This window comes from Episyrphus balteatus, chromosome 2, assembly GCF_945859705.1.
Source record: "Episyrphus balteatus chromosome 2, idEpiBalt1.1, whole genome shotgun sequence".
Lineage (NCBI taxonomy): Eukaryota > Metazoa > Arthropoda > Insecta > Diptera > Syrphidae > Episyrphus > Episyrphus balteatus.
Genome location: NC_079135.1, coordinates 103936455 through 103997402, shown reverse-complemented (window position 1 = coordinate 103997402; position 60948 = coordinate 103936455). Strand labels below are relative to the sequence as shown.

The 60948-nt window shown below is 31.0% G+C and overlaps 4 protein-coding genes across 7 annotated transcripts in view; 2 read left to right on the top strand and 2 right to left on the bottom strand.

Moving 5' to 3' along the window:
- The first annotated feature begins 673 nt into the window (after positions 1–673).
- LOC129910536 (uncharacterized) lies at positions 674–1275 on the top strand. The gene is made up of 2 exons (XM_055987957.1): positions 674–938; positions 998–1275. The coding sequence occupies exons 1-2, from the start codon at positions 716–718 to the stop codon at positions 1252–1254; spliced, it is 480 nt and encodes a 159-aa protein (XP_055843932.1). The 5' UTR covers positions 674–715; the 3' UTR covers positions 1255–1275.
- Positions 1276–3034: 1759 nt separating this feature from the next.
- LOC129908590 (chloride intracellular channel exc-4) lies at positions 3035–45335 on the bottom strand. Of its 4 annotated transcripts, XM_055985204.1 has the most exons (7): positions 44764–45096; positions 7607–7708; positions 5618–5782; positions 5306–5548; positions 5130–5240; positions 4929–4949; positions 3035–3503 (listed from the first exon to the last, which is right to left on the bottom strand). In XM_055985204.1, the coding sequence occupies exons 1-7, from the start codon at positions 44830–44832 to the stop codon at positions 3426–3428; spliced, it is 789 nt and encodes a 262-aa protein (XP_055841179.1). In that variant the 5' UTR covers positions 44833–45096; the 3' UTR covers positions 3035–3425. The 4 variants fall into 4 exon arrangements, with proteins under 4 accessions (XP_055841179.1, XP_055841180.1, XP_055841178.1 ...); XM_055985205.1 differs by lacking the exon at positions 4929–4949 and having other exon boundaries at positions 3036–3503; positions 44764–45094; XM_055985203.1 differs by lacking the exons at positions 3035–3503; positions 4929–4949; positions 5130–5240; ... (2 more) ...; positions 7607–7708; positions 44764–45096 and adding exons at positions 7789–9346; positions 21072–21973.
- A 5210-nt stretch (positions 45336–50545) lies between these two features.
- Positions 50546–55703, bottom strand: LOC129909784 (tyrosine--tRNA ligase, mitochondrial). The gene is made up of 6 exons (XM_055986859.1): positions 55593–55703; positions 55384–55528; positions 54990–55322; positions 51060–51634; positions 50812–51000; positions 50546–50754 (listed from the first exon to the last, which is right to left on the bottom strand). The coding sequence occupies exons 2-6, from the start codon at positions 55512–55514 to the stop codon at positions 50591–50593; spliced, it is 1392 nt and encodes a 463-aa protein (XP_055842834.1). The 5' UTR covers positions 55515–55528; positions 55593–55703; the 3' UTR covers positions 50546–50590.
- A 2312-nt stretch (positions 55704–58015) lies between these two features.
- Positions 58016–60948, top strand: part of LOC129910435 (N-acetylgalactosaminyltransferase 7) — a 7550-nt gene continuing 4617 nt past the window's right edge. The window contains exons 1-2 of the mRNA XM_055987816.1: positions 58016–58171; positions 58233–58467. Coding sequence (XP_055843791.1) covers positions 58284–58467 — 184 coding nt within the window. The 5' untranslated portion in view covers positions 58016–58171; positions 58233–58283. The remainder of the gene's footprint in view (positions 58172–58232; positions 58468–60948) is intronic.

Below are 60948 nucleotides of genomic sequence, written 5' to 3'. Positions count from 1 at the left end.
ATAAACAAGAAAAATGACTTTAAACCGGGAAAAATGCTTAAAACGCTTAAATGCTTATCGAAACAAATTTTGTTCGAAGTCGTAACGGTAAACCGAAAAACTAATGATGCCAGTCGATTTCTCAGGTCCGAAATAGGGGTAAACATTTAACAGCGCACTTGGGTAAGATATAATAATATAATAGACTTTGAGAAAATAAAATGAATCTTGGCATTTTGGGACCAATTACAGATTTTACTGTCTCTTCGAAAAAATACCCTTTCACCTAGATTTTTTTTACGAAAAAAAAAATCAGTTCACAGCTTTAAAGATCAGTAATTCAATCTTCTGTTAAGACTTTTATATGTAGGTACCTACATTATACGAATAATAAAAATGCTTTGCTCAAAAACCCCCTTTTTAAAATAAGCTTGAAATCATCATATGAATCACCCATCCGTAACAACCCATCACTTATCTCAATTATTGTCTTTTTATCTAATAATTCTATTCAATATAATTAAGTTACTAAACATAATTTCAAGTACATAGGTACATCGTATATTCAGAATAAACTTTTTGTACAACATTCTCTTAGTCATAGATTGGAGAGCCTATGGTTATCAAAAATCTTATTGCACAAATAAATGAAATTTAAATTTTACGTATTTCACATTCCCGGCTACGAGCTATTTATAAGCTTTAATTGAAGCAATACACAAACTAGTCGAACGAAATGCATCAACAAGTAGAAGTGCTTATTGGCTCTCTACTTATTATTGCTGTGGGTTCAATTCCCACATATTCGAATTCAAATAATATACAACCCGATACTCCGATCGATGATTTCGGAGAGATAGATTTTTTGGAAATATCAACATTTCCTTATGAAACCACGGAAATAGTTGTTGATGAAGTTGATGCAAATCTTCGTTATACTTTTGGAAAACGTGTGAAAAGTAAGTCAAATTTCAATCATGGAAACTGTTTATTTTAAAAATGATTTGATTACTTTTAGACGATCGCCTTGTTTCACAAAATACTGACAAAAGTTATTGGCCATCACCTCAAAATGTCACATTGATACTGCAATATCCGGGCAGTGGACAGGGTGCAATTGTAACGTTCGTTGAAGTTATTGTCAATCAGAGTTCTAATATTGGAGCAGGACGTATAATTGCAGGCGGAATTGGGATGCGATCTATTGCGAGTATAATTGAGGGCAATAGAACATATTGGTTTAACTATTCAGCTAATATTTATGGAATTTATTAAATAAACACTCTTTAAATTAAATTTGTGATATTAATACTCGTAAGTAGAGTCATATTGATATTGATAGTCATATTAAAATCCACAGATCGTACAATCGTTTTCTTTGTATTAAAATTTCTTTTCTATATGACTTGTTTTCACTTGATATTTATATTATTTGGCTCTGGGTCACACAGCATCTGAAAACAAAAACACCTTCATAAAAAATCAAAAAGTGTTATATTAAAACCGATGTATGGCGTATGAGTGTTTTTTTTTCTTCACTAAAGTAAAAAAAAAGTAGTTGCCTGCGGGGCACAGTGATGGGTGTTTTTTTTGTAAATAAAATACAGTTATGTACTAGTATTTAAGTACAAGCATATCGTCGCCGTAAAGCAAAATTGTTCTAACTCACAAAAAGTAAATTTCACAGGGCACGATTTTTAAGTTTCAAATTGGTTTAAAGCGACAATTTTCTGCTCGTTTGCCATTCAAGTTATGTTTTTTATAGTTTGTTTTTTCTCTTGAATAAAATATACAAGTTTACCTCATTAGTAGGTGCATACTATTTAAAAAAAAAAAATTTTAAAACTAAAAACCCAAAATTGGATATAGCACAATTCCTATACAAGTACGTTTTTTCCCTAAATAAAAAGTGAACTTACAACAAAATATGATGGGACTTAGAACAATCAAGAACACTCGGGCTCATTTTCAAAAGGCTACTTCCCTGTTTTTATTGTTCTATGTCCCATTAAATTATATTATCTGCGGAATGAAATTTTTTTGAAAAAAAAAAAACGGTTTTCAAATTCAGAAAAAGCACCCTCAAATTAGTAAAACTGCATCATTAACTCATTTTCGGTAAAAAGTGGATTTAGAACAATTTTGCTTTACGCCGACGATATGTCTTGTCCGTTTGATTTGTTATAGTTTTTTAATTTGTTACAAAATTAAGAACAAAAAAAAACGACTTTTTAAAGATTTTCTCAATTTTTGGAACTCAAATATCTTTTAAACTATTAAATAAACGAAAAAAATAATCTGTACAGCTGTATCTTAGGCAAAAACTTTGAACTTAACGACATCGTTTTTATATCCTGAAAAAAAGCTGTACGGCTGTAAATCAATTTGTTTTTTTTTTCGATTCGATTTATTTGGGCTGCGATTTCGGAAATAAAAAATTAACTTGCTATATTACCATCATTTGAAGAACCGCTTCATCCCGGTTTCGGTCGGTCCACAATCAATACTAGTTCTGATCTGAACTCAGCCTGAAATTTTTTTTCGAATTTAGGTTTGTTATTAGCTCTTATCTACCATTTTTTAATGTTGAATCTATAGGAAATATAAACAAAAAATTCGAAGAATCGTCCATGAAGGGGAACAAACCACAACCAAAACTGTTCTCTTTATGTTTTCTTTTGATGACATGATTCAATTTTGTTCAGGTGGCTCCACATTATGTAGAATTTCGTTAAGTTCGTTACATACTTTTATCTGTAAATTATAGTTAAATGTAAGTAGTAACTGACTGTTCTGTGATAAGTTCGATGAAACATCTTTTCAAGATTTAAATTTAATGGTGTTAAATAAATAAATAATTTCAGTTGAATAGTAATTTTTGGTAATTTTTGTTTTCAATCTAACTTTTCGAGAAATTGAGAAAACATTTTGTATTCGTATCAAATATTTTTTTATTTACTTTTGAATTTTGTATAAAATTATATACAAAGCATTTTGCTCCTGTTATAATTATAATTTTTTTTTTTCATAATTTTATTATAATATTATATAAAAAGTTTTTTTTTTTTATTTTTTGGGCTGATTGAACTGCTAGAAATAGTAAGTCTAATTTTATGTTAAGTTGAATAATACCAGTTTTACATTGTTATTTTTTTTTTTTTGTTGTTTATCAAGTTTCTAACCGCAGTTTTTAAAGGCAAAATCATTGTTTAAAAAATATTTTTGTAGGAATAAGCATTTTTTTTATAAATAATTACTATTAACAAAGTAATAATATTAACTCATTGAAAAGTTTTCTTTTTTTTTGTAAATGTAAATTATAACATTGAAATAATAATAATACATTAAAAACAATGAAGAAAAAAAAAAAACAGTAGGAAAACAAAAACTTAAGCTGGAAAATTTAAACGGTTTATTTATATTATTATCTTCTCTACTGGAATTTCTTATTCCGAAATATCAATCGGAATTGACGTTGTGAATGTTGGTGTCTCCAGTTCCTCGTGTTTCTTCATTTTGAGCATCTGAAAATAATTAATAAATGGAGATGAAGAATTAGGTATAATATTGTTGCTTCTTGATCAGAACATATAAAATTACAATGTTTCATGCAGATGACGGTATTATTTCTATCATCACCGATGATGTTAAAATTAAGAATGGATGTTTTCAATGATTTATTTAGGATTAAAAGTTTTGTATTGATGCTTTGGCATAGAGAAATTAAATATATACTTAAACATAAAAAAATACTAAAAAGAAATACAAAAATTTTGCAATATTATCGAACTAGCAATAATAAAAGTGACATAATCTTAATGAGCTTTTCTTAAATATTGGGCTTTTTTATGAACATTGCAAAAAAGGATACACATTTACCGTTACAATAGTTTTCCATCTTTCTCTTTTTATGAATTATAGTGAACGAAAAAGATATGCTTTGAAAGTGCATATATTCACAAAAAGTTTTTGAAAAGCCTTTTTTTAAAAAAGCTCTTCTTTATCATTTGCAAGGTGACCATATTTTATTGACCGATACTGTATAAAATTTTGTACGAAAATTTCAAGTTCAAACTACGCTCTTGGCATGCACTTGCGCCCATTAACACCGCCTCACGTAATGAGTTCTAAAGAATACTAAATTACACTGAAATAAAATGGCTTCTTTTCTAAATTTTTACACGGTATTTTCTAAAACCCAGAAAGTAACTGTTAGAAAAAGTTGTTAACTTCTACGAAGTACCTACTCAATAATACATTCATTTGATTACAAAAGAAAAACCAATCATTTTTAACATAATAGCAGTTTTCATTATAGCAAGTAGTGTAAGTTAGTACAATTTTCCCCCATTTCCTTTATCCAATACAAAGTAATAATCTTAAAATTTTCAACCAAATGATGTTGAAGGCCCACTACCAAACTAATATTTAAATTTTTTATTATTTATACAATGATTATAATGAATTTCAATGTTTACATCCTATTACAAAATTATTATTTGTTAGCAAATCTATCCTAATAAATTTCACTGGTCAACAGTGATTTTACTGACCGAAGTTTTATATTTTTTTTTGTATTGTATTTGGGTTGTTGATTTCGAATTTTCAACCCTTTTAAGTTAAATCGAACCGTAAAAAAAAATTACTAAAATCAGCAACATCTAATAACTAAAACAAAGCTCACTACTGGTAAAAGGGTTATCTTATATAGGAACTAAACTACGGGCAGAATAGGTCACTACAAATTTGTATAGACCCAAAATTGTATGCTTACTAGCATTTAGCGATAATGTTGTTTTTTTTTTGTTAATTGAATGAATGAAGTTTTGTGTTTTTTTATTTGAGTATCTTCCTCGCCGTTACCAAGTTGTTAGTCTGTTTTTTTTTTTTTTTTAATAATAAAGGAACACAACAACAAAATCTTCTTTTTTTCCTATTATTTGACATACCTGCTTAATATCACCTTTAGCCTTTTTGTTTTAAATATTTTTTTTTGTGTGTCAGTAATAAAAAGAATAAATAATAAAAAATTATTTAAAAATTAAGGAAGTAAGTAATAAAAGAAGGGAGTACAAACTTTCAAAAAATATAAGAATATTTATAAGGACAGAGAGGAAAGTAGTAGTTATCTTAAGTTTGTACTACATTACCTGTTGCAGTTTATAATGATTGATAATATCCTGATCGGCTGGACAGGATTGCGTAAAGGCATCTAATTGATACATGTGATACATGTAACGCCACAAGGATGACAGATGAGTCTGAAATAAATAAATTTGATATTAATTTATTAGAAAATTAATATTAGTATACTATTTTGACTTACGGGTATTTCAAAATCGACAAAATACTTTCCAGCCACTCGAATGTGCTGTAACCTTGGCATCAATTCGCAATCAAAACAACACATAGTATCGCCTGTTAGAAAACGTGTTGCCCGAGATCCCAAATGATCGTTGATCTTCTTCAAATGTGACAATAAGGCGTTGTTTTTGTTTTCGTCTTTTTTGACCAACATCAATTTCAATTTGGAATAAATATTTTCAATCAGGGTGGCTACTTCTTTGTCCTATGGGAAATAGAATTTATGTTTTAATCTACTTCAACTTTATTATTAAAAAAAAATCGTTTTATTTACCTGCACAAAGAGATTATATCCTCCAGGGATATTCTTCATGATATGCCTCTCGATTTTGTCATTTTCCAAAATAGCCAAACCATTGTCAATAAGAATTGGCGGATGTGTTGCCTCGAAATTGGTACGAAAATCTGGTGGGGGTTTTTGCATATCAACTGTTGTGACCTAATATGGTGAAGAAAAATTAAAATATGTTAAAAAAATAAGTTTTAAACGATTTTTAAAAACAAAAAAGCCAAAATGCAAAAAACACCCACAAATTGTAACTACTTCATTTTTCGAAAACCGAGGGGAGGGGTAGTTTTTTTGTCATTAACTAGACTAACATAAACCTTAAATTCTGGTATATTGATGTATTTTATTTATCAACAAAAATCTTCTTGAGAAATTGGAAAACCTCATAAATCAGCTGTCACATTTTCTTTTTTTTTTCTTCATAAACTTGGCCATTAAAATGTTGATATTGAATTTGAATATAATTTTGTATTTCAAAATAATTACATACATTTTTTTTTTGTAATGGGAACTATTCCAAAATTAAAATTACATATATTTGTAGATATGTATGTAATGTATATATGTACATTGATTTGAGTTTATTTTTAATGTTTTCACTGAAAACAGACAAATACGTGTTTCACTTAGATGATGATTATTTTTAATTTATATGCAACAAATTCATTAGCTTTGTAGCATCATTCCGGATGTTATGAAGATGTGACGTTGTAATTAAATGTTTTTTTTTTTTTCTAAATAGCCTTCTGCTTGAAGAAGAAAAGAAATCGGAGAAAAATATGCTTATAATTGTAATTTCTATTATTATAGAACCAAATGACAACATGCTAAGGATTTAGAATGTAATATTTAATTTAATGTGATGATATTAAAATTTAGTATTCGATATGCTGTGTCAAAGAGTTTTGTCATTCAAGGCTCTAAAAGGTATTATTAATTGGTTTCCCAAAATTGTAAACCTTCTCTTCGCAACTTTATGATGATGGAATATTTTATTTTCGAGAGGAACCAAGGCTCAGAATTATGAAGTTGCTAATGAGCAATTATTCGATCAGTTTAATTATTTCGGTCAAAGGATTCGGCTCTAGAAAGTATTGATTTTTTGATTGAAGGAGTTTGATTCTAAGAATTCGCTGCAAGATGTTGCAGTGGGGCAATGAGCTGGTCGAAATGCGGAGAATATTGCTGCCGTTGGAGCTCTTACGACAAATGAACCAAGATAGTCTATTATACGCCATTCTCAGACTTATTTTAAATAAGTTTTTGACGAACAAAGTATTTTTGGAACTGCAATTAAAACAACTGATTTTCGCGGATCACAGTTTGCTTCAGTCTCTATATTGATTAAAGTTTCACACAAAAGTGCCCAATCCGTCGGTTTAAGCAAAAAACCCAAGGGACTAAGATTCAATTTTTAAGGTTTTATAACATCAAAAAATATGCCTTGGGAAAGTACTAATTTGAACCTTTTGTGTCTTTGCTTGTGATCTGGATTAAATGGCATGAACTGTAAAATTTTTGAAATTTCTGAGAAAGCTTCTAACCAAAGCAGTGGGATAAATATACTTATGGCCCCAAAGTTATAGCTTACCTTAAAGCTAAAAAGATATGGAGTTCTAAAATCTGTAGTAGACCAAATCAAACTTATGAATAAATAAGAAACATTTTCAGATTGAGCTCTAGAAATATCATCTTGAAAAATTAAGGGCATTTTCGGCTTAACGGATTCGGCAAAGAAAATATGCATTATTAGTTTTTTCTTAGAAGGTACGTTGAATCATTGATCTATGCCAACAAGCCGAAATCATCATAAGAGATAAGAGTCAAAATGGAACAAGAGATAGCATCTATTTTTGGCTTCAACAAATCGACAAATGCTATTATTTTATTAAAATTAAGTTTGCATGAACCTATTTTAAAACTCAATAGTTTTTCTTTCGTTAAGTAGAAGAAACAAAATAAAATTAAAAGTACCTTTAGGCTTATCGTTTTAAGTTCTGCTAACAGGTACAAGTCCATGAAATATTCCTGGCAAAAAAGGCAAGCTCCTTTACGTCTTCCATCGATTGTAGATGCCTGGAAACGAAAATATAAATTTAGAAAAATTCTTGTCTTTAAGATTTTAACTTTATAATAAATTATTTCTTACACAATCCAATAACAGCATAGAGAGTTTGAGGTGTTCTAAATTTAATTTTAATTTTTTTAAGTTTACCTAATAAAAATAAGCTATTTTTTTTTTAGTATTCATCTAAATTTTTTTCTCTAGTCAAAGTGACGGTGAAAATTTTTTGTTGAGAGCATTTATTTTAGATTGACCGAGACTTTCAACTTTCAAAACATCAGTAAATAAGTAAAACGTTATTTCTTCCAGGCAGTTTCAGTCTTAGCACTTTATGAAAATACAATATCGTTTTATCAGTGGGACAAACATAATTTCAATATATTTTCAATTCAACGTAACATAATGATCCTTATAATTTAAACATCAAAATATATAATAAATAAGCGCATACAAAAAAGAGATACACAAAGTCTATACAAATTATTTCAATATCAGTACAATTATTCCAACTCTCTCTTAACATACTCCTCAAATGTCTCAAAATCGAAACTTATAAAAAAATCTCCTTCATCACTATTTGCTTGTTGCTCACAATAAGCATCGAGTAAATCAAAATCATCTTGATTGACACCTTCACTTCTTGTAGATTGTTGCTCTTCGTATATATTTTCACTTTCTTCTGCAGAATCTTCATTTTCTGGAGGATCATCTACATCTTGTTGACTACTTCCATCTTGACTCGTTTCTTCTGAGCTAATATCAGTATCTTGGCAGGTGTTTTGAACATTTTGTGCTAATTTCTTTTGTGAAGCTTCAAAACGTCGTATATGTTTCCAAAGTGTTGAACGTGGTACTGAGAAAAATTTCGATGCAAAACACATTGACATACCGTTAACTCGAATGCCTCGAAAAGCCTGAATGATACGATCTTTGATAGCAAGTTGTTCCATTTTATCTGTTGGTGGCTTGAAAGTTACACTTGGTGGGAGTTGACCACTTTGTGATAGACGAACTTTATGCAGGTGTATTGTAGACTTGGCAACATTTAAGGATCTAGAAATCTCTGAGAGAGATTCACCAGCACAAATACGATTAATGATCTTTTTGTTGAGATCTTTATCAACTTTCTTTTTTCGATGGTTAGTGTGTTTATTGACCTCTTTCCAAAGGGTACTTTTGGTCACTTCAAAAGCTTTGGCAGCTTTGCCAATGGTCATATCATTATTCACTACAGCATCAACAGCTTCAGCTAGTCTTTTACGGGCTAAAGCACGTTTTGTTTTTGGCGAATTCTCTTTACAAATATCGGTATTTTCTGTTTCGAGTGATTCTTCAACTGGTATTTCTACACTAATTATGTATGGCCCTGGATTTGCTATAACTTCGGTAACACTATTTGATACAATTTGATCAGAAATTGTATCTTCATTTTCTGCTGCTGTTATTGGGCAATCAGGAGGTGGTTCTTCTTTTGAATTAGTAATAACGTAAGAGTATGTTGGTGTGCTATCAGTATCACTTTTTAATTCAAATATTATGTACTGATCTTTTTCTGTGCAAACTTCCATTGGTAACAGAATCGGTTGATCAGATTGTACAGATGACATTGTTGCTTCTTCTGAATCAGAGTCTTCGATCTTCTTTTCGTCCTGGAATTTGTAGTTAAAATAATAGGATAATTCATCGCCATGGAGAGAGAAGAAGAAAGAGAGAGACAGATTGAGAGACAAGTAAGAGATAGTTCTTTTTTCTTTCCAACAAACAATTTTCCTTCTGTAAAGTTTTATAGGTGCTTCTATAGCTTCTGTAAAGCTTTATAGAAGACAAATTGTTATTTCGGCTTAATTAGGTACAATTGAGCAATAAATTTGCTTCAAAATATTACCCGCGAAAGAAATGTGCAATAAATACTTGCAATTTCTGTTACGGGCAATATTAAAAGGCTAATTTATTGCTTGAACGTACATAGTTTAGATGTTATAATGATAAGCATGCGTTTTTACTTCTACAGGATGTCTCAATTGTAACGAACTACTAGATTTAATATAGAGGTCTTATATCTAAAAAGCTATTTATCTTCAAGGTCCTGCATATTCACATCTCAAGTTAATAAAATTTAAATTTTGAATAAAAGTCAATCGTCAATACATTTTATTCTAGTGTTTTTAAAATAATGTTTCCTTTGAAAACTTTTAGAATGTTAATTTTTCCCATCTTTTGTAAAAATTCCTCATTTTTTAAATTTTTAGATTGAAGGATATAAGAAAAAATTAAACTAATACGAAATTATTAAAGTTAATATTAAAAGTATTTTAATACCATCAATTTCATATATTTTCATTTTTTGCCTATTGGTGGTCAACTTTTCAAGGCCACCAGCAAGAAGCTGCTATTGCTTTTCATGAACAGAATAAGCTAAAATCTATAAACCTTAACAAATGTAATTTCAAATGGATTGGTATATAATTAAAGGTTTAAATGAGGAATCTAAAACCCATTATTGTGGAATGTTCTTGATAAGTATATACCTTCTCTTTTTGTTGTTGAACCTTATCACCTCGACATAACATTGTCAACTAATCTTATAATGAATTTAAACTTGAACTTGCTAAAATGATAGAACCTTTAGACAAATGTATAATACATAAAAAAAAAAGAAAAGCAAATAAAACAAAATTACAAATTCCAGACGTCCATCATCCATGTGTTCTATTTAATTAAATGCATGACTAAGTTCCTTTGTGTTGTAGAGCATATTGCCTCCAGGAAAACTTATGTTTACTCTTTTTTTGTATGCAATCTATGAGTCATTGTTATTTTGTCTTTTATGTGTCACAAAATCAAACAAATTATTCTCATTTTGTTCCAAGAATCCAATCGATATAGTCCATTAAAATTGAACATAAAATGTGTTTGGAATTGCAGATGTTTTAGTAATTGATATTCGTTAATAAATAGAAATCGAATACGGAAATAATAGGAAAGAAGTGCTTCACTAACACTTTTTATTTGTTTTAATTCTTCATTTATTTAATCGATTACACCAGACACTAAATAGTTTAATAATTTTGTGCCGCTCTTAAAAACATCCAAGTTTTAATTACTTAAAACATTCAGGCCCATTTGCTGAAACGAGTCTTAAATATTTATGTGAAACATAAACCCTTAAGTTCTACATTACGGTTTGCACGAACTTCAAACTGTGTCATAAATTCCTCTAAGTTTAACATAACTTAGGGGGAAGAAATAGTAGAACTTAAGCTGTTATGTTCTACCTAGGCACTTTTATTTTATGAAAAATGCAAGAATGTCGCTCAAAAATTGATGTCGGTAGTACAAAGGTCATGAATTATTATCAATTTAATAAAAATAAACTTACATTCATTAACTTAAACCATCCACAGATGGTACAATTTACACCACAGTTTTTTGTATGAGGCACTATTTTGCTGTCATATTTCATTGACTAATTTTGACACACCAGCACATTTACACACACACACGAATAATTTTTGTTTAACCAATTAACACTTATTTTTGGCTCAAATATACTTTTTTACACTTTTATTCCGCAAGATAAAGACTTGAAACTTGAAAATTTAACGATATTGTTGTATATTAATTGCTAAATTGCTCAAAATCTATTTAAATTATTTGACGTTTCTATTGATTTGACTTTTGAATTTGAAGTTCTCAGCGATTTATATCATGAAAGTAAATCATTGCTAGGTTAAACATAAATATTTTTTAGCAACTTAGAATAAACTAAGTAAAACACAAAAGTTATGTTCGACCTAGCTAAGATGAGAATTTATGACTAGTATGAGCAAATGGGCCTCAGAGGGTAGTTATGTATATTTTTAAGATTTTTAGGCAGTTTCAAACAAAATTAGCTTTTTAGGGGAGAAGCGAGTAATTTGAACAAATAAGTATACTCGCATTTAATTTCAGAACCTTTCAGAATACAAAAACTTAAATAGTATGGAAAAATTTCCTAATCAATAAGATGGATTTCTTAAGAAAAATAAATTTTATCTCGGTTATTTATGGAATATTCTCAACAATGTTATACCATTTTGAAAAGAGAATTGAACACACCAACTTTTTAGGTAACTTGCCGAAACATCGTAGTGCATTTTTTTACACTACGGTTCATTGAATTAGAGTTATGTAAAATTTTTTAGTACTTAGTTGGGCAAAAAAGTAATATTTGCTTTAAAACTGATGCAGCTGAATTTGGTAGCAGGGTTATTCACGATTCCGTAACAAAAGAAAAAAATTTAAAAAAAATTAAGATTTGTAGTCACGGCACATGAAAAACCGTCACAGGGTGACCATTTTTTCGTTTTTTTTTTCGAATGCCCATAACTCACAAAATATCGTGTGCACAAAGCCAAAACCACAAATCTGCATAATTGTAGTATTTAGAAAAACGGCTTCAAAGTTTTGGAAACTCATGCAATCTTATGGAAAATCGTGCAACGGAAATTGATAGTTTAGGCTTCTAGGAAACAGATGAAGGATTAAGATCGAAGCAGTGAATAGAGGAACCGATAACAAGTAAAATGACGCATTAAAACGAAAATGTCCAAAAATGCAGATTCGCGGTTTTGGCGTTGTGCCGACGATATATGGCTGCGATTTTTTTTATTGTTTGATAACAGTCACCACCTACCCTATCTACCTTTTTCGTTTCGACGTTAACTTTTGGAACACCCTGTATATTTATATTTTTGGGCTTGAAACCATTTCAAAAAAAAGTAAAGGCGTTTGTAGAAAAGATATTGAAAAGATTTAAAAGGATCTTTAAAGAAGGAAAATAGTTCTTACAAAACCCGTTATAATTTATATTAAAAAAAAAATGTCTTCACATAAAAGCATAGCCTCAAAAATAGTCAAAAAACGTTGTTTGACTTCAGATTCGAGTTCAGGACATCAAAAACCTATAGAAAAGTATATCATAGTCTCGGCACCAAAAACCTTGTAGACTTGTGTATTTCCCTGGCTTACAGTGGTTTTGTTTTCTAAATGTGTTGAACTCGAACCCAAAATCAGATATTTTCTTTCTATCAGCTCGCGGTTTCAAGATATTCCTCTTAGGTATAACATCTAGATTCTAGATAATCGATTTTTTTCTATGTAGATACTTTTTAGACATTTAACTAGCTTACAGCGGTTTTGTTTAAAAAACAAAGCAATATTTTTCTAGATGTTTTGGGTGTGTTGAACTCGAATCCAAAATCAGATATTTTCTCTTAGCTTACAGTGGTTTGGTTTCAGAACGAAAAAAAATATTTTTCTAAATGATTTGGGAGTGCTGAACTCCAATTCAAGATCAGAATTTTTCTATCAACTCGCGTTTTGAAGATATTCTCTTATAAAATCTCGACAATCGATTTTTTGCTATATATACCTTTTAAGTATTTTACTAGCTTACAGTGGTGTTGCTTCAGTAAAACAAAGCAATAATTTTCTAGATGTTTTGGGTGTGTTGAACTCCAATCCGAATTTAGCTTGCGTTTTTGAGATATTCCCGTTATAAGGTTTCAATTATCGATTTTTTGCTAAATTTTAAGTGTTTCCCTAGTACCTGTATCACTCAAACTTGAGTTGCTAGAAAAAAACTGAGAGTTTTAAAATCAGTGATGCTAAATTAGTAAAAAACAAATAAGAAACTTCAGAAAACATAAAAAAGGTGCAATTTTGTTATGTTATGTTTTTTTTTTCTCCAAAAGTTGTGCATAGAAGTCAATTATTGTAAGTTAGGTAGTTCTTCTCACTCAAAAATCTAAATGATGTTTTATACAAAGCAAATACTTATTCCTCTAATCCAGGAACAACAACAAGATGTGAGTCATCATTATTTTGTATGTGGACCATTTTTAGTATACTATTTCTATTTTTTTTTTTTCTTTTAACGTATGGATGAGCCAGTTTGTGTTTATTTTTGTGGCGCTCCTCTAGTTCTGCCCAACATATTATAATACACAAACTAGAGTTTGGTTCATTGAATCTATAGAGATATAGACTATTGTTGTGATGTTGGCTTTGGGTATCTACGAGTATATGATTTTAAATGCAAGTCGCACTAGACAAACAGTTATAAAAAGTGTATACTTTAGGCATACTATGGGAGTGGCAGTGCCCATTTTAAAAGTTTCCATTTTGGTGTGTTTGGTCTTTGGTGGGATTGAAATTCCGTTTGATATGGTAACTAAGCATTTTAGTTTAACGAACTTTTAAGTTGCAACTTGCAACGTACGAAAATAGTGCAAAGTGTGCATATTTTAGATCAGCATGGTTGAATGCGTAATGGCAATGAATAAAATACGTTGCGTTTTGTTTTGAATTTAGCTCTTTTTTGTATTGAAGGTGGTTTATTTGGTTTATTTATAGATACAAATTGTTTGCTTTGGATAAAAGTAGATGGAAAAGGTATAAAGAACAGTTTGAGGTCACGATTTATCTGTTATTTATAAAGAATGGTTTTTTTCTGTATAAATTTATGATATTCGAAATAGGGACTAATTTGACAGTTCTTAAAAATTTAAGATACTTACAAATGATTTAAAAAAATATCCTAAATTTAACTTAAAATATGCCTGTTCTTAATCTATTTGGGCGGAGTGTAAGTCTTGTTTTAAAATATGCAGCAATTAGAAAAGACCAAGTAATGCACTTTATTTCTTCTGGCATCGCGAACGCAATTATTCGCTTAAAATAATTAAGTATAATAATAGAAGCTTATAAAAATATATCATGTAATTGCCCTTTAGTCAGTGTATACTGACACTTAGGTCAGCGTAAAATTAATACACACATGTATACAAAGTGTTACTTTAGCACGCAATCAAGGATGTACGAATAGAAGGTTGAAAATAATTTGCGTGAGTGATGCATAAAGCACATGGGATGGGCCTTTGTCACTATCCGAATTGTTTTTTTTTTTTTTTTGCTTTTACTTAGATTTGCTAAACTCTACTGAATGTTTTTGCTTTTAACTTGTAATGCTATTTTCTTCTTCACTGATTTTGTATTAACCTACAGTCGGCTAAGGTTAATGGTGAACAGCACATGCTGAACAAAAAGATATGGGAAATAAACACAAAACTGTTTGGCAGCAGAAACAGAGTTAACAACAAAATATTGAAAATATGAACAATAATTGCTAAGCCCCCGGAAATATATGGCAACTGATGTAGTAATTAATTTTACGGAGATACAAAATTGATTTTTAACAGTGGATTATAATAACAGACAGTTTTTAACTAAGCGCGATTTGAATTTTTCGTAAAACTAAAAAATAATAAAATAGAGATAAGACAAGAATTATTATACTCTGGTGTTGTGCTTTTATATACGGAACTGGCATTTATACATCAGACTGCGTTTCAAATCCAACACAACATATTCAACATTGAACAAAATATTTTATTTTCGATTTTCTGAAATTTGAATTTTTAAATTTGACAAATTTGATTTGACGGCTTTAGAGCTTTTTAAATTTCTAATAATTTTAGCCAAACACTAATTTTGTAAGCGCAATGGCTTCCAAAAGAGTTGTTCGATGTGCCAATATGGTTTTTAGTACAAATAGTCGAGTCAGTATAAAACGCACTTCAAAAAAGTTAAATTGATTCCAACTCTTTTAGCACGATGTTGCAGCGATACAACTTGACACATCCGTAAACATTTAATTTTGAACAAAAATCAATGAGTTCAGGCCCAGTTCTATCTGTGCATTAATGAAGACAATCGTTTCAAAGTTTCCCAGAAATTTTAGGTACAGAATAAAAAAAAATGCGCATTTGAAAATTTGCCAAAACTTTAAGATGGTTTAAACTAGGGCTGAGTTCATATTGATAAAGTATTTTTGCAGTGAGTGATGTAAAAAAAAGTTTTTTTTTTGGCAAAATATCCAGACCTTGGGATTTAACTATATGACTTTTTAATTTAATTTATAAGTTCAAGTGACCTCAACTCCAAAAATTTATAAAGCGTTATTTTTTTTCTTCGTTATTATATGACTTTATTTTATGTTGTTGCAGCCTTTAGACTTGGCAGCAGAGATCGAAAAAAATAGTTGAATTTTATTTTTATTCGAAAAATATTAAAAGAAAAATTAAATTGAACAGGGGGTCAATTATCTGTGAAGTGATAAAAATAATATCATTTTAATTTTCACAGCTTTTTTTTTATTTTATCACTTCACCCTTATCCCTTTGTTTTCCGGTGGTTACAATAAGAAACCACCTTTTGAACTTTATTTTTTTTACTTTTTATCCCAATTAAATATATCAGCAATTACCTAGCTCAGAAGTTAACTAATATAATGATATTTACTAGTGCAATGGATATATTTTTTCTGGCGCGACATTCAAGAAATACTTAAAGTTTTTTCAACGTTTTTTTAATTTTTTTTGAGAAAAAAATTGCTCCGGGCAACAAAGGGTTATGCGATTCTCAAACTCAATGTGATAAAATATAGGTATACTAAAAAGGAGGTACTTACTACTAAATCATAAAAAATTTCATTTTTTCGGTTTGACTTTTATTTAAAAAAAATATTTTTTTATGTTTTATTCTGAGATTTTTCATGAAAACACCCATCTAGAAATTTATTTGTTTTTAAAGAAAAGTTTTCATTTCTTATTTATTTCATCTAATAAACCCGAAAAAGCGTTCCCGAAAGCCATTCGAATTTCAGTTTTTGAGATATGGAAATATTATTTAATTATTATTCTGGGAACTCTTCTTTTGGAATAGATTCAAGTTTTTCCATAGAAGAAAAAAGTTACGCATACACCACAGTGTCCCAAAAATCGTCCAATTTGTCCTTTGAATCACGTACAAACCAAGCCAATAGAAAATTAAGTATTCCTGTAAAAAAAAACCAGTTTCACACTGAATTTAAGTTGATTTTCCTCAGTTCCGAACTGTGAAAAAGCTTAGACTTGTGGGCCAAATCTGATTCGGTCAACTTGTTTGGCTTTTCGCTTCGAACCCACCATTTTCTTATCATATTTTTTAAGTTGATTTTATGCTGTGCGGGATAGTAAGCAATAAAATTTGGCATCGCACAATAGAAAAAAAGAAAAAGTAAAAAAACTATTAACACATAAAAACCAACAGTTTAAAAACAGAAAAAACGAAAAAACACTTTTACTTTCTTCTATAACCTCATGTTGGCCTTTTAATTATTGTATTGCGCTGCTTAACATTTCGTGTTTTGTTTTGATAATTTTATTTACTTAGTTTTGTCTTGCTCTTGCACAACACCACACAACACAACAAAAAAAACTCCCCCACAACAAACTTTATTCTGTAAAAAAAAAAGCATGCAGCATGCAACCGAGCAGCCGTGTGTACTACAACATGCTATACGAGCAGCTGCTCTTGTTGCTACCACTGCTGTAGTTGTAGCTGTTATTACTTCTTCTTTTTCGTCATTTTCGAGTAAATTGAAAGGAAAAGTTCAAAGCGCCATAATGATACAGCCAAGTTTAATCACTGAACAGTGAGTGAGTTGGTGACTGGTTATAGTGTGGTATAGTAAAATTGTGGTAAGGGAACTTACCACAAGTTTTCAAATAAAGATGGTGCCATCTTTATTATCTAGCTTTTACCATACCTGGGGTCTGGCTTTTGCTAAGGCTCTCTAACTCTGGAAGTATCTCTCTGTGGAAATCAGTAAGGAAAGAAAAAAATACCAAAGTATTACCAAAAGATTGCATCGGGAGATGGCTGTCGCGCGCAATTGCTTCCTGTCAATGACTTGTCATTGAGTAATGAACGATAGACATTTTTGCTATGCGATGTCACGTGATGAAAAAATGATAGCAAAGTGGCAAAGATATGTACACTTAACCGGTAGAGTGGTTAAGGCCCTTACTTGGTTGTATGAAGTTTAAATACACACACAACAAACTAAAGATGACGGTCTCAGATGGCTTCTGATATAATTTTTGTTGTCTTTTTTTTTCAGAGTTTCTTGTCTTTAATTATGTGTTTTTTTTTTTAATTAGTTTTGGTATAAGGTAGATTAATTAATTAACAACTTGAGGGATAAGTGTTCTATAAATCTAAATGGTGAAAAATTTTATTTTATTTTTACGGAAGAACAGGAGTCTTCTAATGACTGCGAAATTTCATTTCCTCTGATTGACCAAAAATTGATAGATCCAAATATAGGTAGATCCTGAACAAGATGATGCCAGCAATTTCGGGATCACTATTGCATATGCGTACTTTTTTTTAAATAACTTAGGCCCAATTTATTCACTCTTCATTATATTTAAAGGCTCTACTAAAAATTAGAAAACTGTCAAATTGCATACAAATTTAAAAATTTCCCTTTTTTAATGGCGGGTTTAAATTTAATGGAGTGTGAATAAATTGGGCCTTAAACAATTAATATAGGGTCTTTTCAATTATGTTTATAAATGGTTGTTCAACATTTAAGAATAAAAGTGTACAAATTGAAGAGCAAGGCTCGAGTGATTTGTTTTAATTTCTAGACAAACAGAAGTTGAATACATTTACAGTTGAAACTCGATTATCCGGGATTCGATTAACCGGGACGTTAATAAAAATATTTGAAATTCTTTCTCGACAATAAACAAAATTTATTTATTTAAACTCTATTATCCGTAATAAACTCTACTATCCGTAATATGAGAACAGGAAAGAAGAAAATTTAACCAAAAAATACAAAATCAGAACTCAAAAATAAAGAAAATATTTTAAATTTTTTTTGTAGAGAGTCTTATTTTCTTATTTTTTTGAAAAGTAGAATTATTCTGGAACAACATATCAGGATTTACTGCTAGTTGACCGCATTCACATTAATTCAATCGAAGAAAAGCAACGGGTTAGCTGGACAAAAAAACGCCTTGGGGCTTAACCGGAAATCTTGGCAGCACTGCTTATTGAATATTCCGAAATCAGCAGACACAAAGAAAATTTAGAGTTTTTATATTTATCCCTTTCGGGTTTTCTTGTATTTTTCTTGTATGTTTTACAAAGAGATACAAAAATGTATGCTAGCAAAACTAGTTAAATAAATTTTGTCATTTCAAACGTCAGTTTTCCCGTTTGTAAACCAATTCTAAACAATTTATGAAAAAATTAGTTTAGTACCACAGATTTAAAACTGTTCAAAAAGTTAACCCAGAATTATAATTGGAGGAAGCAGTCGGAAGCTTATGTCAAATCCTACGTTTTTGTTGTTGTTTTCTTTGAAATTTTAAGTTTTCATCCGTCGAGTGCGGTTGGAAGCGCTGTTTCCCTCCGTTGAATCGGACGCTTCAGTCAATTATAGTTCTACCTTTAAGCCCAGGGATATCTTTGGGCTTAACAACTAAGCGGTGGTAATAAAAAAAAACCTAAACATGCAACAATTTTGTAATTTTCCTTAAAGTTCATAATACTCGTAATTAATCTCGTGATATTATAATGTTTGTTCAAACAAAAATATGAATTGTTACGTTTATGGAATAATTTTTTAATTGTTTTCTTTTTTTTTAATAAATTTTTTAATAAAAACTTAAAAACATATACATTTTTTCTTGAAAAAAAAGTTCTATTATCCGGGATTTTCGATTATCCGTAATGGCCTCGGTTCCGACCATCCCGGTTAATCGAGTTTCAACTGTATTTGGATTTGGATGTGTTATTTATGTTAATTTAAAAATTTTCGAAGCTTATATCTCTTAAAAGTTACATGACTAGGTACTTAAAATAATATGCTAAACGGTCGATTTACTGTTACCTAGGATTCTTTTTTTTTTGTCAGTTCGATAAAAAAAATTTAATGTTGAACAAATTCTGGAGATTGGCATCAAAGGCAAAGAACTGGACGTACATCGTGTAAAACTGAGAAGTCGTATTTTAACTTGCGTTCATATCCATGAACATCTCAGGCAGGTAAGAGGAACTGTCACGCATTGTATATATATTTCTATTTCTATAGTACTATCATGAAGTCGAATTTAGTATTAGTTCATGTCTCAGTGTTTTTTTTCATACAAATTCTGCTTTTTCAAGTCACCCACCACTAGAGTTCCTAAGATCGTTTCACTTCATGATAGTACTATGGAAATATATATACAATGCTGTCGCGTCGCACAATGGCGCAAAATGGTAAAAGGTTTGCATTAAATCAATTAAAAGAGGTAGACTAGACTGGGCCAAAAAAATAAAATATTTTTTTTTTTGAAAGTTACTTCGAAAATCTTTGGTGAAAATTTGAGCCGTTAAAAAAAATGTTAAGAGGTCTATCATCGGTGTTTTTTATTTTTATACATGATATAATGTTTTACAACAGAACTGCTAGACGATCAAAGTAAAAAAAATTTCTGTTCATTTTTTCTTATATAAAATTAAATTTCCTACAAAAAAGATCTAATTGAAAATTTTCGTCAGTTCGTCAATTATTCGAGTAATTAAGCTTTTAAAATCGAAGTGTTTTTTTCAATTTGGGCCCCTAAAAATGCTACTTGAATAATCTTAGCGATCAATAAATAATACATCAGGGGCCCCAAAAAAAAAATACGTATACGTACTTTTTTTACTTGTTCTTATTTTCTATACCAAAGTTGCCCCCAAATATCAAAATGTAGTCTTGTCCTGGGGCCAACACATTTTGAAACATTTTCTTTTCTTTTATTGTAATTTAAATGTATTCAGTCAATATTTTGTTAGTCTTTAGTGTGTCAGTTTATTTGGAACATTTCTTTGACATAAAATAAAGTTTCTCCTTCATCAGCACTACAGATGTTATAATACCAATTTCTGATTCAATTCTTGTGAAGTTGAACAAGGCAACTATATAAACACTGATTCTGATCTTCCATCTCAATAAATTTTTATGACTTCATTAATAGAAATACCAAAATAATCTCGAAATCTTATCGAATACAAATCTAATCTTGACATTTTTGTTTCTTGATTTTTAAATAAATGTTCCAAATTTGGTAAGAAACAAAAAATATGTCTCTACCTGTCGTTAATCAAAATTGATTGCGTAAAACATACACAAATGTAGAAAAGTTATAAAGAAACAAAAAAAAAAAAAAAATAATTAAAAACAGAACAACAAGCACATTGACAATCAAAAGTACAACAAAAATGTTAAAAGTCTGACTTTTTTTTTTTCAAAAAAGACTTATAACGTAACACTTCCAATTCAATAATAACTGAAAAGTTTAAAATCCACACAAATATGAATTTCAATTGCGATACTAAAAACAACTGCTGTTGAATTGCGCTGGAACGATGAGGTCATTATGAAATATTTATCTTTAAGTTCGTTTATTTTTTTTTTTTTTTTGCTTTTTTTTTTCTTTTTATTATTTGTTTTGCTTGCTTTCTTACCGCCTCCACGTCAATAGCGGCAAATCAATTCCTATTCGTTTATTTTGTTCAACATTCAACCATTCAAAGCGTCCGGTTGAAGAACTTTTTGAATTATTATCTAATAACTGCCAGTTTGCAAGAAAGATGAGAATTTACGATTATATTTCCGCAAATTGAACTTATTTAAGGGATTTTTTTTTTTTCAATATTTATAAAAAAAAAAGTATCGTAAGGTAGATTATCTATTAAGAATATAGAAAATTAACACCAAAAGTCAAGTGTTTATATTTGAATTAGAAATACAAGGGGGCATATAGCATTTCGGTAAAGTAGCGATACTTTTAATTAGCGGTCTTGTAGTGTTTTGTGTGTATTGATTAAATATTTGCTTTGGTACTTTTTTTTTCAACTTAACTAACTACCTTGAAGCAGAAACATGTGAGAAAGAGTTTAAAAATAAAACAGTATGATTCACTTTATGTAGACATTATGAGTTGTTGGATGATAGTTATTATGTCGAAGCTAGTTTATTTAGAAACTACAAAATGTTTTGTTATTAAATTCAAATATTTGTGTTTCATACATAAATTTCAGGGAGAAAAATCCATGAATTTTTTAAGACCGTAAATCCAGCCAGTTTAAAAAAACAATTTTACGGGTTGTTTCATAAATCCGTGGGCACAAAGCTAAAGCCATGAATCTGCAAAATTGTAGTTTTGAGAAAACCGGCTAACCCATTTTACTCTTTCTTGTCCGTTTTATAATGATTTCAATTTTTATGGGTTAGAGAGTGCAGGTGCCTAGGCCATTTCATGTCCTAGGTTCGACTTCTAGAAAAGTCAGATCTAAGATCAAATGTTCAAAATTTTAAGCTGAATATTTTTTTAAGTATCAAATATTGCACTTATAACGTTTTTTGTCACGCCCGTTACATAGATAAACCGCTGTTTATTGATACTCTTAAAACCCACTTCGACTATGTGCTCAAAGTACTTAAAATGAGCTCCTCAAGGCTGATCTTTAGAGTTTTAAACTATCTGATCACAAACAAACTGAACTTTGTCGCAGCTTGGTTTCAAATTTCGAGTTCCGTGAATGAAACACTGGTAATCAATTTACACGATCATTCAGCATTAAAACAATCTCTTTATCAGTTGGTGACCAAATTAGATGAACAATCTCACCAGAGTTTCATCAACCAGGCCAAATCATCGCAATATAGAGATTTTTACAGCAACCTGCAGTATGACCTTGGACCTCTTAGTTATTTTAATGATAAGAATCCTACAGAAATGATATCGCTGATACTACGAGCTAGAGGGGAAATCCTTCCTCTTAATTTCATTCCACATAGACCTGATTTGCCTCTCGAGTGCGACATCTGCAACATGCATGCCAGAGAAAACGTGGCACACTTTCTAGGATCATGTCCAATTCTCCAAGAAATGAGACGAAATATTTTTGGAAAAAACCATTTGACATCAGAGGAAGTTATTCAAATTTTAAATGGGGCAAAAAGTTGGGAAAATTTGTACAAATTTGTTCGTTTGGCTCTAAGTTATAGAAAGAAAATACAAACAGAAAGCTTTTGATCTATCAGTTTTGATTTTAAAATAAGAAATTCAAAGAAAAAAAAAAAAATTGTTCTTAATATTGTAAACTATTATATTCTATTTGAAAAATTAACACAAAACGCATTGTATAAAATATTATATTATATTCTGTCAATCTGACCGACGGTTATATACCAGGTCGTAATCGACTTGTATTTAAATATTGTATTTAAATATTGTATTTATAAATTTATTTTTTTTTTATGCTTCAATAAAGTCTAATCTAATCTAATCTAATCTAATCATCAGGGATAGGATGTTGTGGAATTTGCCTTTTTTTCTTGCTCAATCGTACGACACTATAGATTAAAACAAACACGTTTCACGTCCCCCTCGTGCCAAATATATGTATTTTATTTTGCCTTTTTTTTGCCTTTTCTTTCGTTATTGCCTTTTCTTGCCTTTTCTCTTGTTATTGCCTATTTTGCCTTTTTCTATGTTTGTTCATCTTTTTAGCGTCTTTAAAGTAATCCCTACACATAAAACACTAAGAAACAAACAAAAAAGATAACTTACTCAATATATTACTTACTCAATATATCTATATTAAGGATCCACTAATTACCCCACACAAACAAAATTCGAGTGAAAAGATCTACCTTTGTACCTTGTTTTTTGCTATTGCTACCATTTGCCTTTTATGTTTTATTGCGCGGCCGGCAACCGACACGTATCAGGGTTCAAAAGCTAATTTACTCAATTTGCAATACTGGATTCGGGAAGTTCTCCAGATTTTGACAATGAAGAGAGATTTGGAAGCCGCGAAAAAGGCAATCTCAAAAGATGTTGTTGAGAAGTACAAATCAGTTTTTTTGGGCAATAAGGGATTCGAGAGAGTTGAACAAGTAAATTGAATAATAAATGGGGACACAAATCAAGAGCTCCTGGCAAATGTTGAAGTGGGTGATGTCGAGTGCTTTAATTAATTAATTAATTTAATATTTAGCTAATTTAAAGCACTCTTATGACGACTTTTCACGAGTCGATTTTAGCCGCTCGATATGTCGCACGACTTGCAGCTAACATTCACATGAGTTGAAAAGCTTTGTCGCACGGTAAAAACGACTCGTGAAAAGTCCCCATTAAGGGACAAGCAGGCGCTTGTTACCCGAAAATTAAAAAAAAACTCATGATTGTTCAAAATTACTACAATTAATTTTTATATTACATGCTTTCTCTCTATAAATGCCTTTTTATGCCTTTTTTGGAGTTTTATTTTGCCTTTTTTTAAGTTTTTAGGTCCACAAGATCCTATCCCTGCTAATCATAGATAAACCGAATATCGATCTTTTTTAAGAAAAAGTACTGAAAACAAACATTTGGAAACACACTCAAATATGCAAAATTTTGTAACCATTTTTGTATTCCATTTGAAAATAAGCTGATTTGTAAAGTCACGCCCGTAACACATCTTAATCGAATATTGAAACTTAATCACGTATTTTTTCAGTTATCATGCATATTACTCAGGATTTAAGTTGAATTCTACTGATGTTGAATAGTGGACTCAGAAAAACTTTTTGTTTGTGAATATTGCACACTTATGTGTTTACTGCCTTTTTTGTTCTTAGGTAAGGTTAGTTTTAAGTGACTGTGGGGCGAAGATTCGACTTATTAGACCGCATGGATCTATTGTGATACTTCAAAGAATAACAAGTTAGGAAGGAGTCCACTAGTCGAACCACTCGAAACTTTATATGAACAGGGGAGAATTTTCACTTCTATTTTTACAAGATCGCTAGTAACTTCATAGGAGAATTCTATCAGATGGAGTTTTCTTTCATTGAAGAGGGCCAGACAGGTACAATGGTGTTAAACTGTTTTCTATTCTTCATCCACACAGCATCTGCAGAGGCCAATAGAGCACACGCAAGGTCGTTTGAGGTGCAGGGTCGAAAGTTCACAGGCCAAAAGTCCATTATGGACTATTGGCTCACTTGTGTTGGTCATAGCTCCATAAATCAATTATGGACTTACAACCCACCCAAGTGGGTCAAAAGTTCACACAAAATTCCTGTGGACTTTTGGCCCATCGATTAAAAATGTATAACCAATTAGGAAAGCAAAAATTCATTATGCGGCTGAGTTCTCATATTCTAATTTTTTTCTCAATATCTCTCCAAAACATTTATAAAAAAAAGTGATCAAATATCTTTTGAATTCTAGTGAATTTTAGAAAATTACTTTAATAAGTATTCAAAACTGGAACAATCATCAATTTTCGAAATGTTCAATTGGTGTCATGAAATTAGTCCAAGTGAAAAAAGACCAACTTTCAAAAATTGGTTTTACTTCAATTTTCAACATTTATAAATAATACAATTATTCAAAAGCTTTTTAAAACATTTGAATAAACATTGAAAACATTAAATGAAAAAATCCCATTTTGGCAGTTGTATGAAAATACCGCACACCAAAGATGTTTATGTTATACATAATTCGGTAAACGCGAAGCGGAAATAAATTTTGCCCACGGGAGAATCAATTTTTAGGTGTGAAAATAAAAATTCGCGCGAATTTAGACAGATTCTCATGTGAGCAAATTTTTTTCCGCTTCGCTTTCCGCCAATTAATTGGGATTTCTCTCCATGTGATAATTAATTAGCCCGCTTTGTTTGCGAGATAGTTCCCCAAATAATTGGCGATTATCACTATGAGACTCCAAACTAATCGTCTTTTGAACAAAACTTTGTTCTTCTTTGCTTTGTGCGAGTTTTCGAAAATTACTTCAATAAGCCTTACAAGATATAGTAGTAAGTCGAGGGCGTAGAAAGGTGTTGATCTTAGCGATTTTGACTAGTTTGTTAAAGTTTATCCCTCTGTCATGTGCAGGGTATTTAGCTTGATTAAATAAAGTGAATGTTACAATTTTAACTGTCGGGGTTCAAAGTCGGGAGTTCGATTCATATCGATTAATAACTTTTTGCCTGGAAAATATTAAAATTTCAACATAACACCTACTAAATTGCTCTTTCAAAACTCAAAGTAATAGTCTCACGTTGAACATTCATTGCATGCGAAAAGGTATTAAACTTATTTCTAACCAACAGAAAAAAATGTACGGGTACCGGTAAACAGTCCTATACAATTGGAACAAAATTGCATTTAAAATATAATTCCAATCTACTATAGTCACATTCTCCAACCTCCATACCTAACAAATTCAGTTCACTAACAAGACCTTCTGTTGCAAAAATTTGACGTGAAAAATCATATCATGTCTCAAATTGTTGTTTTGTTTTGGTTTATTTTGACAGAGAAACAAATGTTATATTTCGATTAGCACAATTCTACTGCCAATCAAAACTTTAGTTAAACTCTTTTGCACGACCAGAAAAACTATTCCGCAAGGTAAATGCAATTGGAACAGCAAAAAAATATAGTTTATCAGACACTATTTAAGTTATACCTTCGTGGCGTTCTCAATTCGATCAAAAAAAAAAATGTCTCAGACTGTCTCAGTCTCAGGAAGACACGACAAAAAACGTGAGAAATTTCCATAAGACTTCCATTTCAGAATTTGTTTTTTTTTTTATTGAATATACTAAACTTAGAGCTTATAGCTAGTTGCTGAGTGTAAGTGCGCTACACTAACGTTTTACTCGATTTTTTTTTGTCTTCTCTTTAGAGTAACTTTGTAAATCGACGACTAAGAAAATGTAAAGAAAAACGTGAGTCAGCTGAACTAAAAATTATTGTTTACTCACGTCGTTGTTGTCGTCATCGGCCGTTGTTGCCGACGAATATAACCAAGAAGAAAAAAAAAATAAAACTAATGAAAATGAAAAGAAAATGAGAGAGAAAAAAAATATTTAGAAAGGAAACCGCAGTCAAATTGAAAATGTCACTAAGCAAACTATGTGCAATTCACATGAACAATTTACTACAGGCAGTGTAGCACAAACTGAAAACGATCAGTAAAAAATTTAAACATTCGTTTAACAGAGAATTGAAAACACGCTGTAAAGAAAAGAATGGGCACACTAAGAAAATGACATTTAAATTTAGTTTTAAGATAAAAGGCTATTTTTAGAAAGAATGAATTAAAGAAAACTCATCAAAATTTAGTTAAATCAATCACAGAAGCTATTTAAATTTTAAGACCCAATTATAATAGGCATAGGCATGAGCTTACATGAGCTAATGTCAAATTTTGAATTTTCGTGAAAAATATGCAAAGTAGAGTAAGTTTTTCTTCACGAAAACGCTCCAAAATTGATTGGTGATCCATAGTTTCAAATTCTTCCGAAGTATTTATTCCATTTTAACTCATAACTACTGGAAGAAAAAAAGTGAAGTACCTAGTTCTCAGTAATTTTTTTATTTTTTTTTTTTTTTTGACTTGTATATTAAATTTGTTCAATCGGTTTTTTTAGCTTTCGAGAGATTTTAGATACTGATTTGAAAAATGTGGTTTTGAGAAAAGGCATTTGGAAATTTAGAAATGAATAAAGTGAATAATGGAAACGTCCACTTTTTCGGCTAAAACTTCAAATTTCAACCAATATAAAAAGGGACACAGGTCTCGATTTTTTTTTAATATCGGCGCTTCTGTCCGACTTTACTGTGTTATAAGTCCCGTATCGAATTCGGGACTTATTTCAAACCTTGCTGAAAGTCCCTCGTACAGTTTTTTTTATTTTTGCGTATGCATCTGTGGAGACAATTCAAATAAAAGGTTCAAAAGTATGTTTTACTAATTCGACACATTTTGGAATAGAAGCACAAATTTTGTTTTGTTTTGGGGTAGCTGGCGAGTGAACATCACATACAAAATCTAGATGAAAATATATTCTTGTTTCATACTTTATGTGTATGTGAGTCATATTTTACTAGACATAGCGCAGCTAATCAAGCTATACTACCTTCGATTTGCTTTTCTCACTTAAATTTACTTTAGATTAGGGTTGCCATGCGTCCGGGTTTTCCCGGACATGTACTCTTTTTTGGCTGTGTGGGGGACGTCCGGGATAGTTTCTATCAATTGTCCGGGATTGTACTCTTTTGAAGCCTTTAAAAATCTCACTTTTTGTATGCTACTCTTAATTCATTCCTTATTCAAAAAACGAATCGAGTTCATTAAAAGCGAGGCGTTTTTATTTTGGTCTATTATCTGCTCAATTCTTTGTTGTGTTCTGTTCCAATATAATCAAAACTCAAAAATGTGCATATGAGGTACTGGTTAGTGAATTCTCTGACCAACAAAAATTTATTTTAATAATTTATTTAAATTTTATTATTTATTACAGTAGGTACCTTATTGTAAGACTCAACACTCAAGGTGCAAAATTTTAAACGATTAAGAAAAATACATAAGGCCGCTTAAGTAAGTTGCTAAGTCAAAAAGACCATTTCTTAACTTAAATAGTAACTCACTAAAAATTCTATTAGCATTTAACTAAGGGCCAATTTTTCAATAGTCAGTTAAGAAGTCATTTAGTACTTATTCCTAAGGATAGAGAAAAAATCAATTCTTCAACAAGCAGATATAGCTTATTCCTTAGAATAAAACTATCTGCTTCTTTCAGAGACGAATAAAAATTATCCTAAGGAATAACCTCAACAAAAATATTGTGTCAGTTGGCAAAGCTGTTTTGAAAGAATTTTGAAAAAAATACAGTGGAACACAAGAAAACAAAAACAATCATGAATAAAAATGACGTTTAATTTTAAATATTTTTGAATTTGACCATTTTTTTTTTTTGTTATTCTGTAGAATAAATTATTCTTGATTGAAAAATTCAATGTTTTTATCTGATTGTTTATGAGCCTAATAACTTTATTCGTCGAACAGTTAACTGACTGTTTATTAGAAGATTGAAAAATTGGCTCTTAATCGTTTAAAACTTTGAACAATTGGATTTTAATGGAATTTTTAATTTTTTTTACTGTAACTATGTACATTCCAACTTATGTAATATTAGCTAAAATTTTTACCTTTATTTTTTTGTGAAAAAAATAAGAAAAAAATGCTACGGGAACAAGGGTTAAAAATGTGATTTTTAGTTAAATTTTGAAAAGATTGTTCCGCTTTTTTTTTGTTTTTATAAAACTATGCATTCCTTTTGTCCTAGATTTGTACTCTTTTTTGTGTCCTTTTTTGTCCGGGAAAGTCCGGGATTTTACATCTCGATTACTAGTTTCGTCAAAATATATCTGGCAACCCTACTTTAGATACTACTTCAAGACTTCGATAGGAATGTTTACTTCTTCGGTAAGTCAGCCTTGAAGGGCGGATACTTGCCTGGTCAGATAATCTGCCAATTCGGTAACTTGGTAACAACTTGGATATGGAATCAAGAAGACAGTTAACCTGAGGTTGACAGCTGGCACTTAAACTTGCTAGTTCAACTTTGCACTTCTTGACAAATTTGAAGGATGTCATAAGGAATAGCATTACAGCTACCTAACGATCTGTAAGTATATGAAGCTACACATTTTGGTTCTGAAGTGGTTTTTGTCTGATTGCCAATAGCTTTGGCAAATTTTAAGGGATTCAGGGTACAAAGACAAGAAAAAAAAAACATTTTTGAAAGATGTGACAGCAGACGGACTGTGGCCATTTTTGGAATCTCCCAATTTAGTTGCAGGGCAAGAGGAGCAGAGAAGGTGTCGGTAGGTCGGTTAGGTAGGAAAAAGAATGAGGACGGAAATTGGGGAAGAAAATGTTTGGAAAGGGAAAGAGCGAATATTAAGTTCCAGTGACGTGGCCTGGTTCCGATGCAAGGTATTAAGCTTCCCAGAATGGGGGGGGGGGGCATTTTGCCCCCAATACTTAACCTCACCTGCAAACAAAAACATAGATCAGGCCAGGGTACAAAAGTAAGAAAAAAACATTTTTTGAAAGATGTAAAAGCAGACGGACTATCATCATCTCAAGTTCACTGCGAATGTTGATGCAGTATGGGCTAAACCCTCTCAGCCATGGAAATCCGCTGCCATTTTTAGGATTCTCCCAAACGATATACTTTTTTCTAATCATATCATGTCTCGGAAACATATCTATATATCGCACATGTACTACAAAAGTGTCACAACTCAAAAATCTTCATTTTTCAATAGAGACGATAAACCAATTTAAGGAGAATAGAACGAGTATATTTATTATTTACTTAATTTTTAGAATAGGAAACACACTTTTAACCAATTTTAGACAACCACCATCATTTTAACTATCTTAAACCTTGGAAATTCACGTTTTTAGAGTTGTGACAATTTTCGTGATCTTTGGATTAAAAATGTGTCATTTTTGTCAAAGTAGTTTTTATTTCAAATGAAACATCTAAAACGACATTTTACCTTCTGGAATAAAAACTATTCAAATTATATCAATGGCAACTAGATAGATTTGTCCGGGAAAATTTCAAATATTTTTTTTTGTCAATAACTAAAAAAATCTGTTTTTTGAGTTGTGACACTTTTGTAGTACATGTGCGATATGTTTATATTTTTAAAGTTCTATGGTCGCTTTTTCACAAAATCCAGATTTTTCGTAAGTTAATACTTAAAAATTTAATTTTTTAAACAATATTTCTTCTTTGAAAAAAAAAAAATTGCTTAGGAAATTCTTGAGTATTTTTCGATTTAGAATAAAACAAATGAAATAAACATTTACAACATCATAACATACATAAGATATAAAATTGTATTTGTTCAATTCACTATGCTGTTACGTATTATGAAGATTTTCAATCCAAATGTTTTAGTCTGTCTTTCATTTGGCACATACCTGAAAATAAAAGAAAAAAAAAAAAAAGGAATTGTTAGCGATATTTGGTTTAAAATGTTCTTTATTTAAATTTCAAAAAATGATCTACATTCAATCAATCAACCTTTTTAAAAGAAAAAAACCATAAGGATGCAAAGTGAACAAAGTATAACTCTTCTATAAATGGTTTCGCCTATCTAAATAACCAAATCATATTCACCAAGAAGAAGAAGAAGAAAAAAACTAAACACAACAAGAAGGGTAAGAAAGTAGGTCAAAACCAACAATTCACGGAGAGATTAACATATGTTACACGAACAACAACGAACACTAGCCATTACAAAGCAATGCACTATTGTTATAACAGTGCTTAAGCTAACTAAAGTCCATATCCAAATTGTAGTTTACGCGAGTACTTCTACTATGTAGCTGCATGGTGCATAGTAAACGTTTTTTATTCGCTTGGTTGTGTTGGATACAAAAATGAAAAAAATATCTTAAAAGAGGGGGTGGAGAACGTCATAGTACTCGTATATCTACATTTAAGTGAACGTGACATTCTTTTTCCTTTATAATGTTTCACATTGTATCTGACTCCCTGCATTATGGGACTTAGAAGAAGAGAATGTCTTATTTCTACTGCAATCGTTATGTTGTTGTTTGTTTTGGTTTTTCTTTCAAGAAAAAACAACAACTCTTTTAAGTCCAGCAGAGATAATAATAATTTTTTTTTTGTAATGTTTAATCTGAAGTTTCATAAGTGAAACCTTGCAAACACATGAATCATGCATGTGACGTGATGACGGTTGACGGGCTGCAGTCATTTACAATTAGCGCGTTGTTCCAAAAGAAAATGATAGTACACTTTGTTAATTTGAAGCAAGCAACAAAGACAAGCAGTTCATTGACACTACATTTAATCATTTTTTATGACTACTCTATTTTGTGCAAATATAAAAAAATTTTAAAAAAGCAATTATGTGTTATTTCCCTACTTAACAGCTGTAAGTTTTAATTTGAATATTGAACTTTTTCTTATCAAGTTTTTAGGATAAGAATTTTTATTTTATTTGGACTCTCCTGTTAAAATTCGACTTAACTATTAAAACTGTACTATGCACGCTACTTACGTTTACAATGACACACAATTGTCAGAACTGTTACTCTTCATCCACACAGCTCACTACAACTCCTTTACCTTTACAAGGGAATAAGTGTCAAGATTTCCATACAATACCTATAAGACAGCATCAGATAGCATCATATCAAAAATGTGATCTTTTTTATATTTTTTTTTTTTGAGAAATTATAATTCACACTGTGTTTTGACGAAAATATTCTCTAGCGCAACTTTAGGTGAAATTTTACCAATTTATCGTTTCCAAGTCCAGTCGTTTCTTATGACCAGTATGGATTGGGATTTGGATATGAATATCTTTTAAATGGTTAAAACAATCGATTTAACACCAAGGACTTTTTTGTAGAACGATCAAGAATACATCTTTAATAATAATAATAATAATTTAATAGGTAATAATGACTTTTCAGTGAATTAAAAAAAGTAAAAAATGCTTTTATAAATTTGTTTAACTTTGACCTCGAATATCTTTCTAATGACTAATGAAAAAAGGATCCAAGACCTTTTTGTAGAACAGTCTGTTTCCTATAAGAATATGCTATGCAACTTTGATTATTATAATTGTTCAATTTGTTAGAAAATTAAGAAAAAAACGAATTCTTTGGACCTCGAATATCTTAACGGTTATATAAACGTGTACAATTTCCTGTAAGAATGTAAAGAAATTTGCGAAAAAGTCGATTGGTAAAAAAAAAACGATTATTTTTTAAAAATGAGAACTGAAAACTGGGAAGCGGAGGATCTTCCCATTTTTATTAAGAGCTCATAATTGTTGAATATGTTCTAGAATTTTCTAGTAATCGATTTTTCGGAGCATAAAATTAAGAAAAAAAAAATATTCGATTTTTTTTTACCCACCCTAATATAGAACTTTTATTTTGGTTCCAAGTGTGGAATGCGAATGTTGATAATTTTCATCTTTCAACTTCAGAATGAAAAGGTTGTACATAATTTCCTGTTTGAGAAAATGTTTCTAAATTGCCCTTACGAAAAGAAATCATGTTAATAAAGTGTTTCAACAATTAATTAATTTTTATATTACCAAAAAACTAAAATAGTCTATACAAGAAAAAAAAAACAATCAACACAAAGCAAAAGCAAGGATGCTCTGTAAAAACAAGTGCCTAACAAAAAGCCTTCAAGAAATAGATCAAGATCTTCATCTGACGACGACAAAACTACAACATAAAACCTGCATGCATGCGTGAGGAAGAAAAACCACTTGTCTTTATTGCCAGGACAGGAAAACCTTTCTCTTCGTTTTCTTTAAATTATAGTCTTCTTTATTTTTATTTTTTTCTTATTTCCCCATTTGTTGTTCCTAACACAGAGTGTCATTTAAGTGTAGACAAATTGTTCAAAAGCATTCCACACTTTCCGCTGGTATACGACTTACAAACTTGAAGATTGTACATCGCAATGTCGATTTAGTTGTGCTGATGTTGTGGAAAGGAAATTTAATTGTAGTCAATCAATCTAAGACAACTTTTCTCAAAAAATCCACTGTCTCTTTCAACAGAATATAACCAGTTGCAGAGAGATGTCAAAGGAATAAAATAAACAACAAACAATTTCGCTTTTTAAGCTCTTAAGTAAGAGTGTACACATTTTGAGCAATCTTTCAAATTTGAAAACAATGATGATGATGATTGGCCTTAACATTAAATGGCTATTTGACAAGATTGGTAACTTTTTTTTTTGGCCAAGAGTTCAATGCAAATAAATATACTCGTACTTATACAATTAAGAGATGAAAAGTGAATGAAAAAGGAGGCTTCATGACAAATTAATGACTTTCACTTTTGTTCTTCAATAATGACACACTCTTTTGAAGATTGTACGAGTATTTATTTAATGGATTGTTATTTTTTGTTTGTTTTTTATTTGAACTGAGAAAACTTACTTGCGCATCTAAAAGTACCATTTAAGGTCTATGCAAGTTTGCAACTTTTCTATGGAAACCACAGCCATATTTGGCATATTCTTATTTATGCAAAAATAAAAATTGTGTAGTTGCAATAGTGTATACTTGAAACGTTGTTGATTGTTTTATAATTTGAATTCATTAAAATGATCATACGATTTTACTACGGGAAAACCTGTTGTAAATTGATTATTTTCATTTAAGCAAGGCTGAATGTGCCCATCAATGGCCTTTTAAACTTATTGTAAGGGCCTTTCAGTATAATGCAGTTCGTTTGTGATTTTGTACAGGGTGGGATAATAACAACGGAAATTAGAACAAAAAGACCACTTTACGTTAAGATCTTTAGGAAATGACTCGTTACGTCCGTGCTGCCAGCGATAGTGAGTGTAAAGTGCGACTAAGACTTGTAGAAAGAGCTTAAATGCACTAAGCCTAAAAATGAGTCAATACCTACTTAATTATGGTCACTCTTTTTGAATGAGTCTTCCTTTTTGCCATTTGACATTTTTAATTTTTTTTTTTCAACAAACTTGTATTGGATTTTACTAAAACTGATAGTAAATAACGGTTATTGGTATTTTTTAGACCTTTAAGTTCAAGGTAATTTTTTAATCAATAAATTAGTTTTAAGTTTTTATTTTAATAAGAATTTTGTAATATTATTGCCCTTGATCCGGCAATATTTTTATTTGCACAGTAAACTATATGTATTTGTTAAGGAAATGACGTGTAGATTTGCTGCGGAAAGCTGCGAATGGTCAATTTATTAAGTTTTGAAAAGTTTGAAAAAAAAAAATTTCTGGAAAATTGAGAAAAAAAAACCGGCTAATGTGGAATAAAAAGAAAGAGCACAGTTCATGTCTCCACAACTTGCTTGTACGAACTATGATTTTCACTAAAAAAGTAAAAAAAAAAGCTTGGAAAATCTATAAATCAGTACCTGAAAAAAAGTATTTTGTGTGTTTTACTCAAAAAGTGCTGATTTTTCAACGAACTTTTATTCGACGGACATAAGACGTACTCCGCATACATACATTTTTGGCTATTTACTTTTCTTTAAAACTACATACACCGAAAAAAAAAATCACTTTTCAAGTAACACTATAAAAAAAATTTACTTTCTTCGACAATTTCTCATATTTTCTAGAGAAATTTCGCTGCGCTTTCTGATTCGTTATTAACCAGAACTTTTCCACTTTTATATGAGCCTGAATAAAATTTGACTGGAAAAAAATAAAAAGTTGACTCTGATTACCCATTTTTAAAATGTTTGCTTTCTACTTTTTCACGTTTTTTAGTGAAACGGCAAAGAACTTAGGCTTTAAGCAGGTTTTTCAGTTAAGCTAACTTTTCAATGAAAAGAATTAAAATTTCGAAGGAATAGCATATAATATCTGCGATTTTCTGTTAAACACTTTAAGTCAAGCCGGTTCTACTGTACATGTTGATTTTAAGAAGTGGCCTATTTTCCATTAAAGAATATATGGTTTAAAGACAAAGTATAACATAAAATAATTTTGGCCGCTTAAAACTTGCAACCTATGTATGTGCGCTGCTACTTCAACCAACTTTTCGTGCTGAAACTGTTAGCAGCTGGTTTAGGATAGGGCTGGCTGGAGAAGCTTGTTGGTAGACGTCCAGACCCACAATGGATTGTATAGTCGCCTTAAGGCGCTGGGCACCAAAAGTAAGTAATTCAGTAACCATTTACAATGTCACTTAGTTTTGTTCTCCGTTTACAAATAAAATTAATTTATACCTTAAAAATTATCCATTCGCCGGCATTATACAACCCAATTGGACATAAAAAGTTTGCTATGTTTTGATGTCTTATCATGTTGTAACTAAACATCAAATTACTTGTTACAACATACTCGTTCTATAACTTTAAAAAGGCTAATTGTGAGACACATTTTTTTGTCAGAGCATTTAATTAGTAAAGATATCATCTTTATTAATTCATCTAATCATTTAGCTGTGAATTGATTAAACCGACAGCCGACCTAATTCGTGACCACCGACAAAATTTAAATTCCTGAAAAAAAAAACACTCACACACACACAAGCAAATATCAACAACTATCAAATGTACTCGATTCTTTTTTTTTTCGTATACATTTTTATGTAAAGAATAATTTTGGTTTTTCTTGTTCAAATATTAAAAACCAACAATAATAACGCCAGAGGGTATTTCCAAAGATAAGATAACAATTTAAACACACAAAGAAATATCCAATATAGTAGATTATATTTTTTTTTAAATTAAATTCAATATAGACAAGAAAAAAATCGTTTATAGTGAAATACAACAAGAGCATTGGCGTCACCATTTATTTCTTGTGTTTTATTTGATCAATGATGATGGTCACTTTGAGTTGATAATCAATTTTAATGGATTGACTTTAAGTCAACGATACCATTAAAAACAATTAAATGACTACATAATTTAACAATGCCTTGAATCTTCTTAAGCAAACAAAAAAGTGTCAAGAATAATATTATGTGTAATTATGATTAACTTTTAGAAGAAGTTCAATCGTTCTATGAGACCTTTTCGAGTTAAAATGGAAAACAATCCTATAACTGACATTTTATGAGTTAACTTGAGGTTAACTTAAAATTCAGAGTAAAAACCTAGGGCCAATAGTTTTTTTTTTGGAATTTTGGCGAGTGAATATTAGTACAAAACAGGATTTTTCTATAACCAACTTTGAACAAACCCCAAATCATTTGGCTACTAAATATGATGAACACAGTGGATAAACCAATACACATTGGGTTTGAAGTTCTTAACATTGAAATGGCAGGGAAAACAGAGGCGGGTAATATATTCCACATCCAGGTTTCCCTGTTAAATAAAGAATTTCTGTACTTAACGGTACGCTGGAAGTCGACCTTAAGGGTAAAGTGATAACTGATGAGCATTTCTAGAAGCGGGAGTATCACAATTGAATTATTTCAGGGAACTAGCTATTTATCTGAACATTAGCTGTGTTTTTTTTTCTTCTTGATCCAGATCAGATCATTGTATTTATTCGCGAAACAATAACAAAACAAAATCCTGCTTTTGTTGTAAATCTAATAAAAACAATGAAATATAAACAGAGCTTCAAAAACAGCAAACAGTCGAGGGACGCATTTATTTCAGCTATCGAAATTATTATTTTAAAAGCTCGGTTTTTCATTCTATCCAAGAAACTCAAATACGTTATCGAAGAATCTACCCAAATAAGACAGTTGTGCTTAACGAGGAAAATATTTTCTATAGACAACTCCTAGATCAGAAAATGAAAAGCCGTTTTTACACCTTCATAGGAACATTTCGCAATGCCAAAATTTTACAAACAATCATAACATCAGACCAATCCGGTGCAACAGAAGCATGAACTTTTTGATGTATGCAGGATTTAATCTCTTTAACAGTTTGCCAAATGATTTGATAAACGTATCAAAATTTATTATTTTTTAAAATAAACTAAAAACCAGTTAGCAAAATAGTTAAAAACTAATTAAAGTTAAAAACTTATTAAAATTATACTTAATAATCACAAATATAGATAGATTTTAAAATGTTGTAAATTTGCAAGAACGTCAAAAACACGTAACAGAAAAATTGTTAAAAATTTGTTAATTGTATTTGCTAAAAAAAGTCCAACGAACAAATAAACTCTATTATTTATTTATTTAACTTTTAACCAAATATTGGCTCATTTCACAGAAGATGGTTTGTTATTGATACCGATAGTTGAAAGCCTCATTTTAATAATAGTAACCATTACGTTTTTGAAATATTAAATTCTACGCGGTTTCTTATTCTACATTGGAAAATGCTGTCGATATAAGAAGAAAATTCACATTAAAAGAACATGGGTGGGAATCCTCGAATGAATATGAAAAGCCAAGGGTAAAAGCGAAACAATGAAATGGATTAGAAATTCTGCAATGGAGATCATTTATAAAAATGAGAAATAGAGTCGAAGACAGAACGGAGCCCTGGGGAACACCAGCGTTTATATTATATATTATATTATAGGTTTTTGACTTGAATCCATTCAATGAACGGGTCGAAAGATAGTTTTTTAATTTAGCGAAGAAGAAACTCATTCACGCCAAAAGCCCGCATTTTCGAAAGAAGAGCTTGATGTGAAACTCTATCAAATGCCTTTAAAATTTCAAGTTCAACAATCTTACTTTCTTTAACACATTGTAAGAATTTGGTCCACTAGTTGGTGAAAAACTATCAGATCACCAGTGGACTTATTGATACAAAAACCGTACTGCCGTTCATTAGAAGCTTTCGTTCCTCGAGATATTTCTTAAGTTGAAAATTAATAAACGTTTCCATGACCTTGGAAAGAATGAACGTAAGTAAGTAAGTAAGGATCAGTCGGTAGTTTGAGGTTGAAGAATATTATCAGTTTTTTAGTTACAGGCTTGTCAAATGCTGTTTTCAATTCACTCGAAAAAAACCTATAGAGGAGAATAGATAAAATATCTTACACAAGGGTTAAAACGATGGTGGGGATACTATCCGGGCTAACGGATTTGGGTGCCGTGAAATAACGCCGAGCGAAATAACGCCGAATTCCAAAATTCGGCGTTATTTCACTTTACAAAAGCGAAATAACGCCGAATTTCAACATTCGGCCTTATTGCGCTTTGTCAAAGTGAAATAACGCCGAGTCCCAAGTGAGAAATAAGGCCGAATGCTAGAAATGTGAGCATAGAAGTGGACCTAAGTTAACCAGTATATTAAAATTCTAACCTTTTTTATTTTCAAAGGCATATAAGGCCCTAATTTATTAAGGCAGAATGGCCCCAATACCAATTTGGGACTTATGTCCATCCAAGCGAGGTATAGGTTCCAAAAAAGTTTTTTTTCTTATGTGCCTCTTATTTATTCATTAACAGATTAGTCTCAAGAAGGTACAAAAACATGTCGCAGGGACAAAAGGCCCAGGGATATAGCACCCACTTTTTATTTATGGGAGTTATGTTCCACTTGAGTGGGTTGACATTTAATTTAAGAATTATATCCCACTTGAGTGGGACATAAGCTCCATATATTTTTCATTTAAGTGGGACATAAGCCCCACGCTTTTCGAAATATAAAACAATAATGAACAATTATAACTTTGGTATATTTTATTCGCGTTTTGTTCCAGAGTCTTTAAATGCAAAAGAAACTTTGAATAAAATAATGATAAGAAACAAATAGATCCCACCTGTTTTAATTGGTGGAAAGCAAAGCGGACACAAATTTCTTACATGAGAATCTATTTAATTTTTGGAACCCAAACACGAAGCGGAAAAAAATTTTGCCCACGGGAGAATCAATTTTGAGGTGTGAAAATAAAAATTCGCGCGAATTTTTATTTTCACACCTCAAAATTGATTCTCCCGTGGGCAAAATTTTTTTCCGCTTCGCGTTTGGGTTCCAAAAATTAAATAGATTCTTATGTAAGAATTTATTTTTCTCTTCGCGTTTGCCAAGTTATAACACAAACATATCTTTGTTGTTTGGTATACACATAAATAAAACAATAAAACCCAAGATACTTAGGTTTATAAACAGTGAAATATTTTTGGAGGCTGAGAGCATGCTGCTCTGCTGCAATCCCCTTGATTGGATACACTATTGAATCGGCTTATTTGCCAATAAGGTGGGACATAAGTGCAAAATCGAATTATGTAACTATCCCAAATACAGTTATTCAGTTGGGAGATAATTTTATAATTTGTAAATTCTTTGTTAGTGAGACATAACGCCCATCCTTTATTTGTGGGTCTTTTGTCCAACCTGAGTTTGACATAAGCCCCACATTTAATTTGGAACTTATGTCTCACTCAAGCGGGATGTAAGCCCCACAATAATAGTGGCTGTTATTCCATGGGCCTTATGTCCCTGTGCCAAAAATATGGCATTTCAATACCAAACTGACTGCAGGTGGTTACATAGAAATTTTTCCTAAGCTCCACTTAGCAAGATTTTCCTCACTGAAAAAGTGAAATAACGCCGAATCGGCGTAATTTCACTTTATCATTGTGAAATAAGGCCGAATGTTGAAATTCGGCGTTATTTCGCTTTTGTAAAGTGAAATAACGCCGAATTTTGGAATTCGGCGTTATTTCGCTCGGCGTTATTTCACGGCACCCGGATTTGTGTATGTCAATATCTTTCAGAATACTTATCACTGAACTTTTGCGAACGAAAATTCGTCCCATGGAATCATATACGCTTTCAAGTAAGGGAACAGCCATTAAACTAATGGACAGTATAGTTTTCAGCGAATTGCCTCACAAGAAGATTAGCTTTTTCAACAGAGCTAATAAGAGTAGTGTCATTGAAGACAAGCGCTAACGAGCTTTGGAACCGAAGATGCTGAAGTGTTTCGCTCTCCAATTTTCTGTGAGAAGAAATTCCCTGAAACCTCAAAATATTGCTGCGGCTCTCAAAGACGACTTGGCATTTTTCATATCTTACAGTTGGCATGGGAAAATCAGACCTAGACTACAATAAAGTTGGGTAAATACTCAAGAAATAAAAAAAGAAAGCGTTTCAGTAGAATTTCGGCAATAAATTCCCAATTCTGGAGAAAAACCCACCTTCTTTTATCAAAGTAAAATAAAAACCAAACTAAAATGACAAAACATTGAGTTGCACATCCAAATAAGATAAAAAATCTCAGCAACAAAAATGAAGAAAAAAAAAAATATTAACAAAACAACACTTTCTAGCCAACTCATAGAGTATAACCAACCAACATCAGGAAAAAAAAAAGACTTCACTCTTTTCTAACATCACCTACCTAACCTACCTATATTTTCTACACCACTTTGCTTGCTTGCCATGCTTCACCATGATAGATATTTAAATAATATAAAAACAACAACAAAAAGTGTGTGTGTGTACAATATTTGAAAAATAAAAAAATTAAGAAGACAAAAATGAAACCCCAATCCTACGTTAGAGAAGCGAAAAAAAAAGACTCAAGAAACCAGTAGAACAACCAGACAACAACCACCAGCAGCAGTATCAGCCAGCATCACCCGAGTGTGTTTTGTTGTATTTCGTCGTTCGTCTTCCGCCCTCTCGGCATTACTCCATCACCAAAGTATCAAAAAAAAAAAAAAAAAAATATTATACTGCACGTCCACATCCACACGTCTTAGTTCATTCGATGACGCATCAGATTCAGAAGTTCAGAAGCAGCAGCAGCATAACTAGTGGCGGATTTACAAATGTTCAAGGTATAGGCTGCATAATTTTTGCCGCCCTTGCCACTAAAATTGTCATATCCTAAATTTTTGTTACATGCAACAATTTCGTTGAAATTCCACGCAGACAGTTATATATGTATGTCTATTTTCTAAACGTGAATAAACAATTTTTATTGTGCTTAGGTAAAATCACAAGTTACCCCAGTTTCTATAGGTTTGGGTTCCCCATTAAAATGATGGGTTGCCGTTTATTCAGGAATCAACTCGGTTAAACCACAGGTTTGTTCCTAAAATAAATAAAATGTTGGGTAAGACCACGGGTTCCCGCGGTAAAATAACGAGTAATTGCGAAAACATCTCGAATTACTTTAGTTTAATGTTTATTTAGCTAAAAAAAGCTATTTTTACATTAGAATAAACCAAGGGTTACGTTCGGTAAAATTTATTATTTGTTTGCTCCTTTAAAATCACGTATTGCTCAGGAAAAATCACGAGATTCCGTAGCAAACCGAAATCTTTGTTGTAAGATTGGAAGATGCCTCGATTAGATTAAGGGTTTTCTCAGTAAAATTGCTACTCCTGTGAAATACGGATAGCTTTGGTAAATCGCAAGTTTCTCCGCTGAAATTCTGGGTTTTCTTAGTAAAATCACTTCGATAGTACATAATACATAATATACTTTAGCTTAATTAGTCATTCTCACGTGAAAACTCTTAAAGAACGTGATTATTGAAAAACACGAACGTAATATTTTTATTTTGTTAGTGTATTTTTTTTTTTTTTTTTAATCAAGGTTAAAAATCACAGTGAATTAAAAATCACAGTTACAGTTATCCCTGTGACTGAAAAATCTTGACTTAGCTCATCTCTAAAAGGGGTTACCGACACGGTTATTGGAATGGAGAACAATTCCGTCCCGGAATTACAATGAACTAGTGAACTGAGTTCACATACTTAGTTCAATTTAGTTCACGATTAGCAGAGAAGAAAAGTGCCAATGCCACTTGGTCCAGTACCAACGTTTCTTTTTCAAGTACCACTACTTTGATTTCTGAGGCCAGAGCACAAAAAAGTTCCTTTTAATCTGTCTTTTTCTAAAATATGTAAAGCAACATTAATAACTAAACTGTGATTTCCAAGTCACAAGAACCTCACTAGGTGAGAATAACTCGATTTTGTGAGAATTTATTTCTCACAAACTTCTTCCTAACAAATGTCAAACTTGTGAGTTGTGACCCGCTTCAGAGCAGATCATAACCTCCAAAGTTTTTGTGATACGAAAACCTCACAAAATCATATTCAACTCATCTCGTGAACCAAAATGAACTATATAACTTTTAAGGACTTCACGGTTTCTTATAGACATAATTTAATTTTCTCGGATTAGCCGCGTTTTTTAACAAAGAAAGTACTTTTGTACTCACCCCGAACGTTTTGCATCAAGTTTCATTGAGCGTGGTCACCGGGAAACTGCCGTAAAATGTTATAAATGAACTAGTTCAGAACTAATTTAGTAGCGTGATTTGGACTAAATTGATCGATCACTCAACTGAACTAAAATTTCCCAACTCTAGTTTGTAGCCTCCAACCAGTAGTAGGACTGCCATGTATGGGTTGTTAGTGGAAAATGAGGATTACATTTCTAATAATTTCGATGTTGTTACTCATACGATCTGTGGACAAAGGGCGAGAAGCCGATTACTGGTTAAGAGGCGGCGAACTAGCTGTTTTACTCTGGAATATGTGCAAAATTGTGTCTCTTATATTGAAAATGGCTGAATTTAAATGAGCATACGGGCTCAAAAGTTTCGCAATAAATACAAACAGATATTCCGATTCCCAAAATTTTAAATCCCTATCATTATGCTAATGGGACGCGACTTAATTTTTAATGTTTTCATACAAAATATCGATAAATTACAGGTAGTTTTGAAGAGGTTTACATAAAAATTCGGTAAAACTGTAAAAGTTGACAGCACTATAAAATATTTATTTTTTTTTTAAATAATGCTGATTCAGTAAAAAGGAGGCCACACTCTCTATTGTGTTGAAGATATTTGCAAATTTTCCACATTTTCTATTAACTTTTACAGTTTTACCGAATTTTTAAGTAAACCTCTTCAAAACTACCTGTAATTTATCGATATTTTGTATGAAAACATTAAAAATTAAGTCGCGGAAAAAAAAAAACAAATTTTTAAAAATAAGTTGAGTTTGGAAAAAAAAATTGTTTTTAAATGTAATAACAACAAGTTTTACAAACTTTAGCGAAATAGCGAAATTTCCACGCCCCCTGCCACGCCCACTTCTGAGTGTGCATATTTATATCTAGAAAACGGCTTGCACAATTTGAATAAAATTTAAGAAATTTGATTATCTAGGCGAGTTCAAAAACACAAAATAGTGTCGACCCTATTCGCCCCCTGCCACGCCTACTTTTGTATACATGATTCAATCCAGGAACTTGTCTGTATGGGAATTCGGGAAAAAATAAAAAAACAAGTCTTTTGCTCAGATTTCTTGATTTTCAGGCTCTAAATTTGATTGCATATTTAATTTTGACTTCATTAACCGCAAAACACCACGCAATCGGGCTGTTGGGTTGGAAAAACAAACATCAAAAAGCTCCCTAGCTGAACACATTATGTAAAAAATACTCGTAAACAAACACTTGTTGCAAGAGAAAGCGCAAGTTTCTGCAGAAAAAACTTACTTTTTTTAAAAGATATAATTGTTTTCTTTCTTTAAATAAAAACACTTTTTTCCCATCTGACCCCTCTCAAAATATATGGCTCATCAAAGTTAGTACTTAAGACGAGCAAAGAAGCTTTGATTTGGACTCTCAAAAAAAATTTAAATTTACATGTAGAAAAAAATATGCATTTAGAATAATTATATTTTCTCTCCTGAATGTGAACCTAGCAAAAAAAATATCATGTTCTTTTTTTCTTCAGTAAATGCTCTTTTAACCGGTAACTACAAATCTTACTATAATTGTTTGTTTTTTTTATTGATCTTCTGAGGATCTCTGACAACAGAAAATTGAACTTTATCATAAATTAACTGTCGATTCATTCATTCAGACTTATTACCTTGAATTTGGCATACTTGCTTCACATTTTTGGCAAATTCTTTTTTTTTTGATTTTTTTCCACTAGTCGCCGCACTGTGCGCCGGGAGTCTGGAGCCTACTCAGTCTATTGGTAAATCCGCTACTGATGCACAACTTCAACAGTCGCCGCAAAAACTTGTTTCTTTCTTTTCTGGACGAGGAGAAAACTTAGATTTTCGTTAAAAAAAATCAATTTTCGACTACAAAGAATAGGGAATAGATTTCTTTGTGGTATGTTAGAGGAGCCAAATACAAGATAAACTAGGGACTGTGTCTAACTTCTTTGCTGTTTTCCACCGAACACCGAACAAGAATGGAAATTATGAATCTTCAACCTGCTTCAGCTAAAAAGAAGGCAAAAGCAATACAGAACGTGACGATAACGATGACGAAGAAGAGTAACTAGCACCTCTCACAGACTCGCCCCAAAAGCAAGCAAAATTCAACAACTCAATAATTTTCTGCTTAATGAATTTTCTGGCTGCACTTTATGGCAGCGCAGAAAAGCACACACAGAAATAATAATACAAAAAAAGGGAAGCATAAAGAAAAAAGCAATTTCCCTTCACAAAATTTTATGCCGACACTGCTCTTTTAAATACTCTCCAAGCCTCTGCACATTGCTTTGGCGAATATTAGCAAAGCGGCAGGCGGTTAAAAATTGCGTAATTAATTCTAAGCACTGTTGCACATTGCGATTGCATGTTTTGGAATCAACTATCCCAAAGAACAATAGAAAAAATATTAAGAAAAAAAAAAGCCAAAAATATTCAGTTTCAATTCTCTCGTCACAAGTTCTATGTTCTTCGTTTTGGTTTCGCCTTTAAATAAGAATGTTTTATTCCTTTTTTTTTTACACAATTCCAATTGCTTCTACTAAATCCACACACTCAAGGTCGCCGAAATAAATAAGATAGAAATGGAAGAGAAAAACGATTTTATAATTGCAATTTTATATTTATTTAGTATTTAATTTATTTTTTTAACCAACCTTAATAATTAATTCAATTTCTGGAACATCGCCGTTTGCAGCTCCATTTTCTTGGTTATCTTCAGACATGATTAAAAAAAAAACACACGGGCAAGTTGATTCAAGTTTCTTTTTTTACTTATTTATTGAATTGTTTATAAATTCACAATTCGTTTTTATTTATTTTTGGTGGTAAAGGGAATTATATTTTTTTAAGAAAATAATTCACTTTCGATTGCAAAAATATAAAAAAAAAATAGAAAACCGACGACGACGTTTCACTTCACTTTTTTTTCTGGCACTTTTAAATAAAAAAGACAACCACACAAAACGACAGCTCAAAGTACACTGAGGAAAGAAAGTTGTTTTTTTGGAAAACATTCACAATAAATTAAATTGCACTTTGTGGATTATTGTGAATTTGTGTAGAATGGATATGAGGTAGAGCATAGAGGTTACAATAGATTTGAGAAATCTATTACTTTTTTTGGTACAAATTTAATAGATATATGATTTTTTAAAGTAGTGTCCCATTTTAAAGTTGGTTTTAGAGTAATTTTTAAATGTTTGAAAATTTAAGCTATTGAATTTTTAGAACATGAAATGAAATGAAAAACAAATTGTTTTTTTTTTCAAATTTTGATAAAAAAAAAATGATTGATTTGACAGGTTTTATAATTGGAATGGGCATTTTAAATTATAATGGAGGATGATAACTTGGAGCGTAATTCCTTTTATACATGATATTTAAGACATCTTTAAATATATTAATCAAAGCTGTAGGCTTTTGTAGGCCACTTTTTGCCATAAGTACAAAATTGAAAATATTTGGGGTATTCACGATTCGATGCAAATGATCTTGTATCGTTGCAAAAGTAGTGCAAAAGTGTAACATTTTCTTACAATTAAAACAACCAAAGATATACAGACTACAATTGTTTTACACTTTTGCCATACCCTTATCCCTTACCCTATTGCAAAAATAAAATACAATGGTGCAAAATTCGTCTGTTGTAGTTGTAGTAGTAGAAAAATAAAATTTTGCATTTTTACACCTTTTTGTTGCACCGGCACCGGATCGTGAATACCCCTATTTTTTTTTCGCTAATAGCCCTGTTCCATTGGAGGTGGTAGTTTAGTACTGGTAGATCGCTGGTACGATTTGTATTGAATTCGTTGAAAGTGCGTTCCATTAAGTCTGTTCACTGACGCTGTGCTGGACTGTTCTAGGCAGAAAAGTACAGCTTTTTGCTGTTCATTGAGATTTTTTCTGTGCTGAACTGTTCTTGTTTCCTGTTCATTGACAAAACTAGAACAGTTTAGAACAGGATTTTCTGTTCTTGCTTTTGAGTCAAATCAGGTTAGAACAGATGCGTGAGAAGTGTCAAAAGCAAAGCTGTCATTTTTTGTTTTTGTTTTAATTTAATTGTGCGAATATTTTTCGGGTACTCGTGGTTTTTCTAACTAAAAACAATTTTTAATTATATTTTCCGCAGTAAAAACTCAAAAAATATATAAAACTAACGAGAACCAATAAGCAAAAAATTCATTAATTTACAATTTACAATTTGTTTTTTTTTTTTTTTTATTATTTTGACAACTGATGTTTAAATGACTGTTCTAACTTGATCTGACGTTTCTCACGAAACTGTGCTGTCCTGTCCTGTTCTGATCTAGAAAAATCCTCGCTGAACAGACTTATTGAAAATCGCTAGTAAACTACTAGTTAGTAGCATGGTATAAAAAGAGAAGGTATGAAGTCTGTTCAGCGAGGATTTTTCTAGATCAGAACAGGACAGGACAGCACAGTTTCGTGAGAAACGTCAGATCAAGTTAGAACAGTCATTTAAACGTCAGTTGTCAAAATAAAAAAAAAAAAAAAATATATAAATTATATGAATTTTTTGCTTATCGGTTCTCGTTAGTTTTATCTATTTTTTGAGTTTTTACTGCGGAAAATATAATTAAAAATTATTTTTAGTTAGAAAAACCACGAGCACCCGAGAAATATTCGCACAATTAAATCAAAACAAAAACAAAAAATGACAGCTTTGCTTTTGACACTTCTCACGCATCTGTTCTAACATGATCTGACTTAAAAGCAAGAACAGAAAATCCTGTTCTAAACTGTTCTAGTTTTGTCAATGAACAGGAAACAAGAACAGTTCAGCACAGAAAAAATCTCAATGAACAGCAAAAAGCTGTACTTTTCTGCCTAGAACAGTTTAGCACAGCGTCAGTGAACAGACTTATGATCATTAGAAAAAACTCAGTATCGAGAACTGTCAAAACTTATGGCTACTTTAGGTTTTGACAGCCCAGCCCATTGAAATTGTTGTTGTAAACAAATTTGTCTTGGAAATTGTTGTTGCTTTTGACTTTGCCAAATGCCAAACGTCAAAACCTTATTACCCCATTTTGTAAGATGGCGCCTCTTATGATCATCATTGTATATATATTTCTATAGTACTATCATGAAGTCGAATTTAGTATTAGTTGATGTCGCCACTTTTTTGAGGTGGCGCTCAGTGTGTTTTTTTCATACAAATTCTGCTTTTTCAAGTCACCACTAGAGTTCCTAAGATCGTTTTACTTCATGATAGTACTATGGAAATATATATACAATGATGATCATACCTTGTCTTTTTATACCATGAGTTAGTAGTACTTTGCCACCTCCCAATGGAACAGGGCCAATGTAATTTCGTTTGTAAAAAAAAAGTATACAAACTGTTTCTAAGACCAAAAAATAAGTTTTCTGCATCATTTGTTTTAATTTTCCAGCCCGAAAAATTATACAAAAATGCGTTCGAAATGTTCACTTTTGTACTTTTTCACATTTTGAGCCAATGTAGTTAAAGACATAACTCAACGGCCACTTTTTTTTTTGAAAAGTGACAACACATTTTGATAGTTTTTCCGATAGTCAAATTGAAAAAAATGATGCAAAAACAAAAATAATGGGACTATAGAAAGAAATTAAAAATTTTACTTTTGTAAATTTCCCATTTTTTGCAAAAAGTGAAAAATTTCAAACTCATTTGTGACATTTTTTCTGGCTGCAAAATTTAAAACAGTGATGCAAAAAGCTTATTTTTCGTTTTAAAAACAATGTTTTAGTTTTTTTTATTTTCAAAAACAATTCGCTCTAGAAAGAAAAAAAATTTTTTACTTTTTGTAAATTTCCCACTTTTTGCAAAAAGTGTGCATTTTAGTTGTATTTAGTACAGGAAATTTACAAAAGTAAAAAAAAAAATTTCTTTCTAGCTCGATTTTTGTTTGGAAAAAACTAAAAAAATTGTTTTTGAAACTAAAAAGGGAGCGGGTCATAATTCTGCTTGTCAAAATTCTGTACGATAAAATTCTGTGGGGTCAAAATACTGTAAGATCATAATTCTGTACGACATTATACTGTAAACCAGAATTTTGCTAAACAGAATTTTGACTTTCAGAATTTTGTTCGTACAGCATTTTGCACATACAGAATTTTGACATACAGTATTTTGGCATACCTACAGTATTTTGAATACAGAATTTTGCAACATACAGAATTTTGACCCCAATCCAACTAAAAAATATGCTTTCTGCATTATTGTTTTGAGTTTTAAATTTGTTTTAAATTTTTAACTACATTGACCTATATAGCGAAAAAGCACAAAAGTGAACATTTTCAAATAGATTTTTTGATGAATTCTCAAACGTTGAATTCTCAAAGTTTGTTTTTTGGTCTAAAAAACTCTTTTTTACAAACAAATTACCTTAACGAGAAAAAAATATTTTCACTTTTGTACTTTTGCAAAATTTGTTCAAAAAGATTTTTTGAAACGATTGTTTTTTTTTTTTAATTTCAATACCATTACCATTTGTAGGCCTATCATTTCTTAAATATTTTTTTTGGGTTGGGGTCGAAATTCTGTATGTTGCAAAATTCTGTATTCAAAATACTGTAGGTATGCCAAAATACTGTATGTCAAAATTCTGTGTGTGCAAAATGCTGTACAAACAAAATTCTGAAAGTCAAAATTCTGTATAGCAAAATTCTGGTTTTTCAAAATACTGTATTGCAAAATTCTGTACAGCAAAATTCTGTATATCAGAATTCTGTAAGAATGCTGTAAAAAATATCGTTTTGATAATGTAAAAAAGTGCGCACGCACTTTTCTACATTATCAAAACGATATTTTTTACAGCATTCTTACAGAATTTTGAAATACAGATACATATATTTAAAAGAGGGTTTGCTATGAATTTCTAAGAAATCAACTTAATAAAGAGGCAAGCTTCTAATGCTGATTAATCTAGGTACTTTATTAGGAGCTTCGGAAAAAAGAGAGAGAAAACAAAACTACACTTACTTAAAAAAAACAATCTGAATTAAAAGACGTTGCATACCTAAAACGGATTGAAAAAAAATTAAATTTATATTGATTTTGATATTTTTTTTTTGTAAAATGTTTAAGAAAATTTGATTTGTGATCCTAGAATTGATTTACTTTAATAATTATGTTTGTATAAAATTACAACAAAATACTGACTTGCAAAATTCTGTTTTGTAAAATTCTGTACGGGAAAATACTGTATTTTCAATACAAAAAAACACTAAATAGTAACTTTTAATATAATTATTGACAGTAATCAATAATTATATTTAAAGTTACTATTTATTGTTTTTTTATCAAAGAAAATTTCTTTAAAAATACTGTATTGAAAATACAGTATTTATTTATTTCTATTATCATCTCATGTAATTTAAATAAAATAACTGAAATAAAAACAAAAACATATATGAAGTTTTGAAGAGTTATAATTTCTTAACGTTAAATGATACGAATGATAATTCGTATTTACATAAAACATAAATAAAAAAAATTGACATTTAACCTCTTATAACGGTGCTAGAGGCCGGAAGACATTTCAGGACTTTTCATAGACTGTAAACCATTCAAACCAAACTGCTGTATACCAAAAATCAGCCTGTTAAAATTTTATTCCTTTCTTTAACTATTTTGCGATTATTCTTACTGGGTGAGGTGCTTTATCAGAAAGTCTCATTTGTCATCATCACTTGTCATATATCATAAAAAAATCTCTAGAACAGGAAGTTGTTTTAAAACATTAAAAAATTCTTCTAGCTAGGCCGTTTAAAGGTATACCTACGAAATTTCAAAAAATTCGCTGTTGTTCAGGCTTATTAGTTTTTCTTTAGAACGGAAAACCTTTTTTTTTATTGTTTGTAACTTTATTGTAACTAATTTGTTACTTTCACCATGGATCATGATATGTACGAGCAATTTCATTTACCATAACCTCGTAACATGACATCAGTACAGAGATCAAACGATCCACTATTTATTCGGGTAAAGATAAGCATTTACGATTAAATTTATCCATTAAAAACCAAGGAAGCCCTGAACGCTGTCCCAGACCTAAATGATCCCAGTCCTACTAGGAGGCATAAAAAGATAATTTTGGTTTCCTCTTTTCCTCAAAAACTCAAATTTCTCAGCCTATTCGTTCTAAGAAATTGCAGTCGCACGAGGACTTAAAAGGCGTTTTCATTATTTGTTATAGCACATTCTATCAGTTTTCGCTTCCAGTAGAGCAATTCAGTGAAAATATGATTTTGAAATTTCTAACACTTATTTTACTGTAGTCTATAGAGTTATTCAGTAGGCTTCAGGCAAAACTAGATATTCGATCAGTAAGTTTATAAGGAAATTACCGTTTTTCTTACAAAGCATAAATAATTAACTTCGACATTCTTTTGTATGTAAGCGAACATTAAAAAAAAAACATATTTCTTAAATCAACGCTTTTTTTTTAATAACAGTTCTTAAATGTTACTTGACTACTTTAACCACCTAACAATATAAAAATTTCTTTTTCCAACTCTTAACAATGATAAACCATTTTTAAGAACATGAATTCCATTTGTAATAACTTCAGCAAAATTTTGAGTACGTTTTTGATTAATATAGAATCCTCCAGCTGTAATTATTCTCATTGCGTCAGCTGTAAAAAATCTTTTATATAAAAATTTATCAAACACAAAAATGTACTCATACTCACTCTCTGTGGTAAAACATTTAGCTTTCAATGCTAACTGAAGTATAGACAATCCAGGCTCAGGAAGAATCTCAACAACTGAAGCACCAGCAAAAGTCTGTCGGATTTCGTTGTAATTCAATTCACCAAGACCTTCCACATTGCCTTTATAAAGTGCATCTGTGACTTTTTCAGCTTGTTTAAGACCAGCCTCTAAATAATAAATGAATAAATAGAATAAAAAAGAAGATTGATCTTATTCTAAAACTCACCTCCATGAACCAAAAGAGTAACATCTTCAGCCAAAATAGTTTGTGCTTTTCTCTTTTCAGGTGACTTTTTATGTTCATCCATAAGAAATGCGATTTCTTTTAATGGAATAAATGTAAACAACTTTAGAAGCTTCTCAACTTCAGAATCTGGCATTCTCATAAAGAACTGATAAAGTGAGAATGGCGACGTCTTGTCGGCATCCAACCAAATGGCATTCCCGGCAGATTTTCCAAACTTATCTCCTTCTTCGTTTGTAACTAGAGGAAGCGTCATGCCAAATACTGATTTCTTCTTTTCAACACGACTTATGAGTTCATGACCAGTCATTAGATTGCCCATTTGGTCACTTCCACCCATTTGGAAGCGACAGTCATAAGATTGGAGTAAATGCAACCAATCGTAGGCTTGGAAGATTTGATATGTGAACTCGGTAAAACTCATTCCAGCTTCACTCTCGAGGCGGGATTGGACTGATGAACGCGAGAGCATGGCTCCCATTCGAAAATGTCGACCCATGTTAGCCACAAAGTCGACTAGTTTCAAATTATCATACCAATCGGCGTTGTTAACGACTCTGAAAAATTATCAAAAATTCATAAATGAGATCTCAGAGCTTATGGGTCAAAATCATGGAGGTGTTAAATTTCGAGAACCGAATTCTTAAAATATCAACTTTGTTTTATGATAAAAATTTCAATCTCAAATATTCGCTTTAATTTTGTCAGTTTATAAACGGGCGGCAGAGCACAAAAATGTGTATTTTTCAATTTACAGCAAACCCCAAAATAAGTACTAGAAAAACATTCCTCGAACTCTTCAATACGACTTTGGGGGTCTAGAAATAGTATCAATGTGAATGATGTATCGTTATTTTAAGATCTTAAATAAATCAAATATAACTTTATTTCTTGGTTCAGAGATCAATTTTTACCGACTTCCAAAAAGGAGGAGGTATTCAATTCGTCTGTATTTTTTTTTTTTTTTAATGTTTGTTACCTCATAACTTTGGACTAAGTGAACCAATTTTGATAATTCTTTTTGATTTAAAAGCTGGTGCCTGCAGTGTGGTCCCATTTTAATTTCGTCAAGTTATTGCTATAGAAACTATGAGAAAAACCATAAAACGTAGTTTTGATCCATGGAAGTCGGTTTTGTTTTTTTTGATAAAAAATGATTATTACAAAAAAAAAAATGCTATTTTTGCATGTCTGAAATACTTAGGCCATAAGTAATTTTTTCTCTTGTTTTTGGTAACTTATTGGATAAAAGTTCATTTCTCAAATCCTTCTATTTTTTTTTGCAAAGTTCCCCTTCAATACAATTATCCTATCAAATTTGTGAATTTTGTTTGCTTATAAAATATAATAGTAGTTTGTATTATATCTTTTGAAACAACTATCGATTTGTATCATCAACGCAAAACCAATTATAGGTAAGAATTTATGCAACCTTGTCTAAATGCAAATAAAATATTTTAACAAACTAAGAATACTAAAAATAACCTTTGAGAACCAATTTAAGAAAATCTAATAAATACAGGGTGTCCCAAAAGTTAACGTCGAAACGAAAACGGTAGATAGGGTAGGTGGTGACAGTAATCAGAAAAATAATAAAAAAAATCGCAGCCATTTATTTCGTGAGTTATGGGCATTTGAAAAAAAGTCGAAAAAATGGTCACCCTGTGACGGTTTTTTATGTGCCGTGACTACAAATCTTAATTTTTCTCATTTTTTTTTCTTTTGTTACGGAACCTTGAATAACCCTGCTACCAAATGCATTCAAAAATTTTTACTCAGCTGCATCAGTTTTAAAGAAAATTTCACTTTTTTGCCCAACTAAATACTAAAAAATCTTACATGACTCTAATTCAATGAACCGTAGTGTAAAAAAAATGCACTATGATGTTTCGGCAAGTTACTTTAAAAGTTTGTGTGTTCAATTCTCTTTTCAAAATGGTATAACATTTTTGAGAAATTTCCATAAATAACCGAGATAAAATTTATTTTCTTAAGAAATCCGACTTTTTTATTAGGTATTTTTTCCATATTATTTTAGTTTTGTACCCTTTCAGGACCTTTCAGAATACAAAAACTTAAATAATATGGAAAAATAACCTAATAAAAAAGTTGGATTTCTTAAGAAAATAAATTTTATCTCGGTTATTTATGAATTATTCTCAACAATGCTATACCATTTTGAAAAGAGAATTGAACACACCAACTTTTCGAAACATCGTAGTGCATTTTTTTTACACTACGGTTTATTGAATTAGAGTCATGTAAAATTTTTTAGTACTTAGTTGGGCAAAAAAGTATTATTTGCTTTAACTGATGCAGCTGAGTTAAAATTTTTGAATGCATTTGGTAGCAAGGTTATTCAAGGTTCCGTAACAAAAGAAAAAAATGAGAAAAACTAAGATTTGTAGTCACGGCACATGAAAAACCGTCACAGGGTGACCATTTTTTTCTTTTTTTCAAATGCCCATAACTCACAAAATATATGGCTGCGATTTTTTTTATTATTTTTCTGATAACTGTCACCACCTACCCTATCTACCGTTTTCGTTTCGACGTTAACTTTTGGGACACCCTGTATAACTGTATGTGTGTTATTTTAGCTGCGTTCCTTTGGAAATATTTATCTACTTTTTAGTACTTAAAGCTGCTTTGAACTACTTTTTCAGTATAGCAAAGTAGTTCAAAGTAGTTTTAAGTACTAAAAAGTAGATAAATATTTCCAAAGGAACGCAGCTTTTGTAAGCGGCTCATAAATACCCGAAAGCTAACGAAATCAAACCCGAATTTTGTAAAAATCCTAATGTGAAGCATTTCGTTCGAAATAATATTACCTACCATTTGAAATTTCCAAAATTACTATACCCCTAGAGCCTAGGAGTGGAGGCATAACAAAATGTGAGTATGCTGCTTTAAATCGCGGCTTTATATGGTTTCCAAGGGGTTAAATATCGCGAGTTTTACAATTAGTGTGAGTAGGCTAAATTAAAAAAAATCAAATTCTGAATATAAGGAATATAATGTCGTTTTCGATTGGCTCTCCGGAAGCGTCCGGAATTATTCAGAAGCCTTCTGAAAGTGTTTTATTCACACGAATATGACAGCCAAAACGCTTCTCAGAAGAGAAATTCTCTTCTCGATTTAAAATCGGAATTCACTCAAAAAGCATTAACACATGAATATTTTAAAGTCAAATTATTCACTCAATCAATTTTTTTTTTTTTTTATTTTTTGAAATAAATTATTGTTTTCCGAAATTAATTTTTTAATTAATTTTAAAATTTACTTAAAATATTTTGGAAGCCAACTTCACCATTAAATTCTTCAGCATTAACGTTTTTGAACAATTTTAAAGATTTTTTTTGAAAGAAAAATAAATTAATATTAATATTTGACATTTGAAATTTCAAAGAAAAACACACAAACACAAAAAAAAAATGAATTGAGTGGAAGCGATTTAAACTGTTTTATTGGATTTCAGAATGAGTGAATCCTTGAGTGTTTCCAATCGAAAACGACATAAGCCTGAAGACATCAATATTGATGATGCGATGACTAGATTTCAAAATATAAGCTGTTTAAATGGCTGTGTTTTGGAGACTTTCATGTTTGTTTTTTTGTTTGTTATTTCGAATTCAGAACTCTCCAAAAATAGAGCTCTTATGGTTAGTTTAAAAAGCTTATATCTCGAGTTCTATTGATCGCATCGTCAAATTTGAAGAGCATTAGTTTTTATATTCAGAATATTAGCCTACTCACATTAATTGGAAAACTCGCAATATTTAACCCCTCGGAAACCATATAAAGCCGCGATTTAAATCTGCCAGACTTTTGAATTCTTTATAAGAACACATTTTGGTTATATGTACCTCCACTCCCGCAATTTGCTGTGGGCTCTTAGACTATCTTACTTACCTTATAGGTAAAAGGTCATTTTTGTGTTTGCTATTGTCCCAGAGTACATCCTGATGATTCTTAAAGATCCTTTTCAATTGCTTTTCGATAGCAATAAGATTCGTTTCAATAACCGACGATCCAAGTTGATTTCGCTCGGTTTTCTTTCCACTGGGGTCTCCAATGAGGCCAGTTGCTCCACCAACTAATGCAATTGGATTGTGACCTTCTCGCTGGCAGTGGAGAAGGCCCATTATAACCAAAAGATTGCCAACGTGCAGACTATCAGCAGTTGGATCGAAACCGGCATAAATGGTTTGTGGTTTACTCGTGAAGAGTTTTGTCATTTCGGGGCTGGAATTTAATTGATTGAAATATATTGTACGGCTAATTATAACTGCTAATCTATACTTACCCAGCAACATCTGGAAAAAGATCCTGAAAGAATCCTCTGTCGGCTAGGGCCAAAAGATTACGTTGAGAACTATTTCTTTGGAAGTACTGAAGACAGGTTTTAGATCGATGAAATAGTTGATTTCGAATCATTTTGGGAGGGAATTCTTTAAAAATAAAAATTAAATGAATATTAGAGAATATAATTAAGGAATTTGTTTTAGTTGTTACTTTGAAAATATATAAATAAAATGATTTTAAAATTTAGAATAATATTATGGAATTTATTATAAAAAAAACTACAGCAATTTTTTATTTGACAATTGAAATGTCAATTTTGAAATGTGGAATGAATTAGAATTGAAATGGTTGCGCTCACAATGGAATTAAGGTGAAGACACAATGATAAAAATATATATGGCGTTTCTTTTTAAGGCGTGTATAAACTAGCCGTGGTCATTTAAAAGCTAGTTGTTAAAGTTGGTGGTTAAGCAAATTTGTATCTTAAAATTTATTTTTATTCAAGATTCGCATACAAAAGTAGCCAGGCACCAAAGTCAACAGCGAAAATATTAAAGCCTAGTATGCAGCTGAAGCGAAACGAAAAATTAGTTAGTCTCCAAAGTCAACAGCGAACATGCAAACGAAAAAATACCATTGAGTATTTTGTCAAAATAAAAAAAAAAGGAATTAAAAAATTTCAATAAAAATATCAGAAAATAATTTAAAAAATAAAAAAAATAAAATTTTGTTCAAAATTTCGTTGTGCTATTTTTGCTTTGAAAATTTCGTTTCCATTCTGCTGCTAGGGTTATAACACAACAGCTTCTGTAAATTGAAATCTCGCAGGTAATAACTTTTATAGAGCTTGTATACAGCTTGCCTCAGAATTTAATTGCTTATAGACTTGTTTAACAACTTCTTATAAGTTGTTAAAATACTGTCAAAGAAACTTAACCGAAGAAAGCTTGTTTCTCGGATAAGCTTCGGTTAGTGAAATTATACAAGCTTTACAGAAATAACCAGGTTTTGTATTTGACTTTTGGTTTTGATATTGAATTAGATATTTCTGCTTCTAGTCCTGCTACACTTTTAACGAATTCAATACAAATGGTATCTACTCGGGAAGAAGAGCATGAGTAGATGATAGTACTAGATTTATTAAAACATCTATTAGTAGTAACCTACAACCTCCAATGGAACAGGGCTAATATAATTTCAGATTACAAGATAAAATTCATGATAAAAAATCAAATCAAAACCAATTGAAAAATGTTTTTTAAATTTTGGTTTCTGTAATTTCGATAAGACTTATATTAAAGAGCTATACAAGCTCTTCCAAAAATACCTGTCAAATCTAAAAGGTTCGGTAGAGTTTTGGTAAAGCTTCGTTTAAGCTTCTTAGGGCCAGTTGTACAAATATTTAATCCGTGGATCAGCAACTTTTATCTTCTGTAATCGGTGGTAAGGTTCCGGTTTAACACTGGTGCAAGGTCCACAATTGTAAAAATAGCCACATCCATGCTTGAACCGAAGTTGACCCGCAGCTAATCCGCCGAAATCGGTGGGTTAGATTCCTGATCCGAGGCTGAACCACGTTTGTACAACTGGACCTTATAGACCTTATAAGTACATTGTTATAAAGGGTCCACCTTGTAAAACGTTATTCTTCTTTCATACCCCAATAACCTTACTAAAGTTAAACAGATGCTGAAATATGGCTTCGGTAATACCTGTTAGTTAGTTTAAATACTCCGGGTTTTCATTTTTTTCAAGTTCGAGCAGGTTGTCAAAATAAGGGTTCAAAACAACTTTCACTTTTCTATGATTCTTATTGGTCAACTATCTTGTTCAAATTTTTTTTCTTACACACGTCATGCTTTTTGACCCATCCTTCTTTTGTTCTTTTTTGTAGTATGATCTGATTTTGACAACGTGCGCAACATAATTAACATAGTGCCGGGCTACACGGTGATTTTTCAATCGCCTAACCAGTCAGGTTGTAGGCAAGAGGGGTGAGGATTTTCCTCTTTTTGACGTTTGTTCCTACAAAATGTGAATTGGAACGTGATTGGGCACAACCACAGTACACATAATAAGGTAATATATTCCGAACGTTGTCAAAATTTGTTTGTCAAAAATGGGCACCAATCTGTCAGGTCGGCCTTTAATTTTTTATATTTCAATCGCAGTAAACAGGAAATTTGTTTTTGTTTTAATTTATAAAATGTCATTTAAAAATATTATAAATTGAAAAATAACAAATTTTCTTCGTGTTTCATCGCGGAAAATGATAAATAATTGTTTAAAAATTAGTGGTGTGCGTGGTTTATCGGTTTTTGTGCGTTTTTCGTCGGTATTTTAAACAATTAAGAATTCGGTAGCTGACATTGGTCGCCAAAGTGTCATGTTTTGACAATCTGGCGACCAATGTCAGTTCGGAATATATTACCTTTTTATGTGTACTGTGGGGCACAACACTGTGTAGCCAGGCCCATAAAGTGTACTTTGGCCCTTAAGTGACTCTACTCTCCGAACACACCCCTGTTCCATATTCCAAATAATTCAAATTCCACATCCACACAAATCCGACACCTGTCAACAATTTTTTTTTTTTGTTATTACAAAAACAAAGTGACATTTCTCTCGCTCCCTCTTCTTCATTTCGATTGCATTCTTCGCTTTTGTTTATTCAATTTGTGTATCATTACTGGATTTGTATAAAAAAAAAAAAAAAAACAAGAAACGAAGCGGACGGACACGTCGACACAAAAGAAAGGTTTTCTTCAAACGTTTTTCTTCCCAACGAGGTAACATCGCAAATTTATTAAAATCCATCAACTAAACTAAACACTATCCATCTCTTTGTAGTAATTTATAAAAAAAATCCAAATCCAGTGTTGGGCACACAACTCAACAAAAATGCGTCTCACAAATTTTCGAAGTGGACGAATAATTCGTTTGGTAATTTGCGCTCTTATTTTCATTCCATTAATTTACGTCCTGGCAACATGGTCCGATGGTCACAAAAAAGTCCGCGAAGTCTACAATTCTGCCAAACAATCTGCCCTAAGAAAAAATCGTCAAGCACCAGTTTTAGTTACAGGTAAGGTTTTTTTTTGCTTTTTTGCCGGCTATCAGAGAAATGACCAATAACATCAAAGGGGTCATCAGATAGCCTTGACATTTTTATAGAAATTCTTTTCAGAGACCGGAGATCATTAAACTAAGTTGTTGTTTGGTGAAAGTTTTTTTTAATTTGTTAGGAGTCGATTGATGATGGTCTAGTATTTTAACTGATAAAACCAGTTTCCATATTTTCTATAACACCTGACGATTTAATTAAAAAAGACTTGTCTTTTTTGTTCTTTCTATTTCTAATCTATCTACTTTTGGGGGCAAAGCCACCGCAAACAATCCGCCACGCATCTGTGATAACATTTGAAAATGTTTGAATTGAACAAAAATAAAATGCACGACTGGAGTCGCACGTACTTGCTCTTATGCTAAAAGTAACTCTAATGTTAAAGCTTTTTATTCAAGAATTACCGTTTTAAATTATGATTTACAAAAAACCAAGTATGCCATTTTATTACTTGCAAAAAAAGGTATTTTTAGAAAAAAATTTTCCAAAATCGTTAGAGCGGTTTTTTAAAAAAATAATTTTTTACATATAAAAAATTTCTAACATTTTTCAAAAAAAAAGTTTGTATGCCATTTTGAAGAAATAATTAATTTACACATAAAAACGAAATTTCAAAATTTTTCACCAACCCATTTTCAAATAATTGATTTTTCAAAAAAAAAATTTTGAAATATTTTTTAAAAATCCAAAAATGCAATTTTTGAAAATTTTCTAAAATTTTAATATTACCTTTATCTAAACGCTTTTGCATAAAAAATTTCGTTGAACTCGGGTTAATTTTGTACGAGATATTCAGAAACCAAAAAAAACGTTCTATGACAGGTACCGTTAATAAGGGTACAAAAAATATTTTTTTTATTTCAAAAGTTGGCTCTTATGTGTAATACTACACACAAAAATTTTAATCAAAATCGTTGGAGCCGTTTTTGAAAAAAAATTAACTTTTCTATTTCCTTTATATGGCAGGTACCGTTAGTTTTGGTCATAAAAAAAAAAATTCAATTTCCCCTCTAGGGAATCACCAAAAACTGCTAACTACAAAGTTTGAAGAAAATCATTTCACTCGTTTAGGCTGTAGCTCGAGGTATATACAGACAGACAGACAGAATTGCCGGACCCACTTTTTTGGCATTCTCCATCATCGTAATGTCATGTAAAATTGTTATCTCGAGTTCGATTTTTTTTACAAATCCTAAACTTGCCCTATAGTACCTATATCGCAAGTAAAAAGTGTGAAATGCGTTGTTATCTATTGAGAAATGGTTTTGTTGACGCGGCTTTTACCAAGTGTTTTGAAATATACCTTGAAAATATATCTTTTACTTGATGTGGCACATTTTTTTTTATCTTAAATATTTCCATTGTATAGGTGCAATTTCATTGAACTCTCTCTTTGTAATGTCTATCTTTAATAGCAAATTATTGATTGCTTTGTCATTAGTTAAGACGATGGTTAATTTCTTTGTTTTTTTTTTTCATTGACAGCTTTGAATAAACATTAGCCACATGTCTGCCGTGTCGCCTTTGTAATTGCTTTAATATTACTTTTTTGTTACAACTTTGGAATGATTTAACAAATCACCGGGTTTTGAATTCTATGAATCGAAAAGGAAAAGTTTAACATCTTTAGTGTCTGGTCTGTTTTAGGGAAAAACTAAAGATTTTCAAGTTTAGACAGTGTAAGAAGGGATTAAGGCTCGAGAAAAAGCATCGATTCACTCGGATCTCAATGTATCTTTTGCGCTTCTCTGTTGAGTTTATTGAAAATAAAAAAAGGTAAATCTTTTAGCGATAGAAATTTCGTTGGAAAATACGATATTCGGAATGCTTAATACGAGCAGCTACAAAATGTAAAAAAGAAAAACAAAGCAAAAAAAAAAAAAGGTTTAAGAAGAACAAAATAAGAAAATACAATAATTTTCTTATTTAGGATCATGCAAGAGCAGATCTTTGTTTAAAAAAAAATTTTAAAAAATTCAATAAGTACTTATTGAGTCATTAAAACAAAAATAAAAGGTCGAGCTTGCGGTCTCTTTAATTTTTGATAGGTATTCAGGACAGTTGAAAAACATCATAAAAAGATTACTTTGTATGAACTTTCGACGTATTTTTAACATTCTTGCTATTGGTTTATTTTTACCATAGTACAGTGGTTCCGTAGTAGGCCATAGGCCGAAGTATCGATGTCAATATAATGACGTTATTTTTCGTTATATTTTTGCTATAAAAAGCCTATTCTTTAAGATAGCATAACAGAAATTTTGAGAAAATAACGGAACTTTTCATATCGACCATGAAAAGTTGTCGAATAAAAGACTGGTTTCAATGCTTTATTTTTGGTCCCGAATCAACTTAAACTTTTAAGTGTATTTTTCGGTTAAAATTATTTTCAAAGTTTTTTTTTTGTTATGGAACTTAAAGTTAAAGGTATGTACTATATTT

Excerpts from the sequence above, each read along its gene's own strand:
- LOC129910536 (XM_055987957.1), top strand. The coding sequence starts at position 716 with ATGCATCAACAAGTAGAAGTGCTTATTGGCTCTCTACTTATTATTGCT. Across the intron at positions 939-997 it reads TTTTGGAAAACGTGTGAAAA|ACGATCGCCTTGTTTCACAA; the intron begins GTAAGTCAAATT and ends GATTACTTTTAG.
- LOC129908590 (XM_055985202.1), bottom strand. The coding sequence starts at position 44,832 with ATGTCTGAAGATAACCAAGAAAATGGAGCTGCAAACGGCGATGTTCCA. Across the intron at positions 9,347-44,763 it reads AAATTGAATTAATTATTAAG|GACGAAAAGAAGATCGAAGA; the intron begins GTTGGTTAAAAA and ends TACAAATTCCAG.
- LOC129909784 (XM_055986859.1), bottom strand. The coding sequence starts at position 55,514 with ATGATTCGAAATCAACTATTTCATCGATCTAAAACCTGTCTTCAGTAC. Across the intron at positions 51,001-51,059 it reads TACTCTTTTGGTTCATGGAG|AGGCTGGTCTTAAACAAGCT; the intron begins GTGAGTTTTAGA and ends TTTATTATTTAG. Across the intron at positions 50,755-50,811 it reads TAAATGTTTTACCACAGAGA|CTGACGCAATGAGAATAATT; the intron begins GTGAGTATGAGT and ends GATTTTTTACAG.